The sequence below is a fragment of the Typha angustifolia genome, chromosome 13 (assembly GCF_048772165.1).
Source record: "Typha angustifolia cultivar Huaian chromosome 13, ASM4877216v1, whole genome shotgun sequence".
NCBI lineage: Eukaryota > Viridiplantae > Streptophyta > Magnoliopsida > Poales > Typhaceae > Typha > Typha angustifolia.
Window position 1 is genome coordinate 5,130,321 of NC_133251.1, and position 66,829 is coordinate 5,197,149.

Genomic DNA, 66,829 nt, shown 5'->3' on the forward strand with positions numbered 1-66,829 from the left:
TATAAGTGCAAGACCATAAAATATATTTAACCTCAATATATATATATATATATATATATATATATATATATATATATATGGGAAGTGGGAACAAACGTGGGACAATCGTCACGTGATAAGCACAGAAGTTTGCACTAAATTAAATATCACGTGGATAACACGAAAGGATTAATAAATATCTATCCGAGTAGGGGTTTTTTTATAAAAAAAAAATATATCTACATGGATATAAAAATAGAAGAGCATCACTTACTAGCATTATAAATAGCCCCCCCTACCATCTCTATATTACTCATCCATCCTTCTCCTTATTACTTCTTCTGCAAAGTTTAATTAGTTAGGCGGAGAAATATGATCGGCATCGGGAATATTGTCGGCAATGTCATCGGAGGAATTAAGGGCACCGTGCCGGTCAAGGCGACGGTGGTCTTGATGAAGAAAAATGTCCTCGATTTCAATGACTTCGGCGCCAACGTGATCGACAACATCGGCGAGCTCCTCGGCCAGGGCATCTCCCTCCAGCTCGTCAGCGCCACCGTTGGCGACCCCAGTAAGCAAGCCTACCTCCTCCGCCGATGCCCATGATTGGTTTGTGTATGAGAAGAGGCAAAGAGGTGATCGGCTTTTTTGTTTTGTGTGTTTTGATGCAGATAACGGGAACCGAGGAGTGATAGGACCACCGGCGTACTTGGAGAACTACGTGTCGATCTTGAAGGCGATCGCCGCCGGCGAGTCGAAGTACAGTCTGACGTTCCGTTGGGAGGAGAAGCAGGGGATTCCAGGGGCGATCATAGTGAAGAACCACCACTCCTCCGAGTTCTTCCTGAAGACCGTCACTATAGAGAATTTCCCCGGCAAGGGAAGAATCCACTTCGTCTGCAACTCTTGGGTTTATCCGGTGGAGAAGTACAAGTACGATCGCATCTTCTTCGCCAACAGTGTGAGTAGTATATTCATTTTAACATCTACATCTACATCTACATCACTTCTTCTTCTTCTTCGTCTTCGTCTTCGTCTTCTATTATCAGCATTCAAGACTTAGTCTTTGCGTCTAAAGCACGCGTTGATTATTCTTTCCTAGTGAAATGACCAGTCTCTTTTGACTCTCTGAGGAAAGTACAAAAGTCCAGTAATATATATATATATATATATATATATAGATAACATTTACTCTGGTAGTCTGGTTGGTGGAGGCCAACAAGTAAATTAGTAATGCATATGGTTATTTTGTATATGTACTTACTAAGAAGTTTCCTTTCAACTGATGACGTTTTAAATATTTAAAGATTAATCACGTATATAGGAGTTAGTATATATATATATATATAAGGAGAATGCCTTCTTCTTTACGCCCTTTAAATATCTTTTATATATAATTTATTACAAAAAATATTATTAATTATTAATTTAGTGTCTTTGTTGACAAAATTTATTATTAATAATTGCAGACGTATCTAAAATCAAACACGCCAGGCCCTCTGCTACCATACAGAGAAGATGAACTTTATCACCTCAAAGGAGACTATGTATCAGGGCAGCTGCAAGAATGGGACCGAGTCTACAACTACGCATACTACAATGACCTAGGTAATCCTGACCAGAAGGCGTCACTGGCTCGACCGGTTCTCGGGGGATCTGCCGAATACCCATACCCTCGGCGTGGAAAGACCGGCCGACCGGCCTCCAAGAAAGGTATTATATATCATCTTCCGATGACCATTCTTATCCGAGAAGTCTAACCTACTAGACATATTATAATATACTGAAAAACAATTCATATCCACTAATTTTTTATTGTTCAAACTCTATATATATATATTTATTGTTATATAATTGTGAGATCTGAAATCAAAAGATGCACAAAAAGCATGACTGCATCTTGATCATAATGTCATACTATAATACAAATTAATTTCGTTGTCTTGTGAATGGACTGTCTGTCCTATCTTGCAACTTGGAAAGAAACATGTCTACTTGGCCCATTTAGACTTTAATTTTTTTAAACTAGTTTACTATACCTTAAAAGTTTTAAATTCCAGAGTTGTGTCTTATCACATTAAGACAATAGGATCTAATAATTTTATAATTGTGAGATATGAAATCAAAAGATGCACAAAAACCATGACCACATCTTGATGAAAAGGTCATAATATAATACAAATTAATTTGGTTGACTGACTGTCCTATCTTGCAACTTAAAAAGAAACATGTCTACTGACTTAAATTTCAGAGTTGTATTTTATCATATAAGACAATAGATCTAATAATTTTACAACAAGCTTAATTTTATTTGTAAATTTTAAAATTTAAAAACATTATTCTTTTCATAGCTGTCCACATTAATTATGTTCCCTATACTATTATATATATATTTTTTATTATGTTCAGATTAAACCATATATTTTGCTTAAGAACTATTGAAAGTAGATTATAGATTTATGGAAAAAATAAAAGTAGATTTAATAGCACGTATTTTCAAAATATTTTAAACTACGTAAATATACCGTTATTGTTTTAAATACTATTATTTTATTTTTATAGATTATTGGAAAAAAATCGGATATGAATTCGTATTGGATATTCGGATATCAACGTATCATCCGACCAACTTAACTTTGAAGCTAATCTTGTCACAAGTTAGAAAAATCGGCAACTATCATCTAATACTGCGCCGTGTTTACTCCTTCGAGAACAGATCCCAACTCGGAGAGCCGACTTCCATTGCTGAGCTTGGACATCTACGTGCCTCGAGATGAGCGATTTGGACACCTGAAGATGGCGGACTTCCTCACCTACGCCATCAAAGCTCTGGCCCAGTCCGTTCTCCCCATCCTTGATGGAATTTTCGATGGCACCCCTAACGAATTCGACTCCTTCGAGGACGTCCTTAAGCTCTACGAGGGAGGCCTCCCTGTTCCAAATATCCCCCTCCTTAACGAGCTCAGAGAAAAAATCCCTTTTGAGATGATCAAGGAACTGCTACGCACTGAAGGCAACCAACGCTTGCTCAAGCTCCCCAAGCCTCAAGTCATCCAAAGTAATTAATTACTATCCATGTTTCAAGAACATAAGCATGCATTAGTAGTACACTGGTGATTTTAATTTTGTTTGAATTTGTAGAGGATGAATGGGCTTGGAGAACCGACGAAGAATTCGCGCGAGAAATGCTCGCCGGCGTGAATCCTTTGATCATCCGACGACTGGAGGAATTCCCTCCGAAGAGCAAACTTGATTCGAGCTTGTATGGCAACCAGAACAGCACAATAACAGCAGCTCAGATTGAGAAGAACTTAGGTGGTCGAACTGTTGATAAGGTATATTTCATAAACGAATTCAGTTAGCTGTAAGTGAATTGATTTGAAGTTGCTTTTATATTTACTTATATAACATCGAGTCACCCATGTTTGTGTAGGCTTTGGAGGATAAGAGACTTTTCATCTTGGATCACCATGACACCTTGCTTCCATACCTGAACCGCATAAACTCTACTACTTCCAACAAGATATATGCAACCAGAACCGTGCTGTTTTTGCAAGATGACTCCACTCTCAAGCCCTTGGCGATTGAGCTCAGCCTGCCCCACCCGGACGGAGAACAGCACGGTGCAGTGAGCAAAGTCTTCACTCCATCTCAGACAGGGGTGGATGGATCCCTTTGGCAGTTGGCCAAGGCCTACGCCACCGTCAACGACTCCGGCGTCCACCAGCTCATCAGCCACTGGTATATATATATATATATATATATATATATAACAGGTTCCACTCATAATCTATCTCACAATTATTTGTAGATATATGATTTTTTTTTAATTAAAATTATAGGTTGAATACCCATGCGACGATGGAGCCATTCGTGATCGCGACGAACCGGCAACTGAGCCAACTCCATCCGATCTACAAGCTTCTGAGCCCGCACTACCGTGACACGATGAACATCAACGCCTTGGCTCGTCAGACATTGATCAACGCCGGCGGCATCCTCGAGTTGACGGTCTTTCCTTCTAAGTACGCCATGGAGATGTCTTCCAAGGTCTATAAGAGCTGGAACTTCATGGAACAAGGCCTTCCCGCCGATCTCATCAAAAGGTATGGACTCCGTCGTCCTATAATTAACAACACATCAAAGTGACGAAACAGAGTTTTTTTTTGGCCAAAGAGATAAGAGAGGGAGAGTATCTAAATCTGGCCTATTGCTGCAGAGGAGTCATGGTGGGGAACCCAGAACGTCCGGACGACCTTCGTCTTCTGATCGAAGACTACCCCTACGCCGTCGACGGCCTCTCAATTTGGTTCGCGATCAAGACCTGGGTCACCGACTACTGTGCGATCTACTACCCCACCGACGCCGCCGTCCAGGCCGACGTGGAGCTGCAGGCGTGGTGGAAGGAAGTGCGCGAGGTCGGGCACGGCGACAAGAAGGACGAGCCATGGTGGCCCAAGATGCAGACCGTCTCGGAGCTCACCCACACATGCAACACCATCATCTGGGTGGCCTCCGCCCTCCACGCCGCCGTCAACTTCGGCCAGTACCCCTACGCCGGCTACCTCCCCAACCGCCCCACCATAAGCCGGCGTTTCATGCCAGAGCCCGGCACGGCCGAGTACGCTGAGCTGGAGAAGAATCCCGACAAGGTGTTCCTATCCAGCATCACGAGCCAACTACAGACCATTCTCGGCGTGTCGCTGATCGAGATCTTGTCGACGCACTCCTCGGACGAGGTCTACCTCGGGCAGAGGGATAGTCCGGAGTGGACTACGGACCAGAAGGCGTTGCAGGCGTTGGAGAAGTTCAAGGCAGCGTTAAGTAAGGTTGAGAATGATATTATCGAGAGGAACAAGGATGTTAGCCTCAAGAATAGGAATGGGCCGGTTAAGATGCCTTACACCTTGCTCTTTCCAACCAGTGGAGTTGGGCTCACCGGTAAAGGGATACCTAACAGTGTCTCCATTTGATTGGAATGGATGGGAAGAGGTAATTTCTAGTAAGATGGAGAGGAGTGGAATAAATGAAGGTTGATGTGCTTATTATGTCCTTAGTTTGATTGCGGATAAATAAAATCGCCTTGCATGGCATTGCGAGCATGTATCTCTTTTCTCTTCTTTGGCATATATATATATATATATATATATATATATATGTATGTCAATGTAGTAGTAAAGATGTAATAATGGAGGGAATGGAATAAAAAGGGATACATACACTTTCACCCTCTAAAACTGTGGTTCCTTTTCTTTTACTGAATGACTCCTTCCAAATTATTAAAAAATAGTTAAAATAGTCCTTCCATTACTTATCTGTTAAAATACTCCTTCTCCCTCCCAAACCCATTGGGCAGCCTTTGGGCCTACTCTTCATGTTACCTCTTGTCCATCTCTCTCCTTCTGGGTTACAAAACCTTACCTTTGCACTAGAATTCTTTGTTAATAGATTGACTGAAAGTTTTAGATCACCCATTTCACTTCTCAAGAATAAATTAGTCTTTTTTTTCTCTCTCTCTCTCTTATCTGATCCATGAATCAAACCAAAATTTCTACTCCATTAAACTAACTTCCAATCTCTTCACAAAATACACTATTTATAAGGGTAAGTTTTATGACTAAATTATTTGGGTAGTCAAATAATATATGTAGAAAAATTTATTACTTAATATATTAATTAAGTTTTACAATTTAATTGCAGTGTTTAATTTCTAACTGTAAACATGAGTAAAGGATAAACTCTGGGCGTTTACAATTGAATTATATTTAAAATTTTAATTTATAATAATAGAATTAGAATATATAAATTATGTTCCCTCTATAATAATAAAATTATATTAAAATTTTAAAAAAAAAGTATTTGTATTTAAATTACAAAATCCGTTCGGTAAAGTCGCAAGTTATTTTAGGAGGTCGGTGGAGGGGCGGAGCTTCGGCTCAGAAATGGCGACCATACGCAGGTTCGGCTGCGACGATCTCCTCCGCTTCGCCTCCGTAAATCTCGACCACCTCACTGAGACCGTACGATCTCTCTCTCTCTCTCTTAATCTCTCTTCCACTCTTCCCCCACTTCCCCTCTCTTTCTTTTGTCTGGCCATCATTATTACTATTATTTCACTTTGACCTCTTGATTCTCTTCAAATTTTGTGACATGGTAAGCATATTTCACCTCTCTGTATACGAATCAGTTCAACATGTCGTTCTACATGACGTACCTTGCTCGCTGGCCTGACTACTTCCATGTCGCGGAGAGCCCCGGCAACCGCATCATGGGTTACAGTAAGCACTTTTTCACCTGACCCCTTTACTTCCTGCAATTTTGGATGATTACTCGTGACTGTGTGGGAGATTGAGAGGCGGCTTGCATCCAATGTGTTGGAGAACAGGGAGGGTGGGTTGCCGTTATTTTTATTTCAATTCATTGCACCGCTGTGTCTTTCAAACAGACTCTATTGGAATTTATGTGACAAGGAGCCATACTGCCCTTTGCCTTCTTCATTTGGACTCTCTTCTTCCATCTGCCGAAATTTGTATTTGTGTGCTGCTTTTCTTGAAAGCTGTTGACGCTTGAGATTGCATCGTATTTTGATAAGCTGATAATGACAAAAGCTTGTTTAAGAAGTTCCCTTGGAAGATGTGTCGGAGAAGATCATTAAGGAGAATTTAAGGTTCTTAGGAAAGGTTGCATATTAAGGTGTCTAATAGCATTTCATTGGGTTGATGCATTGGAGTAAGTTGTGAAGAACCTCATAAATGAAGTCTTTTATAGTTTCTTTCCGTTCTATATTTTAGAGTGTCTTATGGTTCGACGTCCGTTACCCGATCTGGATCGAATGCAAGAAAGCAGTCTATGCAGTCGGGGGAAAATATTCACCAGATGTTCTATTGTAGACGGAAAATTATGAAACTAGGGGTGGTCGATCTGTAACTTCTTAATCTACATTTTTGGTATTTACGCCTCTCGCAGATTTTGATTGCAATTGGGACGAAAATACGTAAAAACGGAGATGATGGTAGAAATGATGGGTGATAGTGATGATGAGGTGAGGGATGATAATGGTGATAGTGTGGATAGATTGTGGTGTTTAGGGGATAATAATAAGGGGGGAAAAGGGGTCGAGATCTCAAGGAGGAGGGAGAACTCGATAGACGAGGGAGGTTAGAGGATCATCGATGTCGAGATGGCGCACGACTAGGACTTAAAAGAAAGGGAAGGAAGATTAGGATAGAGAAGAAGGAAAGAGGATAGAACTCAATATTCATTCATTATGATCCTTTATGTTGCTATTCATATCTTAAGAAGCTAACCTAATAAGCCAAAATGATAAATAATACCTCTAGAAACAATGAATTCTCGCCGACCGTGTTCGAACAAGCTTGAGCGCGTTCGAACGCGCATTTCGCGTTCGCTGTCGATGCGAACTTATGTAGGCGTTTGCACGCGGGTGTTCGAACGTGACCCTCTCACGTTAGAACGCGACGTAGAGAATTCTTATTTTTCTGAAGAAAACAATTAAAATAAAATAAGAATAGACTCCCATAGGATGTATTTATGCTCGAGACGACTCGGTGTGATCCGAATCACATCAGAGTGATTATTAGGATGGTAGGATCTAATATTCGGTAATGATTTTTTAGTTTAAACTTTACACCGCACAATATAACAGTTAAACACTTGAGGGAGGAGGACTATGGAAAGAAAAGGAGAAGACAAATTACCCTTCCAATAGTAAGAAGGAAGTTTTCATACCTTCATAAAGGACCTCCCTTTTTGGTGGAAGGAGGAGATAGATCATGTAAATTCACGCTTTGTAGGTTACCCTTATGAGTTCCTTTAATTTGTAGTAAAATATTGAATTTGGGAAAAGTGTTTGTTGAAAATTAGAAATATAAAATAGAAGTGATGATCATTTTAGGGTGGTTCCACAAGTTCTACTCTTCTATGGTTCACTTTGTACAAACTTCATTGAATTTAAGATAAAATATGACCAAGGTTCCCAATTTCAATTGATTGAGATCCCACCCGAAAACCAGTCTATCAATTGGTTTTGGTGAGATATCGATCGTTCCTAATCATTATTGGACCAAATTTGGTCGAATCAATCAATACTGCTTGATTTGGGTTAGTGAAATAGGTCGGATCCACTTGGATCCAAACCAAAACTGAACTTGGGATATCAATTGATGATGCCCCTATGTTCCTCCAGCTTCCACATATCTTCTCTCTCTATACTCCAGCAATCCACCCTGGTGAATTCCTCCAATGCAAACCCGTTGAAGTAGACGTCTGGCAAATGCCTCTCTGATAGATGCAGCTACATTGCACTCTAATAACCTCGACTAAGTAAGTCCTCACTTCGAGAGGGAGTGTGCGAGGGAGAAATAGAGAGAAAGACACTAAGAGAGAGAGAGAGAGAGATAGCATCACGTTTCAACCGAAACTGGGATATTTCGTCTAAACATTTCGCATTTTGGGTCTATCCAATTTGAAACTACCCCCATAACTTGGATCTGACAAAAAACAACCCTAATAATAATTTTTTGGTGTATCTTTTAAATTCTAAGCTGGATTTGACTTGAATCCAATTTATACCTAATACATATCAACCTCATTGTTTTAAATGCTATTAGATTTTGTGTGATGCATTGAAAAATAAGATAAAGAAGATTATTTATCAAAAGTATTTCAAAATTGATACAACAAAACTAGAATCAAAACCATAGAAACTGACTAAAATGTTTTGTTTTTTTAACCAAGCCGAATTAAAACCGAAACCGAAACTTTTAACTATGAGAGAAAGGGAGAGAGAGTGCGAGACAGGGGAAAAAGAGAATTCTTTTTCTGAAGTGAGTGACAAATGAAGTGAGAGACATGGTAGAGAGATATGAGGAAGGAGAGTGTAACAGAGAGTGAGGCGTGGCAGATAGATAGAGGTTGAGAAAATAATATTTTTTAGTTCTTAAACATCATGTTGGGTAATCTGTATTTTATATCTATTTTTTATTTTAAGGATTTTTCTTGTATTTTAAAATAATGTTTGAAACGTTTACAACTTTACATAATAAAAGGCTAGTTCGATATCGAAATGCTCGATAGGGATTGTTTTATTTTTGTATGGCAGATCCTGGTCAATCATGATACTCGCAATATTGAATATGAGGAACATTTTTGGAAGAATAGATTGGCGCAATTGACATTATGCTGGCAAAAGATGGTTATTTGGATTAGAGAGCAAGCATTAACATCAAATTGGTATTAACTCATTAGTGTATCTTTTATGTTAAAATGCATCTATTACATCTAGGTCCTCAAAAACCCCAAACCTTAATGCATGGGCATGCTAAGCTGTCCCAGTCAAGGCATGGCATTGGCATATGTTTTCAGGCTATGCCAATGCCATGCCTTGACTTGACAATACATGTTTGATCTATTCTTATCTGTTTGGCAGCTGGTGCAAATTCTCTTTTCTTTATGAGTTTGCATGTACTCTTGTCCTTCCTTTTGTTCTTTTACATAAGCTATCTTGGTTGGTATTGGTTAATATATTCTAATTCACTTTTTGTTTTTATGGTTGTAAAAATTTAGATGTATGAATGTTATGTAGTTTAGGTTGTGTGTTCTGTACAGAAAAAGTGCAAGCAAAATTGTCATATGTTACAACTTACAGGACACAAGTATTACATGGTTAATGCTTTTCTATTTTATTAACTATTTAACTCTCTCCAATAAATAAGAATTGACTTCTGATGGATGTAGTCATATTCTATCGATTGCTATATTTATCTTTTTTTAACTCTAGCACCTTTATACATTTGGTTTGCTCAACTCCAAAAAGGGCCAAAGTGTCGTAGATTTCACATGTGGAATTTGGAGGATTAGACTAGCATCGCAGCCAAGAGTTGTGCCAATAGAAAATGTGTCAAGGTTTACTTGGTATGTTGGTCATGACAATCGAGCTATTTCAGAACCCCATTTGCTTATTGGTGCTTGATCATCATATCGGGATCTAGTTCTTGCTTTATTGAATGCATCTACCATCTATCATTTTCTATGAGAAATTGTATATGTTATATTAATATCTAGTACAAAAAGACTTCAGTTTAATACCCTAACCTAATATAGTACTAAAAGTGAAACACCCAAACCTCCAAATACACGTGTAAACCACGTGGGTAAATCCTCCCACGTGGTGCATCACATGACCTGTCAGCACAAGGATTTCACAAGGCACACAACAGCACAATTTCACCATAAATAACTCAACTAATGGAGTCCGGATACAAGTTCCACAGGCCACAACAAGCCTTCCAAATATACATCCAAAATACTATGCTAAAGTCCAAAAAAATACAACGTCATCATCATACCCTCACAGGGGCTTAATACAACTAACATACGTACTGAAAAGAAAGAAAACGGCTACTCCTCGCTACCCGCACCTGCGTCCCCTAGCTCTGAAATAATACCGCCACGAGGGGTGAGCTTACAGCCCAGCGAGTAGGATCTATACAATCTAAAATGAAAAAAAATCCCTAGACACACGTATGTATCTAAACACTAGGTAATGATATCGCTCGTTCGCTTAAGTAAAAGTCCGAAGAAATATTAAGAACGAAAGCAGAGATGAACGCCAAGATTTTAACGTGGAAAAACCCAATCGGGAAAAAACCACGGATTCAAACTCGGATCAAAACCAATCACTATAATAGTAGCAGTTACAAGACTGACTCACAAAACACCCCGTCGATCCAAACGACTTTGTTTCTCTCAGTCTTGATCGCTAGAACCCACGATTCACTGTTTCTTGTGATTGAAGTCCAACCTCAGTAGCCCTCGAGATTGATCTTTCGTCTAGATCACCCTTAAGATGAAATATTAAATTCTTGTAGATGAGTGGAACATTGTTAGTTGAAGAATCGATGTAGCCTCAAGAAGTCTCCTTCAATCATATTTCTTCAACTTCCTTGAGATAGGGTTTCACAATCCTTATATATGATCTTCAAGATAGAGACAAATCCGAGTCTTATCCGTACTCATGAACTTCAAGATAGAGCCAACTCCGAGTCTTATCTGTACACATGATCTTCAAGATAGAGCCAACTCCGAGTCTTATCCGTACACATGATCTTCAAGATAGAGCCAAATCCGAGTCTTATCCGTACTCATGATCTTCAAGATAGAGCCAAATCTGAATCTTATCCGTACTCATGAAAGTCCAATATTTTTAAACTTTGTTGGTGCGTTCGAACGGGCTCGAGTGCGTTCGAACGCGACAGCTTGAATTCTTCAGGTTGCATTCGAACGCGTTTGTGAACGCGGCTCTCTGTCTGTGTGAACGCAGTGCCCGCATTCGAACGCGTTTGTGAACGCTGCTCTCTGTCTGTGTGAACGCAGATTTCGTGTTCGAACTAGTTTGTGAACGCACCGCGTTCGAACGCGTTTGTGAACGCGGTGTGAACTCAACAGCTTTTCTCCAATAACCTTGCAATTCTTCAGACCAGAGATATTCTAGACTTGTGTAAAGCTCATATACATGTAAAAAATACACTTAGAATATTTTGTACACAATTGCTAACAAATAAAAACCTAACATAAAATAATGACATTACATGTGTATATCCAATATATGCCTATATTTGCTAATGATAACGACATGCTTATTGAAATGACTTACCACAATTTACTAAGTCAATGCAATTGATAAAGATTACTAATCACTATCCTGGAACCTGCTAGTTCCTAAACATATTATGATAAGTTCACACAGGTATGAAGCTTGAGACAATCTCTTATTCGTACACATCTCAATCATAGGTTTTACATGTTATGCATAGCAATAAAATAGTAGTTTAGTCATCTCATGTCTACCAAAGCAATAATCATACTTATCATCGCTCACCGAGCTATTCACCACACAGGGTAAATACTCTTACGAAACAATTATCCATCATCACATACATCGAGGGGGGATATATACACATCTAGCGGTAATGTCACCTACATGTGTATGGCGACACTACAAGTGACCGGTTGTCTGTGGCCATCAGACTCAGGACCCCGGTCGTAAGCCCATATCTCACTCTCTCTAAATCATCACCGCCCTCGGCGGGAGAATCGGGAGCCCTCGGCTCATCAACAGACGCCCTAACTCTGCGTCGTCGGATACCGCTAGAGTTATATCCCCACCTCACAATCATGTTCTTCTATCATCATAATCTAGTCCTAACTATGCAGTATAACTACCTGAACGCCACACAGGCTTCCCGACCTCAGGTGCAAAAGGTAAACGGGGTTATAGGGTCCAAATGGTTCCCAAAGGGCTAGGCTAGAGGTATTGGGTTAGGCTCAAACTTAACCTAATAGGCAAGGGGCCAAGGTGGGCTGCAATTGGACTGCAGCCCACAAGTTTGGCCGAAGTGGGCTGGGTCCAACCACAGCCCACCAGAGGCTTGGTTGGTGGGTTGCGGTCTGCAGCCCACCTAACCCAAGCCTAGTGGGCTGGGGTCTGGACCGCAGCCCACCAAGGGGCTCGGTGGGATGCGTCTGACCGCAGCCCACCAAGGCTCGATGGGCTGCGTCTGACCGCAGCCCACCCAGGGTTCAGTGGGCTGCGGTATGACCGCAACCCACAAAGGAAAAGGGGGAGGGGGTCACGGGGGGTTAAACAACCCCCCCCACCCTCCCTCGGAATTCCTCTTCCGAGGGAGGAGACGAAGGGAGGACGGAGAGGCTGAAGGGCTGCGACGCTGGGGGCGCGACACGAGGCCGACGGTGCTAGCGGCAGCACGGGGACAGCGGCGGCACAGCACGAGGCTGAGAAGGGAAGAAAAAAGGGGAGAAAGGAAGGAGGGGAGGAGAGCTTACCGGAGGGGGGGGGGGTCGGCGAGCTCGGCGGTTGTCGGCAACCACGAGGGAGAGAGAGGAGAAACGAGGGGCTGCGGTGAGGGAAGGAAGAGATGAGGGAGATGGGGAAGGATGGCGTGCACGGCAAAGGAAAGGAAGAAGAAGAAGAAAAGGGAGGGCAGGGTGGCAGGGTGACAGGCTCGGCACGTGCGCCAGTCAGAGGTTTTTTTTTTAATTTTTTTATTTTTTTTAATATATATTTTGGGGTGTTACAACTATCCCCAACAACAAGGAATTTCGCCCTCGAAATTACGCACCTGAGTCGATAAATAAATGAGGGTAGGTAGACTGGATCTCTTCCTCAGGCTCCCATGTAGCTTCCTCTACTCCATGATGCCGCCAAAGGACCTTGACCAGCGGTATGACTCTTCTCCGGAGCGTCTTCACGCATCTATCAATGATCCGTACTGGTTGCTCCTCATAGGACAAGTCCCTTCTTAGCTGGATAGGTTCTTCCCTCAAAACATGTGACGGGTCATATATGTACTTCCTCAACACTGACACATAAAATACATTATGAATCTGTGATAGCTTTGATGGCAAATCCACCCGGTAAGCAACCGGTCCTATCCGTGCCAAGATCTCATAAGGACCTATTTAACGAGGGCTCAGTTTGCCCTTCTTCCCAAACCGAAATACCCCTTTCCACAGCGAGACCTTGAGGAAAACTTTGTCCCCGACTAGAACTCTAGGTCTTGACGTCGACGGTCAGCATAACTCTTCTGTCGACTCTGGGCAACCTGTAAGTGTTCCCGTACCTTCCGCACTTTGTCCGCGGTCTCCTGTATCAGCTCCGAGCTCTCTATCTTCCGTTCCCTCACTTCATCCCAACTGATAGGTGTTCGACATTTCCGTCCATATAACGCTTCATAGGGGGGCATCCCAATGCTGGAGTGATGACTATTATTATAGGCGAACTCAATTAGGGGAAGGTGTCGGTCCCAACTGAGTCCGAAGTCTGCAACTGAGGCACGTAGCATGTCCTCCAAGGTCTGAATCGTCCGCTCTGACTGACCGTTAGTCTGAGGATGATAGGCAGTGCTGAATTGCAATTTGGTACCCAGTGACTTAGCAAAATGATGCCATAGCCTAGAGGTGAACCTGGGGTCACGGTCAGAAGTAATGGAGACTGGTGCCCCATGGCGAGCAAAGATCTCATCCCGGAATAAAGTGGCTCGATGATCCATAGAATCAGTGGTACTGACTGGGAGGAAGTGAGCTGACTTCGTCAATCGATCCACAATCACCCATATAGAGTCCTTTTTCTTCAAGGTCTTCGGCAGACCCACCACAAAGTCCATGGTGATATGCTCCCATTTCCACTCAGGAATAGGTAATGGCCTAAGTGTCCCAGCCGGCCTCTGATGTTCAATTTTGACCTGCTGACAAATCAAGCATCGAGCTACAAACTCTACAATGCTCTTCTTCAATCCTGGCCACCAAAAGTATCTACGAACATCATGGTACATCTTCGTCTCCCCAGGGTGCACACTGTAAGATGTCTGGTGGGCTTCCTCTAAAATCTCCCGACGGAGTCCGCCCACGTCAGGTACACAGAATCTATCTCCAAACTTCAGGGTTCCCAATCCATCAAGGCAAAAACCCTTTTTACCTGAGTCTCGAACCTGCTGGAGGACTTGCAGTAAATAGGGGTCTTCTGCCTGTGCAACTCTGATCCTCTCCGCTAGAGTCGGCCTCACAGTTAACTGGGCCAGCAGTCCAATACCCACATCTTTGTCTATGATGTGCACGTCCATCTTCTACAGTCCTCGAAAGATGTCCTGCTGCTGAGTAATCAAACTAGCCAAGTTCCCCATCGACTTTCTGCTTAAGGCATCCGCCACTACATTTGCCTTCCCAGGGTGGTAGTTAATAGTGCAGTCATAATCATTCACTAGCTCAAGCCACCTGCGCTGTCTCATGTTCAGCTCCCTCTGGGTGAATAGGTACTTCAAACTCTTGTGGTCAGTGAAGATCTCGCACTTCTCCCCGTAAAGATAATGCCTCTAAATCTTCAGGGCGAACACTATCGCTGCTAGCTCCAAGTCGTGGGTAGGGTAGTTCCGCTCATGGTTCTTGAGCTGCCTGGATGCATAAGCAACAACTCCGCCCTCCTGTATGAGCACACAGCCCAAGCCTGAGTATGAAGCATCACAGTAGACCTGGTAGCCTCCTCCACTGCGAGGAACTACAAGGACGGGTGCAGATGTAAGTCTCTTCTTCAGCTCTTGGAAGCTCTCCTCACAATCCGCTGTCCATTCAAAACACTGATCCTTCCGGGTTAGCTTAGTGAGGGGACTGGCAATTTTCGAAAATCCTCCCACAAAACGCCGATAATACCCGGCCAAACCCAAGAAACTACGGACCTCCGAGACGGTACTCGGTTGCCTCCAATTGAGAATAGCAGTGATCTTGGATTGATCAACCCGGATGCCCTCTCCTGAGACCACATGCCCAAGGAACACCATCTCCTCCAGCCAAAAATCACACTTGGAGAACTTAGCAAATAACTTTTCTCTCCTTAGCATCTGTAGTACTAAACGAAGGTGCTCTTCATGCTCCCGTTCTGAGGCAGAGTAAATCAAGATGTCATCAATGAATACCACCACGAACCGATCCAAAAAAGGGCGGAATACTCGGTTCATCAAGTCCATAAAGATAGCTGGTGCATTGGTCAAGCCGAAAGGCATAACCAAAAACTCATACAGCCCGTACCGGGTACGGAAAGCGGTTTTTGGGACATCCGCTTCCCTAATCCTCAACTGATGATACCCAGATCTCAGATCGATCTTCGAGAAGACGCGCACTCCACGCAATTGATCAAACAAGTCCTCAATGCGAGGCAATGGGTACTTGTTCTTCACAATCAGCTGGTTCAGTTGCCGATAATCAATGCAAAGGCGGAGGGTACCATCCTTCTTCTTCACAAACAAGACTGGAGCGCCCCAAGGAGATGAGCTAGGCCGGATAAGTCCCCTACTTAGTAGGTCATCAATCTGCTCTCTCAGTTCTTCCATCTTCGGAGCCATACGGTAGGGTGCCTTGGAGACTGGTCCCGCCCCCGGGATCAGGTCAATGATGAACTCAACTCCTTTGTCTGGGGGAAGCCCCAGAATGTCCTCAGGAAAAACATCTGGGAACTCCTGCACCACTGGTAAGTCAGTCAGGGTTTGGGTCCCAGCTGACTCGATAGACATGATTGCCACCAACTGTGATCGGTCCACCTGTCGATCCTTACACAATCGACACTCAATGCCATCATTAAGCTGTAAGATGACCTCCTTGCTGTAGCAGTTGATACTGGCATGGTAGGCGGCTAACCAATCCATCCCAAGGATTAGGTCAAAGTCCTGCATCTCGAGGGGTAGGAGGTCCGCCTTAAAGTCCCACTCGCCAAAAGTCAAGGTGCAAGAGCGATAAACATGGCGGACTTCCAGGAAATCTCCAAGTGGGGTGGCTATGACTAAGGGCTCCACAAGAGGTCCCGGCGCCACATCCGCATTTTCCAGGAAGGATGTAGAAATAAAGGAATGGGTGGCTTCGGGGTCAAATAAAATCCTAGCGGTGTGTGCAAATAAAGTCATAGTACCTGCCATTACGTATATAAGCCTTAACTAAAAAATAGGAAACACATTTTCCACAATATGTAAATTTGCACATGGTTAGGAAGGAGGATCTAATATTATGTATGAATAGGACATACGTAAAACTTAAAACAAGCTTAATTTACTCGGTTACCTGTGGCCACGTCATTGGATGCTTCGGCATCCTGCAGGGTCATAGCAAAAACCCGGCCGGTACGTCCGCCTCGCCCTCTGCTAGGAGGTCCCGATCGCGCGCCCCCACGACCCCTACTCGCGGCAGTACTGGCTCCCGATGCTCCAGATATAGCAGGCATGGTAGGAGTGGCTGGCGCTCTGCCCAACAGGGGACACTGCGTGCGGATATGCCCGGACTCTCCACACTGGAAGCAGGTAACACGAGCCCCGAGGCAGTCACGAGATATGTGACCCCTCTTGCCGCAAGCAAAACAAACCCGACCCTCAGGGGTAGACGGTCGTGCAAAACCACCACTGCCCGCACTGCTCGAGACTGCTGCTGACCTCCCGCCACCAACTGAAGGTCGGGCCCTACTTGGCCCGCCTGAACCCTGAAGGCTGGGTCTACTCGGGGTAGCACTAGATCCCGCGTCACCCGCATAAGGGTGACACCTCGGTCGTAGGAAGGTCCCACCAGAATGGCCTCCACGTGGACGCCCATCAAAGTGGCCCGTACGACCCGCTGCCCGCTCCTGATGCTGTGAGCGCTCCTCAAGTAAGTCCCTCTCCGCTATCCCCGCATTCTCTACCAGTTCTGCATATGTCAGGTTCTTCACCATGTTCACCTGCTTGCGGATCTCGATTCGGAGGCCCATCTTGAACTGGTCAGCCCTAGCAGTATCATCCGGTATAACTCTAGGGCAGAAGCGGGACAAGGCATTGAATCTGTCCTCGTACTGAGCCATTGTCATATCCCCCTGCCTCAACTGGGTAAACTCCCTCGTCAGCTCGAAACGCAGGGATGCAGGAAAATTTTTCTGGTCGAAGGAGTCCGAAAATGCCCTCCAAGTGATGTACTCCCCAGCCAGGCGATCCGGCATCAGGCGCTCAGTGGCTCTCCACCACTCTTCCGCCTCCCCACGGAGAAGGAAGGTGGCAAAGGTCACCTGACGACTCTCCGGGCACTCAAACGCAGTCAGGATCTTCCGTACATCCACCATCCACCTATTAGCCTCCATGGGGTCTGTCGTGCCGCTGAACAAAGGGGGGTTAAGCTGCATGAACCGGTTCAGCGACCAGGCGGACCCGCCTCCAGTCTGCTCGGTTGGAGTAAAATGCCCTGACGGCTCCCTCGGTATGTGCATCCCAGATATGGCTGCCGTGCGCTCTCGCACTAACTCCTCGATGAGCCTCTCTTGCTGTCTGACAAGCTGTCCCAGGGCCTCAATATTAGCTGAAGCACCGGCTGCTGGTTTGTCGACGGGGGCTGGAGCCCGTCCACGACCAGTCGCACGAACAGACCGAGCACGTCTAGGCGGCATTCCTGCTAAGTTCAAAGCAGTTTAGCTCTTAATTCACAAGTATAGCACAAGTCGTGAGTGACTCTATTATTCATTACTCCTACTTATTCATTATTATTATTCATTTCCTATGTATTTGAATGATATCTAGGAAGACTTGCCGGATTTATGGTGAACCTGGCTCTGATACCAAGTTGAAACACCTAAACCTCCAAATACACGTGTAAACCGCGTGGGTAAATCCTCCCACGTGGTGCATCACATGACCTGTCAGTACAAAGATTTCACAAGGCACACAACAGCACAATTTCACCATAAATAACTCAACTAATGGAATCCGGATACAAGTTCTATACATCCAAAATACTATGCTAAAGTCTAAAAAAATACAACGCCATCATCATACCCTCACAGGGGCTTAATACAACTAATAACGTACTGAAAAGAAAGAAAACGGCTACTCCTCGCTACCCGCACCTGCGTCCCCTAGCTCTGAAATAATACCGCCACGAGGGGTGAGCTTACAGCCCAGCGAGTAGGATCCATACAATCTAAAATAATGACATCACATGTGTATATCCAATATATGCCTATATTTGCTAATGATAACGACATGCTTATTGAAATGACTTACCACAATTTACTAAGTCAATGCAATTGATAAAGATTACCAATCACTATCCTGGAACCTGCTAGTTCCTAAACATATTATGATAAGTTCACACAGGTATGAAGCTTGAGACAATCTCTTATTCGTACACATCTCAATCATAGGTTTTACATGTTATGCATAGCAATAAAATAGCAGTTTAGTCATCTCATGTCTACCAAAGCAATAATCATACTTATCATCGCTCACCGAGCTATTCACCACACAGGGTAAATACTTTTACGAAACAATTATCCATCATCACCTACATTGAGGGGGGATATATACACATCTAGCGGTAATGTCACCTACACGTGTATGGCGACACTACAAGTGATCGGTTGTCTGTGGCCATCAGACTCAGGACCCCGGTCGTAAACCCATATCTCACTCTCTCTAAATCATCACCGCCCTCGGCGGGAGAATCAGGAGCCCTCGGCTCATCAACAGACGCCTTAACCCTGCGTCGTCGAGTACCGCTAGAGTTATATCCCCGCCTCACAATCATGTTCTTCTATCATCATAATCTAGTCCTAACTATGCAGTATAACTACCTGAACGCCACACAGGCTTCCCGACCTCAGGTGTAGGCCGCTAATAGTATAGACATATATGATACACTCTACCCTTAACCTTGGGCTGAGTGAGTAGGGGTACTGCCTAGTCAGAATTCGACTACTAATGATAGGTGGAAGTGGTGCAGTGTTTATGCGTGTATAAAGCATGTTATAGTCATCATGATCATTACATTCCATATTCACAGCAATCATACATCTATGCAATGATATACCATACAGGACACATGTAAAGCATTATCGTACACATTAACATTCTCATGATACTATGATGAACAGGTTATAAATAACTACATATGCAAAAGATATAACAGGGAGTACCAACTGCATGCATTAATACCGACATTTCCTACAGTATCATGACAGGTATAATGACTGTAATTATGTTATTCTAGATTTGTATAACTCTACTCGCCTGGGGGTCTCCACGGTATGGTAAAACTCGTCAGCTAGTCCGGAATCCCAAAATCTTCCTCACGCGGTGTCAATCCTATTAATTCACGCAAATAAAGTCATACGTAAGATTAGCCAACTAATATAATCAATTATCTTATTAGCGTAATTATGGTTGGCAATTACATGAGTCAAGGGTCTCCTAGGGCGGGTCTTATGTCATCCTATAATTCACATGATACTAGATCAGGCTAATTAAATCAGGTGCAAAAGGTAAACGGGGTTATAGGGTCCCAATGGTTCCCAAAGGGCTAGGCTAGAGGTATTGGGTTAGGCCCAAACCTAACCTAATAGGCAAGGGGCCAAGGTGGGCTGCAATTGGACTGCAGCCCATAAGTTTGGCCGAAGTGGGCTGGGTCCAACCACAGCCCACCAGAGGCTTGGTTGGTGGGTTGCGGTCTGCAGCCCACCCAACCCAAGCCTAGTGGGCTGGGGTCCGGACCGCAGCCCATCAAGGGGCTCGGTGGGCTGCGTCAGCCCACAAAAGAAAAGGGGGAGGGGGTCACGGGGGGTTAAACAACCCCCCACCCACCCTCCCTCGGAATTCCTCTTCCGAGGGAGGAGACGAAGGGAGGACGGAGAGGCTGAAGGGCTGCGACGCTGGGGGCGTGACACGAGGCCGACGGTGCCGGCGGCGGCACAGCATGAGGCTGAGAAGGGAAGAAAAAAGGGGAGAAAGGAAGGAGGGGAGGAGAGCTTACCGGAGGGGGGGGGGTCGGCGAGCTCGGCGGCTGTCGGCAACCACGAGGGAGAGAGAGGAGAAAGGAGGGGCTGCGGTGAGGGAAGGAAGAGATGAGGGAGATGGGGAAGGATGGCGTGCACGGCAAAGGAAGGGAAGAAGAAGAAGAAAAGGGAGGGCAGGGTGGCAGGCTGACAGGCTGACGGCACGTGCGTCAGTCAGAGGGTTTTTTTTTTTTAATTTTTTTTTAATATATATTTTGGGGTGTTACAAAAAAACTTCAATCTACCACTGGCTTAGCATTGCACGTGCCGCTATACTTGTTGTGCCCAACCAAGGTTGGAACAACTTGTGTCTTTGATATGAGAATCCATGACATGATTAGATATGGAAATTAAATTTGCTTGTAGCATTTACCATCACTAGTTTGTGTGATGTGAAAAAAAGGGAACTTATGTGAATTATTAGGTATGCTAAGATACCTAATGAAAAAAAAACGTAATAAATATCCTATGATATGAGATATATCACACGCTAGATATATCACACGCTATTAATAATAATATGTGAAAAGTAGCGTGTGAAAAAAAAATCGCAAACACAAAAGTTTTTATATTGAAAAACCTAATCGGGTAAAAAACTATGGATTCAAACTTAGATCAAAATCAATCGATAAAACTCATAGCAGTTAACAAGATACTTACAGATCACTCGCCGATTTTCACAACTCAATATACCAATCCTTCTTACTTGACCTCACGATACATTGCTTTTCGTGATAAGTTTCTAAACCTCAATGGCTCTCGATGTTGATCCTTCTGTCTCAATGATTTTCGAGACATAGTTTTTTATATTTAATGTAGATACGTTAAGATGAAAACAATTCAACATGTTCCATCTAAAGCTAAGAAATGATCTTCAATGACCTCTAAAATATAATCTCCAAATAATTATCGATGACCTACTCTCTAAGATTAGATTAAACCATTTTATATACTTCTTAAAAATAAGATATAATATTCCTTGAACATTCTTCATCGATTCCCTTAGAGATAAGATAAATATTTTCATAAAAATAAGGTAAATATTTTTTAGAGATAAGACATAAAGATTTCCAAACAAATTTCACGATGTAGCAGATTTTATGAAGATTCGTGACCCCGTTTGTTTGAATGCAAGTTCACCTCATTCGAACGACCTGACTTGAGTCTTTGTATCTTCTAATGGCTAAAGTGCGTTTGAACGGTTAAAATGTTTCTCTGTAAATTCGAACAATTGCTTCGATGCATTCGAACTTTATAGTGGACAGTTGAATGCAAAGTAGTCATTCATATACCTTTTAATATTTTTTCATACTACTCCAATTGTCACGACACCATTTGAGCATTTTAATGACGATTTTAAAATCGTTTCAAACACCTTGATTTTAAAATTAATCTTCCACTTTAGTATTTTTCATTAAATATTTCATAACTTGTACATATGCTTATACACAAAATTTAAACATGATACATGAATAAAACTTATGTTTGAAACATAATTTGTTAATTATATAAGTAGAAATAAAATCTAACATGATGTATACGAAAACTTACCCTTGTAAGATGAATAATTTTGATAGATAACTGAAATAAGTATTGTTTATGATAAGCATGACATAAGGAGAAACAAAACTTATGATTAGCTTGGTACCATCATTTTAATAGTATGAATGATTTTAACCCTCCATTTTTTAAGTGTCAATCTGTCTCTTTTTATTGTGGTATATTCTTTAGTTCTCTATGTTTTGTTATCCATTTGCCAAGCAGTTTATTATGGTACAACTTGTTGCTTCTTCTTTCACTTGATTGCCATGTCGATATGTTTCACAATCCTACAAAGTTGAGAAATTCTTTGTTGTTGGTGTTCTACATTTTTAAAATTACACGTTGAACTTTCTTTGTGTCCCAGAAAATCTGCAGAATTTACTTCTACTATTTGATTGACCTGGACTTGCTAAACATGTTGAATGGGCAAATGTATTTGTTGCAGTTATGGGTAAAGTTGAAGGGCAAGGTGAATCTTGGCATGGCCATGTTACTGCAGTAACTGTTGCCCCAGAATATCGGAGACAGAAGTTAGCCAATAAACTCATGAACTTGCTGGAAGAAATTAGTGACAAGATGTAAGCTTACTGCTTGGCCACTTAACTATTGTTCATTAGAAGTTCCATTACTATTTTATGTCATCTAATATTGAAATTTTAAGTTATTTACCATTGTCTTACTACCTTGAAATAGGAAATTTAATTGCTTCCTGTATCCTACTATAACATAGAGTTGCAGAATCATTAGTTTTGATTGAGATATCTAGGAGATCATGAAGGAGTAAACTGATTTAGTTGTGTTTGTATCTGATGTCGTTAACATGTGGATAACTTTTGTTTTCTCATTGGATTTTCTTCCTAGTTTCACTTCTCTTAAAAAGTTTGGATTGAATATGCTTGGGGCACATCTAAAATATTATGCTCAATAGATTTGGAATAATGATGATTGCCATGTGTAATGTACTCATAATAAGAGAAACGACACTTCTATTTTATATTGCTCTACTATTGCTTGTTCTATTGATATATCACTGATGTGACATATCTGTATGTCATATCTTTTCCATGCTCCGTAGAGGAGGTATTATTATTATTATTTTAATTGTCAAAGGTTGTTTCTTTGTTGTTTTTCCTGGCTATTTATTTTATGAGGTTTACTTTTCCCACTATTCTTCAATTGTTTAGGTTTTTATATTCATAATTTAGTGCATGCCTACTGTCAGACTAAGAATCACTTGACTAGACATAGTTATCTAAGAACATTTTTTTCCCACTTCATGCGAAAGTTATTTTCTTTTCAAAAATTGGAACGCGCTCCTGTTTTCTATGGGTGCTACTAAAAACACTGTAAGAGTGTCCAATTTCTGAATATCTGCCTGAAATAACAGTTTTAGGAATGAGTGGCTGACATGCTGGCCTGGTATTACTTCTCCCAAGAGAATCCTGTATTATTGAATATTTCAACATCAGATAAAAAATCTTTCCTATTGCAATTGTTATCTAGTATCTCTCATTCTCTCTAGGATTCTGGGATTGCACCACCTGCCTCTGTGTTTTCTTATTTTCCTTGTAAGGCTTCAATTTGAAATGAATCATTTGTACAAATATCATTATATAATCTGTATTTAGTAAAAGTGTGTCTACAAACATCCTATTCAGAAGGCAAATTTGGTTCGACATACTTTTAGTTACCATTCAGATTTTCGTAGTTGTCTGTCTTCTCTGGGAGAGCTCTATAATTGTAAATTACATGATTTGTCTTATCTGGCCACCATCCATTAAGACGATGATATCCTAGGGAGCTTACAAAATATGTATTAAATATTTATTTAATAGCAGGATCATTGGAAGATAGCGTAATCATTCATGGATCTAGAGAATAATTGGGAATAAAAGTTGCCTTACTTGTATTGACATTCTAATTAGGTGATACTGCGAGGAAAGCTTGATAAGCTAAAGGCTAGTGGTCCTTCAGGTTTCTCCTGTTCAGTCACTTTCAAACTCCAACAATGGCAAATTTCTTTATCATGATTCCAACTTGTATTTGATTTGCATCGACCTATATTGGTTGTCTGTCAAGCATGGGTAATTTGGAATCTTGGGTCTTGTTTGCTTTGAGTTTAGGAGCTCCTCTTAAACTAATTCAGAGACTTCTAAACTAGTTCAGTAACCATCATCTTTTTATATTTTTCATATTCAATCAAGTTTACTCTTCAAAAAATTAAAATTAAAAAATAAGACTAAGTAATCGAGTTTGGGGCTTAGCTTTAAACCAAGCAAGGCCTTGCAGATTACCCACTGAAGGCCTAAGTTGGTAAAAGAGACTTTACTTGGTTATTTCTGATCTTCTTTGGCCTATCTCATCCTCTTTTTTCCATTCTTTCTTGAGGTGCTAATATACTAGTTTCTTCTCTAGGTCATAAATTTCGTTTAGACTGCATTTTCTTTATTTGAATGGTGCAATTTGTGTGCTTAGTTGTAATTTTATTAATAATCCAAAACTTTCAACATGTTTAAATATCAAAGAGTTTGTACTTGATCTTGTCTACCATGTACTTGTCCACGTTCTTTGACTTCTTTCTTTTGGCATTGCAAGTATTGAATATTTAGCCATCCATTTATTTATCAATCAAGCAGTTATATCATAGTTCCTCCCTGATATAAGCTATCTTCATGTTTTCAACTTATTCATTCAATTTTATTTGGTAACTTTAAGCACTTGGAAGTTGGTAAAGCTTTAACTGATAACCTTGAAGCATCAGACATCATTTAATGCCTGGAAGTTCAAGAAGCATATTAATTGCTCTTACCTTTTCCTTGGTGAGATGAAATAGCACGTTAGAGCATCGAAATTTGCAGAAAAGGGTCCTAGATTTTGGCTTGTAAATAGCCAATATATCTACTTATTTAGATTTGTTATTTTTCATGGTATGTAACATGCTGCTTTATCACCTAGATGCCTCATAAGATCTATCGAATCAATTCATCAGCAAGAATTGAATATTACAATGTGGCTTCTTGATCCAGCCATAAGATTTACTCTTTTTTTTGTTTCAAATAACTTATACAACGTCTTGTTGTTGCTTGCTTGCAATTTTGTCATGACTCATGGTATACACTACAGCATATTGTTGCTAACACTTGGCATAAGTTGATGTACTCACTGACTGCAGGCAAGCATCAAAAGTCTATTGTGTAAAAGCTTGCAACTTGGACCATGTATCTAACCATCCAGTTTACTTGCCTCCTTCCCCTCTTTAAGACACTTAGCTCGTTCGTTTCAGGAATAACTTTTTTCTTATTCCAGAATATAACTCTTTATTTTAGAGTAACAATTTAACACTGTAATAACCACATTCTAAAATATAAATACTATTTTTTAAAATTATATTTTATAACACACATTAACTCGATTACTAATTTATCTTTGATATTTATCTTATCAACCCATTTTATATCAAATCAAAGATACTCATGATAATTTTATAAAAAACAAAAACACATTTTTCTTATCTTTTTCTTCATTTTATATCACATCAAAAGTAATTATTACATTTTTATTTCAGAATACAAGTGAACACAAGAATAGTTATTCCTGAAATAAAAGTCTCATTTTAGAAATAACAAAGAGGACTATCTATTCTAGAATTGATATTATTTTTGAAGTAAACGAGATCTTAGGACTCTCGATGACCACAAAGTAGGCAAGGAGGCATACTTTTTTACATTGATCATTAGTTACACTTGTTACTTTGTTTCTAGTTAATTTAGGTTATTTTTTGGTTATTTTAAATTTAATAAATCAACCAAGTTAGCAGATCATTTATAGGGGTTACCAAAGATGTAGGGGATATTCATATTGAACCCATTAAGTCAAATCAACCTTTTTGAATGGCTCTCTGTTGCAACTTTTTGTTGTTGATCACTCTAGCTAGTTCATGTTTGAAATGCTACATCATATATCAAGGTCATCTATTACTAAGTGATCAATGCATCAAATCAGCACAAATGAGCTTCAGCATACATGGAAGGAGATGGAGTAGTCAGCCAATAATTCAGAGAAAGTTGGTTTTTTTTTTGGGGGTGTTATCTAAGGGTGATTAGCCTATTAGTGTTAGTTCACTTAGTAGTTTGTTCGCACAAGTACCAGATTAATATTTCATCATTTTATCCTATGGATATTAGAGTAACTCATACTTCAGCTGGAGTTGTGCATTAGCCATCTTACAATTGATAGTGTTTGATTAGCTAGTCAAATAAAGAAAGCTGCAAGAGGTCACTTGGTTTGATGTATTTAGGTGGCAAAAATTGACTTGAATTGATAATTCGACACGGTAACCTAGCTTTTAAATGGATTTATATTTAGTGTATTCGAATTATAAATGTATTGACTCGTTTGACCTGACTATTAAATAGGCCATGTTTGTGTTTAATATCTCAATTCATTTAATCTGTTTATGAATCGACTCACTAACCCATTTATGACATGATAACTTATTTAAGACAAAATAACATATTTATGATACGATAATTCTTTTATGATCTGACTAACCTGTTTATAACATGAAAAAACGAAATTATAAACTAAAAAAAATCTATTTATTATTCGAATAAATAATTTATAACTCGAATAATTCTATTTATAACTTGAATAACTTATATAACTTAAGTAACTTGTGCTACCCAATAACTCATTTATGATCTGTGTAACCTATTTAATAAACGAGTTGTTTTTATATTTAGATATTTCAATCCGTTAAATAAAAGAGTGTTATTCGTGTTTGTATTATTATGACCTGTTGTTGCACTTAGATCTATTCGAGGATGCTACATCTACTATTTCCAACTAGATGCTAGCACAAGCAACAACCTTAAATCCATCTCTCTTTCTTTCTCACTTGAGATTGAGAAACTGTTCTTTGACATCCATTCAATTTGTGTGGATATCAAAATACTGCATATGGATCTAGTCTGGCACTTGGAAAGACTACAATTGAAATTCTTAACCAAGAAAATGATTTTCAGATAATATTCTATATCAATAAATGTAGCATCTTCAATTACATCAAACCTAATGGCCTGCAAGAGCTCTACAATGTTCATATCTCACTTTTTAATTCTTCTTCTTTAAGGTTTACATAGATGAAAAAAAAGGTTATACTTTTGTGATGGATAGCATTTCTTCCAGCACAAACATGTTGAGACATTGTATCTATCAGCAGAACCAGATATATTATTTGTGCTGATGCCTTGTTAAGTTAATGAGATAAATTATTAAAAAATGGTGAACTCTATAATGGAGATGTCACATGCAGAAAATTTATCATATGGTGTATAATCATAGCTTCTGTGACAAATTGTAATTTATGTCATCCTTTGTAATTGTTTTAAGTTTTGCTATTTGATTACGCTGTAAACTCTTATACTTTGTTCTCGCATTTAAAAAGCATGATCTTATTAGTCAACTACTTGGCTAGAACTTAATATAACCCATGCACCTCGCTAAATGATCCAAGGGCCTGCTACTTCACTTCTTAGCATAACTATGATATCCTTTTGTATTTCTCAGTGATCATGGGTTCACTTTCTTTTTCTTTTTAATAGTTCTTTAAATTATTTTACATTCCCATTGAATGCATTATATCCACTTTTCCATCTTCTTGTCAGAGTTTACATGTTCTCAGTCTTTGCTCTAATGATTCTGATACTGAAGTTTGAGATTAATTGAGACTGAATCTGCAGTTATCATGGATCCTCTAGGATATTGCTGTCATTGGTGTGTGTGATGATTTCTTTCCCTTTTGCACTGAAAAAAAATAAAAAATGCTTGTCCTTTGCAGGGATAAGGCTTACTTTGTGGATCTCTTTGTCAGAGCATCCAACATGCCAGCCATAAAGATGTATGAAAAGGTATGCTTTCTGCCAACTTTACTTATTAACTTACAACTTTTCTCCTTATTGGTGTGCATATGTTTAATGATGAGATATTCAGACCAATATGCTGTGCCAGATCTAGGCATCATGATTGTGCCTTGGGTTTTTGGGTCGACTCTTGACATATTTTTGATACATACAAAGGATGGTTGTAAATTTACTGCCTAATGAATAGATATTTTCCGAGGTTTGGCATGTCATCTGCCGATGTTCCTACAATGCCTGGGAACACTTTATTCACACCTGAAAGTAACACTCTTTCAATCTGACAAGAGGGTTATATTATTATAACTCAATAAAAGTTGGTAAGGTGAAGGGCCACAACCACAACTTGTGTTTAGGATACATCTAAGAATACACTTCAGTAATGGTTGGCATCATGGTTACTTGATACTACTTCTGAGACCTGAATTGGCTTAAACCGTGGGACCAGTTAATGACTCAGAAGCTGGTGGCATTTGTAATCCAGTGGGACTATTGCCAATAGTATTTCAAACTAAAAGGTTGCTATAGTGGTATTGTTAGTTCAGTCATCTTTTTCTGCAGTTGTTATGACAGGTACTGGATAGAATATCCTTTTCTTTTTCTTTTTCTAATATGCTTTTGCTTTGTATCAATTAGACTTGTCTAAAAATTTCTGTTGTTGTTTTGTGAGCTGTTTAACTACAGCTTGGCTATGTGGTTTATCGAAGAGTGTTACGATATTACTCTGGGGAAGAAGATGGATTAGGTAAGTTACTCCACTATCATTATTATGCTTGTTCTCTTCTTATGGGCCCTTATTGTTGCAGATATGAGGAAGGCATTGTCACAGGATGTTGATAAGAAATCCATAGTACCACTCAAAAGACCGATTACACCCGATGAACTCGAGTACGATTGATCTAAATCTTCAAAGTCACATCCATTTCTATATTGTTCTTCATATTTGCCGATATTTATAGCTTTGAACTACGAATTTGTATCGAGTTTGGCCCTCTACTTCCTTGCCGGGTGAAGGAAGGCATTGAAAACAAAGTGCATTGGATATAAGCGTCCAATTGGTAATGCACTTGTGTACAATTTTTCTCGGATATAAAAACTATTTGTGAGATCTCTTGTTCTAAAAAATATAATGACAAAAATGAGCATCATTAATTGCCTACGAGTTTTAACTTCTTGAGAAATACTTGTCGTCGTTAATAATTATATCTGATATGATAAAATGTTGAAAAATAAATAGAAAATATGTATAGTTGGGAGAGCTTTGTTCTAAGTTGGAGGTGGAAAATGGACGAAGTGAGCCGGCCAAGTTGGGAGTACTCCAATAGCTCACCCGGCTTATCAGCCGCCATAGACCTCGATAGTCTGGACGGGCAGCAGCAACCCGGTCTCATCCCCCCTCCCTCCTCGGCAGCCCTAACTCAAACTTCCTTTGGTAAGTAAATTGGCAGAATTCCTGTGGAGTGAGAATTGTCTTGTATTGATTAAATAGAGGAAAAGTGCAACTGATTGATATTATGCTTTTGGATTAGATATAGTTTCTAATTGGTATCAGAGTAGATAAAATTTAAGGAATGTTTTAAGTTAACTTGTAAGTGATACAAAGGCTCGGGTTACATAATCTCGTGATATAGAAAGAGCCAAAGTTATAATCATATTGAGTACGAGATATTTTAAGCAGTTATACTTTCTTTGTTTATAGGTAACGAAATATTCTCTATTATGTTAGCAGGTGTTAGGATAAAATTAACTCAAGTTTCCTTTAAGCATTAAAAATATAATGTCAGGGTCTAACGATAAATATTCATATGACAGAGTGCAGACTCTGTAATAATATATATCTTATACCTTTAATAATTTCATATGCACATAAGTTATCATTTGCCTATATTTTATCCACTGCTAGCTTATTTGCTCATAGGTCCTCTCAAATATGTGACCTGGAGGACAAGCACGAGATGATCGATGTTCTTATGTACTGTTAATTTGAGATCTTAACAGCAATTAGCACAAATTTTTCAAGCCTAGTTTATGCAAATCAAGGCCATTATAAAAAATTAGGGCCAGGTTTTTTTCTCTTTTTTAATCATAATTATAGTGGATATGTACTTCTATATATAAAACGTATGTACATATTTTAATCCTATCAATAGCCATTAAGGATTAGGACCAAGTCCTTATTTATTTATGCACAAAATCACTTTTATATTTAAAAAAGTTTAATTACATAATTCAACTCGTGAACTACGAGTAAGTATCACATTGTATCCTTGAAAAAATAATATCCATACTCATAAAAGGGTGTAAAGTGTACACTTTGGTCATTATCAAATTAAAAGATTTTGTTATTCATTAGTGTTTATATGTGACACAAGTTTATACATTTGGGGGTGGACATGTAATCAAAATATAAAAATATAATTAGCTACTCTGGTAAATTTAGTAATACTAACTACCTAAATCCCAATATATATCCCTAATAAAACGCTGAACAATGCAATGTTTCACTCCATGATAGGAGGTGTGTGAGTAATTATTTACTATGGTAAAATTATAGGGGAATTAGATTTGTCTAAGATTATTATTATTTTTGACTTGGCTCTGTGTTCACTATGGAATATACATCATTCATCGCTAAGATTTTTGGGTCAATTAATTACCCGACGACGATGGAATATACATCATTGATCATCATTAATCTGCCAAATTTACATCCTTTCACTGTTGATTCTGGTACACAGTAAGATTAGATTTAGGTTAAACAACTCTTTCAAAGATCACCTTGGAGATGGTTGCTACTGTTGAGAGTAGCAGTTGGTTACATCCTTTCACTGCTGATTCTGGTACACAGTAAGATTAGATTTAGTAACAACTCTTTCAAAGATCACCTTGGAGATATGGTTGCTACCGTTGAGATTAGTTACATCCTTTCACTGCTGATTCTGGTACACAGTAAGATTAAATTTAGGTTAAACAACTCTTTCAAAGATCACCTTGGAGATATGGTTGTTGAGAGTGGCAGTAGGGCAATGAGCAAGGTAGTAAAAGCTCTTCACAACATTGAGAAATGTTTGCTTGGTCTTGCTGCTGAGGCTGGTGGAATGCATGAGGATGGTGTGGACCAGAGCTTGCATCTCTGACTCCACTTCCTTGTCCAACTTCTTGGTGATTGTTTGGTTCTCTATTGTTCCCTGGGCAATGGAGTACAACTCTATTATGATTTATGAGATCCCACAATCTAGTGAAATTAATAAAAAATAAAAATCCTGAGAAAATTGCAAAAGGATATCCCTTTATTTATATTAACTTAGAAGAATCGATCATGGCTTGACATAGACTCTCCTTGTCAGCCATTAGGACCACTAGGTCTGCTAAGTAGTCACAAGTGATGGCCGAGAAAGTGAAGGCCGAGTCAGACACCTCTAGATCCACATTGGAAGCATCACATAATGTTTTAAATCTTTTCTGGCATCTACTCCTCCACAAAAGCATCATATTAAGTTGAAAGAAAGCCTTTTGTTTTGGTGCATCCACTCACTAGTTGTAAAGCTCCAATGGGTTGAGATATGCAGAAAACTCAGTAGTCAAATTGTACGTGTTAGACAACCTTGTACGTCTTTTAGTGGTAAATCCACTTCGGGAGGATTGCCAATTTGTCCATATCTTCTCTATCGTCCTTCTACTTAATGAGTAATGGATAATTAAGATAACTATGGGGAATTGCATTATAATAAGTGGTTACCTGAGTAAGCTTCATCCTAAGCTGCAGCCGGTGAAAAATAGAAGATGCAAGCCTGGCAAGCCGCGAGTATTCGGAATCCTCCATCTTGAGCTCACCGGAACCATACCGCTGGCCGCAGACCTCCACGGTCCGGATCAGAAGCAACCCAGTCTCCTCCCTCCCAGACTCGATCCCGTGACAGAAGTGGGCCCCACTCTCCTCCTCCTTTCTCCACGTTAGCAACCACTCCTCCCACTGGCAGATGAAATAGAGAAATAAATATTAATTAGACATAAATCTTGATTAGTGAGATTTGAGTGTGAGATAAAGAGATCTTACGGATCGTCGTAGGTGGCGCCGCCGCATGTGAGCCCCTCCATGTGCAGCCATGTCGGCAGCCTCAGAATCTAGGCGGTCGACCAGTTGACGTAAGATCTCTACCAATCCTCTAGATCTCCTCTCTCCTGACCTACAATTGAACTCCATGTCATCATCTCCTCATCAAGCAAACACAACACATTTTCTCTTATACTAAAATGCACGGCCCACCTAGTTCGATCGTTATTACAGTTGACATGATCGTCATCGGCGTCATCAAGGAAACGGCGAAGGAAGGCACGCCTCATCTCCGTCGTGCAAGTCTTGCTTCTGAAGTATGCGGAGATAGCGTCGGCGAGCACTGCCGTCCTCACCCACCCTAGTCTCTCCGCCGCTCGATCTGGCTCAAAGATGCAGGCCGTGGCTAGGAAGCAGGCCCTCAGCACGCTCCTCCAACTCACACCATATGATATCAGACCACTCTCCTCATACCACCTGAGATCACACTATTAGTAGTATTCTATTAATATTTGTAATTAACAGGGATCGGCTCAACTTAATCTGATATGAGCCCAAGCCGCATACGAGCCTATTTTCAAGCTTCAGCTTTGGCTCAATCGAATGATTGTAAAATAAGAATATTATAAATATTAAATTATATATATATAATTTTAGCTTATTGAGTGGTGTCACTTGAGCCACTCGTCTATTTTGACAACCCTACTGCGACCTCCGAACAACTGTCTGTTTTCATATGTGCCCCATCATCTTCTTTTCTTTAGCAGACAATGACCTCCATAAATTATAGTAAATCTCTCAAATCCTTACATTGTTAAATAATTATTTTATTCTCAACTTTGCACTTTTTTTTCTTTAAAATAAGGGTAAAGTGATATCTAGAGGATCTAAAATTGATCATATACTCATAATTTATTTTTTTAACAAGAAAAATCTAGCATATGACTAAATGAAAGAACATTCAAGAGTTTCTGCATATAGAAACGAGCAACGATACATAAGATCTAGGTATAATTCTGTCTAGGTTATTAGAATGGGAAAAGGAATAAAAGAATAAAGAGGAACTCACTTGTGTAGGCTGAGCCACTCGAGCTGGTGGAGAGATTGCAATTGGTTGAAGTCAGCCTTGGCGAGCTCTAAGTAGAGCTCGTTATTCACGAGTGGCATCCTGTCATATCATATTTCATACACACGTGTGAGGTCCTTCCTATATTAATATCTACTCAAATGAAAACAGTATAGCTGACAGAAGAAATGGAGGATGCTAAAATTGCCTTCATATTTCTCCCCAAATTTATACCAAGTGATTTATCCTCCTCCTAAATTTTATCCCTGTATCCCCTATATAGAGTATAAGTGATATTGGTTCATAATTCAAGATATCTAGATATGTAAATTTATATAAGAAATCAAATGGGTATTGCCAACAATTTATTTTTTTTAGTTTTGCTTCCCAAAAGAATTCCGCTCATTTAACCTGTAGAGAGTCTTCCCTATCCAGACGTCGTCTCCTCCACCATAGTGCTCGATGTAAATCCTCGTCTCCACACGTGGGAGGCTCGCGTACCAAGGGAATTCCAATGCATATTCCACCTGTATTTTGTATTCCATGATGAATATTATATATATATATACATATAAAAATATATTAATAAGCTGACTAGCATATATTTACATACCTCACCGGGCAAGTCTTTGGTGATGATCCACTTGTCCCGAAGCTGCTTGCAAGCTTGCTTTTGTCTAAGGAAAGTATAGGAAAAGCTCTTGGCTCGCTCTAAGATCTCCTCCCCAGGGAATAGCACTTGCGAGGCTCTATTCAAGTTGTACATGCCTGTCACAGCTTGGTTGGATTGCCCGATGAAGCAGAAGAACATACCATCCTTCTCGAATCGCCTCAATACGTCTATGCGATAATTGTTAGAATAATTTTCCCACCATAATAAACATTAAAATATCATGAGTTGCCCACACTATTATATTATTCAAATTTAAAAAAATACACTTTTCAATTTATTCTATCTTCTCCATCCTAATATTACAAGCATTAAACCTTAATTAATATCTTAAAGGATACTTCTGATATTATAAGTATCTATATAAGCTCTTACTATTTTTTTTCTTTCTATCCAATATGGGACTAAACCTTCATATGTGATATTACAAGCAAATTATTCTATCTTCTCCAACCTAATATTACAAGCATTAAACCTTAATTAATATCTTGAAGGATACTTCAGACATTATAAGTATCTATATAAGCTCTTACTATTTTTTCTTTTCTATCCAATATGGGATTAAACATTCACATGTGATAGTCAATAATCTCTCAGCATTACTAATGACTCTTTCAGAAGAACCCACATATCTATTATAGCCATCAAATTGCTAAGAAGATAAGGAAATCATAGTCCAAGTGAAATAGCGTTTAACACAAATCTTTAGAACCTACCTCAACCTAAAAGCTTAGGCTATTAGGTGAAAACCCAAGAATCTATATAAATCCTTTTACTTTTTTTCTCTCTTTCTAATGTGGGACTATACTATCACATTTAAACTCAACATATTTAACTATTAAGATGTACCTACCTTTAACTATGTCATCACGGAAGAGAAATTTTCAGTCATCTTAAAAATTTGGATAGAAGTTTCATATTTACTTAAACAAGAAGATTTTAAATATCATAGATGTATTATGGTAATTTATAGTTCCTCTATTAGCTTCACATTAATATAAATAGAAATGATTGAAAATTATATCAATTCTCTTTTTTATTATTTATAAATATAGCTCTCTATTTACTAAACAATATCAAATCAATTGTACTAATTTATTGATAGATATAATTTAGCATGACTATCTTGTTCTTAATTATAGAATCAAATTAAGCCTCCAAAACAACTAGGAGACAAATTAAAATATTGATTTCCAACAAAATATGATCAAATCAAGACTCTAAAATACTAAAACAAACATTGAATCTCATAAAATCAATAAATCCAAAACTATTGTTATATAATCTCAAAAGTCGTATTAGAGTAAGGGGATATGTATAATTTTGTCAAAGAAAGAAAGGTCAATAAAAGAGTATTGGTCTTTACATGCCTTTATTTGTTCCTAAAGTTATTTGGGAAGATTTGTTCATGGACTTTGTGTTGGGTCTCCCCGTACACAAAGAAGGGTAGATTTGGTCTTTGTAGTTGTTGACAAATTCTCCACAATGACACATTTTATATCATGTTGGAAGACATCCGATGAATTTCACATTGCATGACTGTTTTTTCAAGATAATGTTCTTTTACATGAAATACCACAATTGATTGTGATTCAAACTTTTTACGTCATTTTTGGCTTACCTTATGGCATATGCTTGACACTTCATTAAATTTCAATAGCATAACACATTCACAAACGAATGGTGAGATGAAAGTGGTGATGGAACATTTAGTAATTTTATTCATTGTATTGATAGAGAAAACACAAAGCATTAGGATCATGCCTTGGTTCAAATAGAGTTCGCTCACAACAATGTTGTTAATAGCAAAACCCGACAAGTCGCCTTTCTCCATTGTCTATTAATTAAAAGGCATCAAAGCATGTTTGATCTAGCACTTCTACCAAGAGCTCTAGGAAATGGTAGATAAGGCAATGATACATAAGCACAGGAGACATAGGGAGTTCCGAGAAGTGGACATGCCGAAGATGTTTCTTCACAAGGAAAGGTTTTTAGTGGGGACACATGTAATTGATCTATCAGATGACATGAGAATTTCAATGAGATTTAATGTTGTTGATATTCATGAGTATCATGACCCTCAATAGTACCTAACTGTCAACTCATAGGCGAGTTGTGATCAAGTGGTGGGAATTGCTGCAAGGAGAGAATACGTCTGATATCCTACCAAATCAAACTTTAGGCAATTTAAAACCTTGGAAGTTTGTTAGTTTTGGTTTATTCTGAGTTTATCTAGAATATAGGTATCAGACCCTTGTGTTATTATTGATTCAATATTTCTAAAACAAAATTTCTCTTTGACAGTTACAAAAGGATTTTTGAGCTATTATTTTTAGAGTATTTTAATCTCTAGTCATCCCCTCTTGCTATCTGCCTTGTTAGTATTCTTGTTAGCTACATTTGCATTGGAGGGCTTGTACTAGTGCTTTGAATTTATGTAAAAGCTAAATAGCTAATTGTTATTGCTTGTTAAGCAATACCTATCTCACTTGATCTTAAAGAAATATTTGCCTATGAGCTCTTAATCACTAAAAATAAAAGCTACGATCAAATTGCAATTGTTAGTCAACTGTTAATTATGACATTAAAAGATTTAATTACCCATGAAAATATAGTCCGATTTAAAGATGTGAGGGATGGTTAGGTATATATATGTATAATGGGGATAACTTTAAGCAAAAAAAGAAAAGAATAAAATGCTCACCGGGAGAGACATCGTATCCATGTAAACGGAGGAGACGAAATCCCATGGCAGTGTCGTCCACGTCGTGAACTCTCGAATTCCTGGCCCAGCATATCCCTTCTTCTGTCCAGTATCTATAATTTAGAATATTAATTACTAATTAATTGACACTAATCAACTTAATTAGATATGATCTCCCCTCTGATATTGATTTAGCTAAAAGTGTTTAGACTTCAATACCTGTACACATAATTAAGGCAACTTTTGATCTCACTCTCAAAGTAGCGAGAGATACCAAGACGCTCCAATCGATCAACCACCCACAAGTGCTCGAATAAGTCAACGGGGTAGACATTAGGCACTGTGCATTGCAAATTATATATTATATTCATTAATTAGATAATAATTAGTTTACTCAAACGCTTAAGTTGATAACAAATATTCAACTCTCTTGTATTGATCTAAGGTATCAGTAACCCCTTTACCCTTCAAAAATAAATTAGTCTCTTTACACCTTTTCTCTCTTATATGGTTCATAAGTCGAGTTGATTATTTAGTTTTAGAACATAAAAATCACATATATATGTATAATTTCTTTTCTCTTATGTGATTTTTATGGAATATCAATAAACAGTCATTTATAAGTTTTGAAACTAAATTAATTGATCAGTTAAGAAATATATGTAAAATATTAATTTTATCCTTAATAGATCTAGCAATAGAATTTTGTTTGAGAAATTTATTAATATGTGTCGAATGATTGCTCTAAACTATTGGGTAACAGATCCATATACACGGCACATGGGTAATAGGATGTGCATCTTATATATAACGCAATAATATAAAATATATAATAAGAATTAAATATTATACTAGATAATTAATTGACTTAAAAGTTTAAGCTATTAGGTAACTAGCGGCATAAGTCAGGTGTGTATTTAGAAAAATAATACATTTAACACTAGTTTCATCATCAATGGATTTAATGGTTTTTACCTCCTCCATCGAATTTTTTTACAATATTCTGAAGGTACTTGAGGCACTTGTGATCACCGGTTTGCATGAAAGAATAGGCCGTGGCAGAAGGTGAGAAGAGGAAAGAGCCATCAGGGCATTGGAGCTTAAGAAGCCTGCCCCAATCCAAATCAGGCATCCCCTCCAAGCTATGGAGCAGTGATGTTGGTACTTCATGCATCACTTCTTTTGGAATCCTATCCCAAATGCATGACATACACAAAAATAGTAAGTAGTATTTGAGATAATCCCCATGGAAAATTGTGGCCATAATGTTGATACCTCTTTAGCTTTAGGTCTCTCTTGGCATATATGTCATCCAAGGCAGGGTCATTATAAGGCAACTCTAACCCAAGGTCTTTAGCCATCTCTATCAGTGAAGGGAAGGCAATTTCAAAACCGATAGGCATGAACTCTTCCTCCTCCTCAGCCAACCTCCATATATTCTTGCAGATGAACTTAATTCCTGATAAGAAATAACCATTGAACCTAATAAGAGAGCAAGAGTAGTTATTTGCCCATACCTAGTGAACGTACCTTTGTCGCATATTTCAGGATGCAAACCCCATGACTTGAGAGCGATCACACACCCGAGAGTGTTGATCATCCGATCATGGGCGGAGAAGATGGCGTCGCCCCACGAGCCGTCGAGGAGTTGGTTTCCGACGATCCATCGAATGCAAGAAGGGAATTGAGGGCCGCCATCTCCATTGGAGTCGCGTATTAATGCGACCCATGCAGTGTCGTACGCCGAACTGCTTATTTCCCCATCTCCTATCGAACCCAACATTGCTTTGACTTCATCTATCCTATGCCACAACTCCAATCCCCGGACCTTCAATCCATCCAAGATGCTTCTGTTAGTTTCAACAGGAATCGATTTGTTTCAAAGAAATTTAGACCCCAAAAAGAAGAAAAGATTACCTCGAGTAGACTAGTTTCTTCCGGCCTTTGGACTGGTGATTCTTTCTTACCAACTAATCCGGCGCCGCTATATTCTGCGCATGTATATGATGCGTTAAACTATATGATTGAGCACGTAATACCAAGTAATGAATGCTAATTCAAACATGTCAACTATGGTGGACCCCAACTTGGGTATGGGAACAGGAGGGTGGGGGTGGGGGTGGGGGTGGGTTCACTCAACTGGACTCGACTCGAGTCAATGATGCCAAGTAAAGAAAGGCAAAGAGCATAAATGCCAGCAATGGATAGATTGATACCCTGGGTTCTGGAGTTGGATAATGCATGCCACCTCCACTTGGGAACGCACACGCCTTTGGTCCTCCTGAATGCTCCACCATCACAATAACCTAGCAAAATTACAAACAACACATCGTGATGGATTCTTTATCCTAGTCATTTCAGAAGGAAGAAGAATAAGAAACGTTATTCAGACATTAGGAACAGGAACTGGGATAGAGAGAGAGAGAGAGAGAGAGAGAGAGAGAGAGAGAGAGAATTGCCTGAGAGACGACAAGGAGAAAGCTGCGAGGTGAGAAGGAACACCTGGGGGTGAAGCAAAGAGCCCATTTTGTTGCTACGTGCTGTGGGCTTGCAACGCGTAGCAGTGGAATTGCTCTTATAGAGGTAACCGCTTGAAGAGATTCCAAGGATGGGTTTCTGTACAAGATTCGCACCCTCACCCCTTAATTCGTACCTGCTTGTCTTTCTAGAAAGTTGATCGATGCTTTCCTTATATTTTTTTACTTTCTATTTCTCTCCTTCCTTTTGTTCTTTTCTTGGTTTTATCGGATTCGAGCTCATGGGGACGGCCTTTCTATATCCGGAAGGGAAGAGGAGTGAGAGTGACGGCTATATATTTATTTGGGATTTTGAAGACGGTGTGTGTTTGTGGGGGTGGGGGATGATGCCTGCCATCTTTGATTCACTAAAAGAGGCGGGGATGATGAGGTGCTGTTGATGGTGGGTTTTGGCATTCTGAGCTCATTCCTCTCTCTCTCTCTCTATCTCTCCAGGTGCCGAGGTATTGCAGCAGTTCTGCAACCGGGTTCCAGAGCATCTCAGTCGCTTGGACTGCATTGAATGGTTAGTGGTGTCAAATTAGTTGTCCGGAGAGAGATAAGAAAATTTCATAAAAAGAATATACTAAATACTAAATAAAAGAAAATAACTAAGTATATCATCTCTTCCCACTATGGAATAAAAGGACCAGTGTCAAATGAACATCACAAGAAAAAAGAAGAAAAAAGAAACTAAAAAGTAAAGAAGAAATAATAGCTACTTATATGAACAAATGATACCAGAATAAGTCCATACTCCAAATAGAACACACACAACAAAAAGATGAGATGTTTAGCATTAACTACCAAGATCGCCAGTAGGAAGAGAAGAAGCACAGCCATCGATCTCCCATTGCAAGGAGAATAAGAAGAAGTAGAAGAAGAAGATTCCTTTCTCCCAATCAAACGAGAGCAAATTGCACAAAAGAAATAGGAAAAGAAGAAGAAAGCTCGAAGAAATAACTTCATTTTGAGGTGGGAAAGGTCGCTCTTCGAAGAGGGAAAGCACATGGGGGGTGGGGGAGTGGAATTTGGGCTTTAAAAATGGGAAGTGGGGGAGAGCTGGTTGCAGTACTAGCGAGCAACCAGCAACCAAGGGAGAGGACGATCCCTGTGTTTTTTTATTTTGGAGACGGGAGAGTGGGTTTCGGGAAGTGCGATGGGGGGGAAGGGAAGCCCAAGACCCACCGGACGCGAATTACGAGGAGGCTATGACCCAGACATGACGTGGCATGTACATGCGGGAGAGTAACGGTCATATCTTCGAACGAAAGGTCTCGTCTTTTATAAATGTACCCCCCCCCCCCCCCCCCACAAAAAAAAAGGCCGTCCGTTGAGGTATTTGTTTGGTTGTTCGATAAGAGAGGTTTTATCCAGTGGATGGACAATATAAATAATTAAATAAAAATAGAGACTAATTATTAAATTAAAGATTATATTTTTGGACTATTTTGTAGAAATTTAAGATTGTAATTACTTTGTTTGGATCTATTTTCCAATTCTTTCTCCTAAAAAAATAAAAATAAATAAAAAAAAGAGAAGATGTTTGAATTAGCTTGGTCAAAAAATTGAGCATCCGTGACTAAAAATAATATGTTTACCAACCATAAATGATCCAGGAAATGCTACGTACTAAAAATGATTGTTTATCATTAACTAATACAAGGTTTGCCATCACTAATTAATTTATCATTTCCCCCATTTAACCCGTGGGTCAATTAGCAACTGACAGAGAAAACATCACGAGAAACTTAATTAGCTATCTTCAACAGTAATCGTACAAACATAAGGTGGCATTATTATATAATGTACCTTACATTGTACTTGGTACATTTAACTATGTCATTGTTGATCTCGTTCCAGAATAAAAATAAATAAATAAAATTGTTGATATTATTGGTCCAAGCTTCACACCCATCACCTACTTTTCTGCAATTAACTAGAATAGGTTTACTGATAATGACTTGATCACAGAATACATTGAAAGAATTTATGGATCATAATATTGGGGAAACATTGAGGTGGAGAGGAAAAAAAACTGAGTTGGAAGCTAATTTCTTCATATATGATGGATGGAGATAGACTTGTGAAAGTTGTATCTCAGGATACATTGCTTTTCACTGTCAAGTTCCTAAAGACAGTACTTTGAATTAACTTGGGAGTCAATTACCAGCCTCAAATATCAGTAATAAATAGTGAAATTAATAATCATGATAGCAAAAGTCAAGATAAGAAACCTTATAATCTTCTAAAAATTTATTTATTTTTTTATTTAATATTTTCATTAAAATTTGTTGATACTCATGAAGTTGTTCATTCATAGGTTTATCACCTACCACGGTGAACCTAAGAAATGTAGAGGTAGTAATTTTATTAACTCCTTAGCATTCTCAGATTCATGGTAGACATTATATAAATGGTCATCTAAGGTGCTAAGAATTCTACCCTTATATTCATAGTCTAATTCTTCAACATCTAGCCTCTTTTTCTTCTTGAGTTTATTCTTTAGTTTGAAAAGAGGTACATGAAGGGGTTGGCTTCTCTACAACAGACCAGAGTCCCACAGAGGTGAGCCAAATTTCATTGTCACCTCTTGAATTCATTTCCATCAAACTTATTTGGTTTAAGTCCAGTATGTTTAGTAATTTTAGAGTCCATAAGATATAAGTTTTGTATGCAAAATTTAAATTCTGTGATCATATCAACAAAGCATATAAAAATAATAATAAACATTTTGCAATAACTTCATATTGTATAGTTTAATGAATAAATCTAAATATTCTGCCGTATATAACTTAGCAATTATGTCAATAATTGATTATGGTGTCAATTTATGCATATATTTATGTGGTAAAGTAAACAGCAGTAAAAGCTAATGTTTTATTAAAAAAATCTTACTAAATAGCTGTTACAATATTATATTAGTAATAAAAGCAGCGGTTACAATTATTAAATAGAATTTGAATTAAAGATGGTTTTAAGATGGAAAAACTAATTTTTTTTAAAATAGATAAAATAATATAAAATAAATTTCTAATGAGACTAGAAGTATGGACAAATGGACAAAACCCCCCCCCCCCACAGTAGATAATTAACACAGAAACTAGTACCACTTTCTTTAGATTGTTATATATTTAATTTAATTAATTCTATATTTAAATTTGAAGTAAGTCTTTTTTTTTTAATAAAAACTGAAAAGATTAAAATATTGTAAAGAACAAATATTTTAAAGAAGCTAACTTGCGTAGCTGCTCAAAAAAATTGTGCCCTCTGTCCAGAATTTTTCGTCTATCTTTCCTCCAAAATATAACTCAGAACAATATTTCTATGCGCCAATTTATACGCCAATTTATACTGTTCTTCGATATTTCTCTTTGAAAATTGTACTCCTCCGAATTTATCAAAATATATATTTAAGAGAAAAAATTGAGAGAGAAGAGTAGCCAAAACTTTGTATTTGATTAAAAATTTTCTTTACAATTTGTTTTCATGACAAAGGGGGATATTTATAGGTATTTGAGGCCTTTAAATTCTCCAAAATATTTGTAACCCCCCAAAATTAAATCCGCCCACTAACCATCTAAAATAGTTGTTACAAAACTTTTAAAAATTTTATAACGTTTGAATTTTAAGTTTCTTTAATTATTAATTTAAAATTAATTTGAATTCCAAAATTAATAACAATCCTATTTTTGACATACATGAAAGTAGTAAGTAGTATTTGAGATAATCTATCTCTATCGGTAAAGGGAATGCAATTTCAAAACCAATAGGCATGAACTCTTCCTCCTCCTCAGCCAACCTCCATATATTCTTACAGATGGAACCTAAATAAGAGAGCAGAGTAGTTAAGTGAACATACCTTTGTTGCACATTCCAGGATGCAAACCCTACGACTTGAGAGCGATCACACACCCGAGAGTGTTGATCCTCCGATCATGGCCGCAGAAGATGGCGTCGCCCCACGAGCCGTCGAGGAGTTGGTTTTCCGACGATCGACCCGAGTGCAAGAAGAAGGGAATTAAGGGCCGCCATCTCCATCGGAATCGTGGCAAGTAGTGAGTGCTAATTTAGACATGCAAAGATGGTGGACCCCAACTTGGGTATGGGAATAGGGGGGTGGGGGGGTTTCACCCTTCACCCAGTTTGGTACTCCTAGTGAAGAAAGATGCCAAGTAATGGATGATAGATTGCTACCCTACCCTGAGTTCTGGACTTAAATAATGCATGCCACCTCCAGTTGGGGAAGGCACACGCCTTTGGTCTCCCTGAATGCTCCACCATTACAGTAACCTAGAAAAATGGAGATAGTATGGAATAAGAATGGTTTTCTTTTTCCTTAATACATATGCTGCAAATATATTCCATCGTAACTAGCGTTCATTGGAAAGCAGAGAGTAATTATTTCCTGAGTCCACTTTTTTCTAAGAAGAAATAATTAATTCAATGATGCGAATGCAAAAAGGTCCAAAAACAAGATCAACATTGGGAAAAGGTTCAGCAGACCGTGGTTTTGTTCTAACGTATTGGTGAAGTGCACGAAGTCTGTTGTTTGTATCCAAACGTGATGGTCGGTGGGCCGTTTCAGGAATGACAGTGCTTTTTGAATAGTTGAGAATCCTTTTAAAAGATCCGTTTGACTTTGGTTCCTGTTTAAATAGAAAATCTAGTTTAGAGGGCAAGCATTGCATTGTATTACATATCTATTGTAATCTACTAAAGGATGTCACAAAAAAAATGACCCAACTAGCTCACAACCCATCGTGTTGACCGGGCTTCTTTTCTCAAGATTGGGCCCTCTTATCAGTAATGTCATGGGTTGACATATGTCCGATCAGACCTAAATCAAATTTAGGTCGGACTTGGGTCTAAATATCCCTTGAATTTTGATTTCTTGCATACTACTTACTACATTGACATACATATATGCCAAAGAAGAGATGAGATATATATTAAGCACATCAACCTTCATTTTATTCCACTCCCCTCCATCTTATTACTTATTACCTCTTCTCATTCAATCCAATCCAATCCAATCCAATCCAATGATTATAGACACTGTTAGGTATCCCTTTACCAGTGAGCCCAACTCCAGTTACTCCACTAGCAAAGTGTAAGGCATCTTAACCGGCCCATTCCTATTCTTGAGACTCTACCATCCTTATGCCTCTCAACGTTTGTCTTGAACTTTTCCAACGCCTTCTGGTCCGCAGTCCACTCCGGGCTATCCCTCTGCCCGAGGTAGACCTCGTCGGAGGGGAGTGCGTCGATAAGATCTGGATCAGCGACACGCCGACGATGGGCTGCAGTTGGCTGGTGATGCGGGATGGGAACACCTCGTCCGGACTCTTCTCCAGCTCAGCGTACTCGGCCGTGCCGGGCTCCCGCATGAAGCGTCGGATTATGGTGGGGTGGTTGGGGAGGTAGCCGTGTCGGCGTGGAGGGCGGAGGCGACCCAGATGATTGCATGCCGTGGGTGAGCTCCGAAACGGTCTGCATCTTGGGCCACCATGGCTCGTCCTTCATGTCGCCGTGCCCGACCTTGCGCACTTCCTCCCAACCACGCCTGGAGCTCCACGTCGGCATCGACGGCGGCGTCGCCGTCGGTATATACACTGGTTTGCTTAGTTAACCGGACACCATGTTCATTAATTAGCTCGTAGTTGTCTAATATTTCCTATTGCCGATTCAAGATAAATGTAGACCCCTTATACGCATATATATATATATATATATATATAGTAACTATATTGTAACTTTAATCTATATAATTAAAATAAATTTTAAAAACTAATATTAGGAGGAGAATGTGGGCTAAGGATTTCGTTCTCTTATAATAGAAACGATAATTAATAGGGTAGAAGTCTAGAAGACCAATTTGAGGCTTCTCGTTGGACTTGGGCCAAAAGTTTTAAAGATTTTAAACAACTAGGGGGTCCCAAAAACATGAAAGATACGCTTGCTAGAGGCGGCCTGACGCATGAGGTTGAGAAGTTTCCATAGAACCTTTTAAAAGATGAATTATGGCCATACACATCTATAATAGTTTGTGCCTCTGTCTATCTGATCATCTACTTTCTATATACTTAACTCCCAACGAAGTGGAGCGGTAGGGTTATTGAGTTATAGATTTGTGATGCCCACGTGACATATGACGGTAGTCCTAATTCACCATCGTGGGATGGGTGGAAAAGAGTTTATATCATGAGTGTTTCTCTGAAGATTAAAGCCTTGTTTGCTTTGAGTTTAGAGATCTCTCCTAAACTAGTTCATAAACTCCTAAACTGGTTCAATAATTAAACATTTTTCCCTTTTTATATCTAATCAAGTTTACTCTTAAAAAAATTAAGACTAAGAAATAAAATTAATTAATCGAGTTGGAGGCCTAGTCTCAAATCAAACAAGGTCTAAAAGTTTTGTCGGGAAAGTCTTTTGGACTAGGTTACCTACTACAAACCTTATTAAATATTTGTATCTTGTCCCTGAGACCATGTGCCCGAAATGTGGTTTTGAACCGAAGACCATTGCCCACTTATTCTACAACTGTGTTTTTGCCACTTCTATGTAAACTTTTGTTGATGAAATACTTTGAGGCTAACTCCTTTTGTTTACACCTATGGGATAATGAGCTTTAAGTCTTAGAGGATGGTGGCATCTCTATGCTTAAGAAAAGTTTGCTCATAATGATTCTTAGGGTTGTTCACTGGCAAATCTTAAAATGCATGGATAATATTATTTTCAATGACATTCATGAAACAACAATTAAGTTTGGAATTGCTCTCTAGTCTCCTTTTGGAATATTATAAGCAAAAGCAGTATAAGGCTATAAAGCCTAGGCCACTATATCCTTCAATCCGATAGGAACCCCCTCCCCCAGGGTGGGCAAAAGTAAATGAACGAAGTTGCTGGTGTGTGTAAAGCACTAAAGTCTATGAAAGATTTGGATATAGTGCGTATGTAGATCGAGTCTAACTCTCAAACTTTTGCTAGCACCTGGCACCATCAACCCCACAGTGAGCCTTGGAGTTTATAATTGCTTATATATATGTTTAGTTATAAAAATATCAAGATTATAAATTTTCTTATATCGTGAAGCTAATCAAGACTCTAATTGGTTTGTGGCCTTGGGGCAATTTTAGGGTTTTAGCTATACTTGGATAGATGCCTCCCTCCCCCTCTTTTGCAGTTGCTCAGCTCAAATCTCATTGAGGCCTTTTGAAACTATGACGGTTAATTAAATGACATTTTTTTTTGTCTTTTTTTCTCTAAAAATTTGTTTTAGCTCTGTGGCATCAGAATAATTAAACTACAAGTAATAATTGTTGATTCTTTAATTATGCATTTTCTCTATTTTTTATTTTTCTATGTTATTAAATAAGACTACATCTCTGTTGATATGTCCTCTTCATCTTGATGAAGTTGAATCACAAGCCGAGGCATCTATCTTGGAAGCCATGTTGGAATCTCTAGTAATTGTGAATCCAATCAAGTCTCAAACTCATCAATGCAAATCAAGCACACCTCTTCACCATGACTCTCTCTCTCTTTTAATACATGACTTTGGCTAGCTCCTTTATAGATTTCAAAAAGAAAATATCTTTATTCTAAATACAACCTTGTTATTCTAAATACAACCTTGTTATTCTAGAATAGCAACTACACATCATAATAGCTCTATTCTAGAATACAAACATTATTCATCATAATTACATCTTATATTATAGACTAACCTAATTACTAATTTACTATTGATATATATCCTATCAATTTACTTTATATCAAATTAAAAGATATTTATCATAATTTTATAAAAAAAGAAAATATATATTTTTATCTTTTCCTTCACTTTATATCAAACCAAAAGTAATTATTACACTTATATTTTAGAATGCAAGTGAATATAGGAATAGTTATTTCATATAATAAATCCTTCATTATAGTAATAATAAATATGAATTGCTATTCCTATTTTAACCATATTCCATATATAAGCGGGGCCTAAAAACTCAATCAATATATACATTGCTAGTTTTTGAAAAGTAATGCTCTCTCTTTTAGTTTTATCATGATAAACTTTTTTTAAGAAAAATATAGAATCATTTGTATTAACTTTATCACCTAGATTACAAAAAGTATTATTAAGATCAGAAGTCAAAAGCTAAAGAAGAAAACTAGAGAAATCCTCTGCCCAAGTACAATTGGTACAATTATTTCTCCCTAAATAAGCAAGCCAATATGTAGTCTCATTGGCCTCATGAAAGGTACGCGAAACTTTAAAATTGATAAAAAGGCAAAGAAATGACCCAAATATCCTCAATAATAGTATCAAGAGGAAATTATATTTTACCCTCTAGTGGTTAAGTCTAAATTTGCTTCATTCTCATATGGTTTCACTTGTTTTATTTTACCCACTTTTGTATTGATAAAAGTGGGTCAATGGTTAAGGGGCATATGAGAAATCCAAGAACAAACCACATATTTTAAAAAAAAAACTCATCCGATGACCTTAAATATGTTAGAGCGATTTGCAATCATAGTCTTAAAACAATAACTCTATGCATAATTACAAGGCCTAGGCAACCTCTAATGGTGGAGATCGCCATACTTGGTTATGACCATCATCACTGAGAAGTTGCAATCCTTATTAAAGATAATAATAACATATTTGCACGAGTTACAAATGAATTAAGTGCAGATCTCGGATAGCAATGCCCCATCTCTTTTATATTTAGTGATTTTTTTTGAACTGATCAAATTAAGACCACACCTATTGGTAGACTTCTCCTATAAAAATTTACAAGAAAGTTTAGTCACTCTATTAATTACAATGAGAGGCATGCAATAGGAGAATATAAGATGCACTAACATAGAGTTGAGAATCGAGTTAACGAGGGTAATTTAGATTCAACTTTTATCAGAAACTCTTTATTTTCATAAATAAAATACTTGTATAGGCAAGATTTTAGCTAGTACATCTATTTGCACACAATAATACAGAATAATTTTAGTACAAATTAGGATGGTTGTAATAAAATTTGTCTGACAGAATGAACTAACAATGTTATTATTGTGTATTATGATGTTAAAAATTAGTGCTAAACTTATTTTATCATTTTATCATACTATTTCATCTAGCTAAATGGTGTGTCACTACCAAAGTCATTTTGATAGTCCTCATACTTATTAGGAGCATTTTGAGAATAGTATTTATCTTGTTATTTATGAGTCTTATTTAGTTATATGTGAACAAGCAAATGATTATATGTTAAAATGACTTAAGTTTATGAGACTCTCTATGTCATTTTTTTCATTTGGTGTCATCATAGAGAGTAAGAGAAAGGAACATGATCCATATTAGAATTTTGTTAGATAGAACGTGGGTGACCTTCTATATTATTTTCTACCTCTTTTGTAAGTTTATTTTGTAAGTTTGATAATTTTTATTTGTAACACTTAATATTTTGAGTTCATACCTTGGTTATTATCTATTCATGTGAAGATTATGATCTATATGCACTGTGATACTTTTGATGCTTTATAGTGAGATTTTTTTTTACTATTGCTTGTATTTATGATTGTACAAATTTGAGTGTGTAGAAAATGTTGAGTTTCTACACTTGACAAAATAAACTTTTCTTTTTAGAGGACACCGATTTTCTCTTCATGGTATTAGAGCTACAAGAGTTCTTATGGTGATGAGGAAATCTTATATCCTTGGTAAGCAAGAGGGAGATATTTTAAGTTATGCATATAAGATGCTTATTAAATTATCTCTATGATAGATTCAATGGTAAGCTTTAATTATCTTGGAATAGACATGCTCACAAGTTTTAAATTACCCAATATGAAAGTTGTGCATATATGTGTATTTTCAAGGCCAAGAGATATAAGAGACCGTTTGCGAGAGTGACACACAAATATTGGATGATGCACCGAGAAATGAAAATGGAAGAAAGAAATGACTTGCTAGAAGTGACAAAACTGTTTGTTTTGAAAACATCTATTAATATAGATATGTTTGATCATATTTAGAAGGCTAAGACACTGAAAGATGTTTGAGGTATCTTTGAAAAGTTATTGATAAAGAAAATCGAGGCCCAATTGTAATTTCTAAAGATTGAGTTGTCAAATACAATTCAAGTAAACATAAGCATTGGAGAGTACTTTTTGAAAGTAAAAAAACCTATGTACGGAGATATCTAATTTGGATTTGAATATACTAATTAGCAAAACAAAGATGAAATGGTACTTTATTTATGGGCTTCTAAAGAAATATCATTTTTTAATCTCATCATTATAAGGTTAGGCTAGACAACCAAGTACAGCGGAGTTTAAGAATTTACTTAACAACCAACAAAAATTAGTGAAACAAAATGATGATAAAGAATAAGCTTTGTTCACTAAAGACAAAGAAAGGTGATCCAAGTAGAGGTAAGATAAATACAAAATCATATGAAGGTGAAAGCTCAAAGTATAGAAATAAAACTCCAAGGTGAAAGAATGTCAAATGCTATCGATGTGGCAAAGACATATCGAAAGAGATTATGGGGTCAAGCTCTAGATGCAAATGTTGTTTCTAAGTAGGGCTGTCAAAATAAATAAGCAGCTCGGGCTCGGCTCGGCTGAAGTTCGAGTTTGGCTCGATTAGAGATGAGCTGAGCACGAGTCATCAAAATTGGCTTGAAATTAATATCGAGCCGAGTCTAAGCTGGAGCTAGCTCGCTCAGGCTTGACTTGATAGGCTCAGTATAAAAGGGTTTCTCACAAAAACTTAATTCCCAAATCCCATATTTGATACCTCTCAAATCCCTAGCCTGTATACTCCTCATCCTACAACACTCATCCTCGTCCTCCTCAATCTGTCGCGGTGCCGCCTCATCTTCCTTCGCCAAGCTCCTCCTCCTCTTCCTTTGACAATAGGTTCGATCTGACTCGATCCAGCTCAGCTTGAAAAAGGTTTGATAATAAGCTCATTCCAGGCTTGAGCTCGGCTCGGGTTTGGGTCAAGTTGAGTTGAGCCGAGCCTAAGTAGAATTCTAAATATGTTCAAGCATTAGAGTGTTAACTATATAATGATCTCTCATCATTTGACTAGTGACAATTCTAAATTTAATGAGTTAATGCACTATGAAGGGAATGATGCTATTATCACGATAGATTGCACGGTTCATTTAATGGTGAATGAAGGTGTTATAGAGATGGATGGAGTCACCTTGAAGAGCGTCGTCTTCCATTTACCCGATATAATTAAAAATCTTATTTTTATTTCTCAAGTAACAGATTCCAATCGTTATTTTTTCTTTAAGCCTAATGATGTGTGAATTATATGAAATATTTGGAATGATGATGTGAATGTTGCCCATTATGGAAAGAAGGTGAAATCTCTTTATGTTCTTTCATCTAGACTTCATATGTTGAGAAAATTAGCAACAATTGATAATACTACTTTGTGGCATACAAGATTGGCATATTTGGGATTTGAAAAAATAAAGTACATATTCTTAAAAAAATTAGTGCATGGAATAACTTATCTAAATATATTAAAGTTGGTGGTATATGTAAAAGGGGCCAATATATGAACCTCTATCATTTACCATTTAAAGACTCAAGTTAAAATGTAATAAACTGTTTTATCTTGTCCACATGGATATCTTAATATCAAATAGTATACCAAGTTATTTCGGATTTAGATGCATGCTTCTTTTCGTAAATGACTATTCAAATATTCTTGAGTGTATTTTCTTAAATAGATGTCGAAAATATTTTTCAAGTTCAGACTCTTCAAATCAATAGTGAAATGTGAGTATAGAAGAAGAATCAAGTATTTGAGAAGTGATGGTGGTAGCGAATGCTTTTTAAAAAAGTTTGATGATCTTTGTAGAGAGCATAAAATCGAGCGGCAATTGACTTGTGCTCATACTTTCAAGTATAGCGAAGTGCAAATTGCAGCATCTGTTGGAAGCACGTCGATTTTAGTTATATTTCAATAATTTGCTAAGAAATTGTGGGTGGAGGCAATGATGTGTGCATCTTATGTTATCAATCAAACTCTATTGAGCTCTTGCTATGTAAAATCTCATTTTGAGTATTGTATAAATTGAAGCTTTCTATTACAAATTTTTGGGTGCTTGATTCTGTTTGTTATATAAATGTACCTAATGTAAAGCAGACCAAATTTGATACTGAGACGGAGAAATATATTTTCTTTGAATATGATACTCAAAAGAAATGGTGAAAATATACGGATCCAAAGATGCATAAATATATTATTATTAAGGATGTTGTTTTTTATCTTCATATTAAAATCAATCAATTGTTGGGCCAAATGAAGCTCCATTAAGCTCTCATGTTGAGATGAGTGTATAGGAACCATCTTTTACATAATTGTCTTCCATGGACTTAGCTCATAGAAAAAATTAGTATATTCAAGAAGGATAAAACTTAGGATTTGATGCTAAAGTTAAGGAATGTGGAACTATTTTCATGCAAGTGGTGTTCAAAATTAAAAGAAAAGCTGATGGATGTATGGATAAATATAAGGGAAGATTGATTGTTTGCGAGTTTACATAATAATACTACGAGGAGACTTTTAGTACAGTGATTAAGATGACGTTGGTTCGGTTTCTCATTTCATTAATGTCTAAGATGTGATGAAAAATGTGACAACTTGATGTCAAAAATATTTCTTGTATAGCAATGCGGATAAAAAAATTTATGAATCAACCTATAGATTTTATTTTGAGGACTTCAACAAATTATATATACAAATTGAAGTAGGCAATTTATGGTCTCAAGCAAGTACATAGAGCTTGGTATAGTAAAATTGCTCAATACCTTATATTTTGTTGCTTTCATGTTTTAAATTCTAATCCAAGTATATTTGTGAAGAAGCATAATAGTATGTATGTCATTATTTTATTTTATGTTGACAACATAATTATTACCGGTGATAATAATGATAAAGATATTATTAAGTTTCATAATGAGTTTGCTATCTAATTTGAAATGAAGAACTTGGGGGTAGCAAAGTCATTTTCTTGGGTTGGAGGTAGAGAAAGAGGTTTATGCATTTTTATTTCTCAAAAGAATTATGCATCAAAACTTATTAAAAAAGTTCGGATTCCAAGGAAGTAAATCATATTCTACTCTCATAGATATGAATGTCAAATCAAGGAAAATGGATGGCAAGGTTCTTTTAAAAATCTTTCGAACACTTCTAAGTAACTTGTCGTATCTCACAATTACAAAGCCGGATATTACCTTTCGTGTCAGAGTAATGGATTGTTATATGTAAGAACATAGTAAACTTTATTTCGAAGCCAACAAGAAAATTCTTAAGTTCGACAATTCCTCTTTAAATGCTGGTTTACTTTACAAAAAGAATGTAAGTTGTGAATTTATAGATCTCATTAATGCTGATTGAACCGATGATCTTGATGATGAAAAGTCAACATTGAGTTATATTTTTAGCTTGTTTATGTCTCGTATATAATGATGTAGTAAAAAATAAGATACTTTGACGCTCTCTAGTATGGAGGCAAAGTATTAAAAAACGAGATTTGTAGCATAAAAATATGTATGGTTGCGAATTTTAGTTAGTGATGTTCAAAGAGAAATTGACTATCCGACAAATATTAGTTGCGATAATCAATGTGCAATTAAATTGGTGATAAGCATAATTTTTTATGCAAGAATGAAGCACATTAAAATGAAGCATCACTTTATTTAAAAAAAAGTGTTTGAAGAGAAAATCAAGCTTATAGATGTATAGTCATGAGATACCTTGGCTGATGTCTTTACTAAAGCTTTTCCAAAGGCTAAGTTTGAAGAACTTGAAAGAAAACTTTGGCTTGGTAGTGCACTAATATGAAGTGTTAAAAATTAGTACTAAACTTATTTACAATGTCACTATTATCGTCCTTTTGGTAGTGTTTTTATAGGCATTTTAAAAATAGTTTTTTATTTTGTTATTTATAGGTCTTATTTAATCACATGTAGATTAAAAGGAGTCAAGTATATGCGAGTCTCTAGATCTTTTTCATTTAGTGTCATCTTAGAGAGCAAGAGAAAGTAAGAATATCCATATTAAAATTTTGCTAGATAGAATGTGAGTGACCTTCTATTGTAATTCTTACATGAGTTTGTTTTGTAAGTTTGATATTTTTTTATTTGTGAAGACTTGATTATTATATATTGAGGTGAAGATTATGATCTATATACATTATGATTTTTTAGGTATTTTATTGTGTGGTTATCTTTTTCGTTCTTGCTTTCATTTATGGTTGGGTGATTTTGGCTTTGTATAAAATCTTGGGGTTTTACATTCGGAGAAAATGAGATTTATTGTTATCAATGATGTACAAACAGAATGAAATCAAATATATTAGACGCCCAATGTGTCCTAATTTTGTTACTATTTGCATTTATATTTAGAAAAAAAGAATACGGATATGACCAAACAGTAATATGACTTGGCTTATCTTTTCAAGCCCAATTCCAATATATATAATAGTGCCCAATCCCGCTTTATATAATAGTGGCTCGACCCAAGCTCTGTACTAATAATAAAAAATTAGGATAATTTTACTTAGACTCTCTAAATTACCGCTTATTTCTATATACTCTTTTATGAACTTTTTACCCCATAAATTATTTAAAACATCTCAACTTCCTAAATGTAGGTATAAAAGATATATTAATATTTCTCTTACTTTCTTCCCTATATAAGTCGGGTAATAATTTAATGATGAAAAAGATCATGGAGAAATGATGAAAGAGAAATTTAAGAGATTTTCCAATAGTTTGTGGTGTATAAGTATACTAAAATAAAATTAATGAGGCATATATTAAAATAGATGATAGTTTAGGAGATCTAAATCTCTAAGTAGATTTATCCCTAAATATTATAAGTATTTTTATATGATTACCACTAAAAAGTTTCAAAATATTATAATTACCCTACATTTTTTAAATATCATAATTACCATCAAAATTATTTGTGCTTATTTGAAAGTATCATCCGGTTTGTTAAATCTAACTAATTATGATTAAAATAATACTTAAATTTTAACAGAAAAAACTAATTTGCCCTTGCATAATTGTTTAACATGATCTAAAAGCTACCCAATATTTTATATACCTAATGTCATAATACAATGAAAAATAAGAAGAGCATTTTAATTATTTATGTATATTTATTAACTTTAATAATAATGTATTAAGGATAATAATAAACATTATAACAAACCCAAATACAACAATATATAAAAGACATAAAATTTAAAATATAAATATTATATTCATTATATTGGGACAGGTGTGGTCGGGTCATTAGAGTAATAATAAAACTCAAGAGCCAGCCTATCCCAGTTATAAATCGGATCTCATAATAATAATCTAAACCTAGCCCGGCTCGATCCGATAAAACTATTTAATGTGAAGTTAAAAGAAGAGTTGGGCGGGTCGGATCAAAGGGGTCGGGTATAGCAGTGATCCGCAGAAAACCCTGGCAATTTATTATTAATAATAATGCAGCCGGAGAAAGAAAGATATCTCTAAATAGAGTAATTTAGTAATTACAGAGATCCCTAATCTAGGTTTAACCAACAGCTAATGCCAGATTTGACGTAATCCTCTACCCCACCACCCCCAATCACCCCCACTCTCCCCATAATCCCCATCCCTACCCCTTCTCCAAACCCTCCTCCCCTTCTCCCCCCTCTCCAAACCCTAACATTCCCCCATCCGTCTCCAATCCCGCCGCCGACTTCGCCCATCGAGATGGATCAGCAGCAGCAGATCGCGGCCCTTCTCGGCGCCGACTCCGCCCCGTTCGAATCCCTCATCACCCATCTCATGTCCTCCTCCAACGAGCAGCGCTCCCACGCCGAGTCCCTCTTCCACCTCTGCCGCGACCAACAGCCCGACGCCCTCGCCCTCAAGCTCGCCCACCTCCTCCACTCCTCTCCTAGCCTCGAGCTCCGCGCCATGGCCGCTGTCCTCCTCCGCAAGCTCCTCACCCACTCCTCCTCCTCCTCTTCCTCTTCCTCCTCCGATGCCGAACTCTTCTGGCCTCGCCTTAACCCGTCCATCCAATCCACCCTCAAGTCCCTCCTCCTATCCGCCGTCGAGCGCGAGGCCACCAAGTCGATCGCCAAGAAGCTCTGCGACACCGTCTCCGAGCTCGCCGCCTCGCTCCTCCCCGATGAGGCCTGGCCTGAACTACTTCCCTTCATGTTCCGCGCCGTCACCGCCCCCGACTCCCCTGCCTTCCTCCAGGAATCTTCCCTCCTCATCTTTTCTCAGCTGGCGCAGTACATCGGGGATACCCTCCTCCCCCACCTCCCTACTCTCCATACTCTCCTCTTCTCCTGCTTGTCGACTTCCGCGTCTGCCGATGTCCGTATCGCCGCGCTCTCCGCTGCCATCAACCTAGTTCAGTGCCTGCCGTCCTCCTCCGACCGTGACCGGTTCCAGGACCTGCTGCCTCCGATGATGCGCACCCTGACCGAGGCGTTGAACTCTGGGCAGGAGGCCACCGCGCAGGAGGCGCTCGAGCTCCTCATCGAGCTCGCTGGCACCGAGCCTAGGTTCCTCCGACGCCAGCTGGCAGATGTCGTCAACGCCATGCTGCAGATCTCGGAGGCGGATGGCCTCGAGGAGGGCACGCGTCACCTCGCCGTTGAGTTCGTCATCACGCTCGCCGAGGCTCGCGAGCGTGCCCCCGGGATGATGAGGCGGCTGCCACAGTTTGTGGGAAGGCTCTTCGCTGTGCTCATGAAGATGCTGCTGGATATTGAGGATGAGGCGGCGTGGCACAAGGCCGAGACTGAGGATGAGGATGCGGGGGAGACAAGCAATTATGGTGTTGCGCAGGAGTGTCTAGATCGGCTATCGATTGCGCTCGGTGGGAACACAATTGTTCCTGTTGCTTCGGAGCTACTCCCTGCTTATCTGGCTGCGCCTGATTGGAAGAAACACCATGCTGCTTTGATCACTCTTGCTCAGATTGCAGAAGGCTGCTCTAAGGTGCCAACCTTTCTGATCTTGAAGAAACTAAAGATTGTTTAAACACATTTTTTTGCTCTATTTCAATTTTTGAAACAAATTATATGGATGCATCTGCCTTTCAATGCAGGTTATGGTTAATAACCTGGAGCAAGTGGTGAATATGGTCCTTGGCTCATTCCAAGATCCGCATCCTCGTGTGCGCTGGGCAGCAATCAATGCCATTGGGCAATTGTCAACAGATCTAGGTCCTGATCTGCAAGTCCAGTATCATCATCGCGTGCTGCCTGCATTGGCTTCAGCAATGGATGACTTCCAGAATCCTCGTGTACAGGCAAGTCATTCTATTCAGTATAAATTTACAGTATGATGTATCTCTTGCAATTCACTTTCAATAGAGAGGTGCAAATCTTCCACTGCTGTGACATATTCAAGCATGTTTATTTTACAGAATATCATCGGGATATTCAATAGAAAATTAATATAATATAACTCTCATTTGATAGAGGTGCACAGTGATTATCTTTAGCTTGATATCTACATCACCTGAGATATGCGAAATTAATGTTTCTATTATGTTGAAGATCCAACGTTAAGCATTTTTACCTTTTTTAGATACTTTATGATATGTTGCTTAATGCAACTTGAACTTACTATGTAATCTTTTACATAATTGTTTATACATGGAGTTCTCTTTTTTATTTATTTAGACTATACTCTAAACAATAGCTTGTGAGAACCTTCAAAGGTCTTAATAATGAATAACATAGGCAAAGAATTTGTGCATATAACATATCATATTTGACAAATAAAGTACCAAGAAACTTACCAAACTCCTCAAGGAAGGGAAGGACATGGAATCTCTCAGACTTATAGAAGTTCAGCCTGTTTGATATATTTGTGGAGCCTTCTAATATGATGGATTTATTAGAAAAATTGCAATTGCATATAAGCAGAAAGAAGCACACAGCATGACGAAGGTCCTTATTAAAATTGGATCAATAAGAGTTTTGTCTTTTGATGAATCAGATGGTTTGGAAGCAAAGGTTGTCTGAATAGAGTCGGTAGCTGGTTAATGTGGAACCATAAGAGCTAAAATTGATGAACTGGTATATGTATGATGGAGTTTTTAAAGGAAATGGTAGGTAAAAAATTTGAGGCTCACCTTCTCTAAAATAGAAAACTGATCCTCTTCTCTCTTTCTAGAAGATGTATTAGAAAAATTAAGGTAGTGTTTACCTCCAAAAGCTATTTTGGTGTTCGTAGTCATATAAATCATGCGCTTGCACTATTTGTTTTTGACAAATTGGTTTCCATGTGGACTTTCCTAAAGGTTGTCAAAATGATAAGATCATAAGAGTACCATGGAATTCAGTAGATAAGCAGACCAAAATGTCCCTTGCTCGTGGTGTTTTCAGTAGTAAACCTTTACACTTTTACCCTGTTTTTGAGTTATCTTTATACAACCTAACCATTAAGTGGATCCGTACTGTCAATCATCGTATTCTTAATTAGTGCTTCAATCGATTGCATGAGATGACTTGAAAAGTATTGTTTTTAGGCAGAAATAAAATCTCTTAGTACACCAAAAGGATTAAGGAAGACTTGGTGGAACTGAATAAGGCTGCATCTTAAAGAATTCTATTCCTTGACTATCAGTCTTTTCCCTGAATGATAGAAGTAACTGCCAGTCAAATTTCTTTGTACTATTAAGCCGACCTAATATGAAATATTTCTGATATGTTCTGATGTAATTTTCAGGCGCATGCAGCATCGGCAATTTTGAATTTTAGTGAGAACTGTACTCCAGATATTTTGACTCCTTACTTGGATGGAATAGTTAGCAAATTGCTTGTGCTACTGCAGGTACATCTCCATTTCTGTTATTGTAGTTAATTGTGCTTTGTCTTTGAAATTGTTGCTGTTTTGGTTCTGAAATGTTGCAACTTTTGTCATTTAGAATGGGAAGCAAATGGTGCAAGAGGGAGCTTTGACAGCTTTAGCATCAGTTGCAGATTCATCTCAGGTATGTGCAACTGCTCTACTGGTTGAGCTGTTCCTTTTCTTGCATTTAACTGATATATATTTTTTCAACCGAATTCATTCTCGTCCAGGAGCACTTTCAAAAGTACTATGATGCTGTTATGCCATACCTTAAGACTATTTTGATGAATGCGACTGATAAGTCAAATAGAATGCTTCGCGCCAAATCCATGGAGTGCATTAGCTTGGTTGGAATGGCTGTGGGCAAAGATAAATTTAGGGACGATGCTAAACAGGTATGTAGATAAGAATGTCTTAAGTTTTATTTAATTATGCTTCATTCTAACAGGTTCTCTGCATAGTCACGTTTGTTCTATATTTGTATTCTCAATGATCCACTAATTTTGTTATTGCTTGAAAATGAACTTTATAAATTTTGGATGTTCCATTAATTTCCTCTTCAGGCAAATGTTATTGCCATACATTATTTCCTATGTGATCCTCAATAAAGAACTTTTGCATTTTCATATGAGCTTGTAAAGCTTCTTATGGTAGATAAAATTTGTAACATAAGTTTGGGGATGGGAGATGGATGCTGTGTTAGTCAGAAGGATTTTGAAAGATCTGGGAACTTTATCAATTTGCTTTACATTTGCATGAACCTTCAAGAGAGTAGATTTTCTGACATGCCAATTGGTCTTCTATGTTTCTTCGTGGCCTCTCCTTTGTGCAAACTCACCTTTTCTGGCAAATTTGGCCCCTGTTCTTGTTTGGTTGGTGTTAAGGTTTATATGCAGTCATGCAGTATTCTCATCTTTTGGTGCTTGAAGAAAGATAAGTGTAATTGTTGGTGTTACTGTTAAAATGATGAGTCACTGACTCAATGTGAGTTGCACTAGTTCACTTTTGATATTTGATGATCAAGTTAGTAAAGATGTTATAAGAAGTAACTTCTGATTATATTACTTGATGCTGTAGATTTTTGTAGATTTTACTCTTAAATCAATGTCAAGGAGTTATATCAGTATTAGTTGCTTATCAAGGAGTTATTTTTGGTATTCTCACTTCCCATTTTCTTGGCTATTGCTGGTTGTGTTGTTGTAGGTGATGGAAGTGCTAATGACACTACAAGGATCACAGATGGAGACAGATGATCCTATAACAAGCTACATGCTACAAGTACACTCAAATTCCCTGTGCTTACTATATGAGTTAAAGTTCGATTAATATCTTTGCTGAGATGTTATTCTGTGTCACAGGCATGGGCTAGGCTCTGTAAATGCCTAGGCCAAGATTTTCTACCATACATGAGTGTTGTCATGCCCCCGTTGCTCCAGTCTGCCCAGCTAAAACCAGATGTAACCATCACTTCAGCTGATTCAGATGATGATATAGATGAATCAGATGATGATAGGTATATTTTCCAATAAATAAGTATCTTGCACTGTTCACTGCACGCAACATACTATTTGCTGTTATGAATTGCTCTCATTTGACGACATGATTGTTGTTTCTGATTTTATAACTGCATCTTCTTGTGCTGTCATTCCCTTCTTAACTGGTCATACACCAATATCGAGGACCATATTGTATTCAACAAAAACTAAATGTAAACTTAAATCTTTCATTCGACAACACCTTAATCAATACTTCAAACTTGGAATACTTTGATCTCCTCTGCACATGAGATCTTCTTTTTAAGTAGTCTAAAGTAGGCTTAAACAACCTGTGAATAGGTGATGCTTACCAGTAAAGAATCAGATCCAAACAGATAGAACTCAACAGAAGTTAGGTTCCTATGGAACAAAGCAATCTACTGTGAGTCAAGAGCATCTTCATTACTATAGAATATAGTAGATGTTGAAATTCCAAGTTGATCATGTCCTTCAAGTGAAGGTAGTGGTATACTAGTCCTTGATAGTAGTATACCTACCCATCCATATGCACTAGACGCTATGAGTCATGCCAATTCATGGTGCCTCTGTGTTTCTGATCTTTACCGTACTAAATGCATGTGATGATGGAGGTTGGTTTATGCTGTGCTTCTGACCATAGGCAGTGATCTTATAGTTGTTAAGTTGTCCAGTAGTTTTGTTCCTGATGCATCCACGGCAATCTTCTCCTTTAAGTCCTTCCAGGAGTCTTAGTGTCAGGGTTCGCTGGCGTACAAGAATGTCAAAGCAAATGCATCTGTCTGTCTGTCTCCTCTCCCTCTTTCTTTTCTCTGTGCCATTATTATGGTGACTTAACTAATATTATTTTTCCTGACTATGAATCTAGGCTTTGTACAAAGAATATAATTGGTAAATCATGTCTCCACCTTTAAAACTATTGTAACACATACATTCTTCTAACTATCTAGTCTATAGTTACACAGATGGTGGGAGCCTCAAATTATCTTTCATTGTCTTGCTGTGAGATGTAAACTTTTATCTTGAGCCTTGTTTTCAAAACTCTAGTTTTTGTATCCTTGTCCAATATATAATCAGACATTTGCTTCATGGATCTTATTTCTAGTTATATAGATGATAAATCATTAGAGTCAGTTTCTTGTCCTTTATTTAGAGAAAAGTGCAAGGCAGGACTATTTATTCCATTAGGTTCACCCCATGTATATATGATCTTCTTAGATGGTTATCTCAGGTCGTAATCCTATGTTCAAAATTTTCTCAGAACTAGCTGTTTTGTACTGCTCCTAGAGAACTGTTGTTCACATCTATTTTGCAAAAAGATGGTAGTAATAAGAAGAGAAAGGAGAAAGTAGTAATTGGAACTTCTATGGTTTATTATCATGTAATTTTGATAAATGAACTCCTCAGAGTTAAAACATTGATAGTACAAATTCATTATTGTGGCATTCATGAGTTAGTGCTAACTCCTGCTCAATGCTTCAAATATAACGCAGTATTGAGACAATCACTCTAGGGGATAAAAGAATAGGTATAAGGACTAGTGTTCTGGAGGAAAAAGCTACAGCATGCAATATGCTTTGTTGCTATGCTGATGAGCTCAAGGAGGGGTTCTTCCCATGGATTGATCAGGTGGGTTGTGGTTATCTTTCCATTTTATTCTATTGTTTTTCGCCCTTAAATGGCGACAACTAAATAAATTCGAAATTATTTGCAGGTTGCTCCCACTTTAGTTCCTCTCCTTAAATTTTATTTCCATGAAGAAGTCAGGAAGGCTGCTGTCTCAGGTATTTGTCCATTAAACTTTTTCTTAGCTTTTGACTTTGCTATTAGCTGTTAGCACTCGTTTTACTGTGGCATCGGTTTTCTCTCTCAGCAATGCCAGAACTACTACGGTCAGCCAAATTAGCAGTAGAGAAGGGGCAAGCTCAAGGTCGCGATGAATCATATGTGAAACAGTTGTCTGACTACATAATTCCAGCTCTTGTTGAAGCTTTGCATAAGGTAAGTGTAACATGCTAGCCAAATGCTTTTAACATCTTTTTTTTTTGTCGTATGAATTTTTATTTGGCCTAAAGTTCTGTTCATTGGATATGTTTATAGGAACCTGAAACAGAAATTTGTGCAAGCATGTTGGATTCATTGAATGAATGCATGCAGGTTTGTCTTTTATTTCTGGAGCATTTCTTCGTCAATAATATCTATATATATCCATACTAATTTTCTATATTATCTCATGCTAATCATTACTTGATAATATCTGATTTAAAAGACTGCATTTAAGTGAGAATGCAAATTGACATTCTGGAACCTATCTTAAGCTAAGAAATTTAATTTCTTGTACCATCAGACAAATGTATATGAGGGCTCAAATGTCAAACATGAAGTATGTATGCAAATATTGCTTGAACAATGTTAGCTCTGAACTGGCCATATTTTATTATTTAAGTTAAGATTGTTGGCTATAGGAGTCTCCTATGCCTAGCTATGAACTTACCGTCTGATCTCAGAAACTTGTTAAGATTTGTGGTGGATGGATCTCCAAGCAGAAAATTAAGGTGATTAACTTGGGCATCAGTTGTCAATGGCCTTAATGCTCTCTTAGATAAGATGTTTGAAATCTTCTTATAAATTGTTAGAATTGCATTTGATCAAATATTTGGATTTTTCAAGGCCTGAACTTGCATCTACTATATGGATCATGGACTCCTTTTTTACCTATATACACAGTTACCTGATTAACACAACTCAAATTTTCTTTCGGTCAAAATTAGTCAGGCTTCCTATATATGTCAACCAGTTCAAAATAGTCTTATCAATTATTTTCTTTCATTTTGCTTCATTTAGCTGTCAGGAATGCTTCTTGGTGAAGGCCAGGTCAGGTGCATAATTGATGAAATCAAGCATGTGATAACAGCAAGCACAAATAGGAAAAGAGAAAGAGCAGAAAGGACCAAAGCAGAGGATTTTGATGCTGAAGAAGGTGAATTACTTAAAGAAGAAAATGAACAAGAAGAAGAAGTCTTTGACCAAGTAAGTTAACTAATATACCCAACTTATTGTATTTTACGGATGTCTGGCAATTCATGAGACTTCATCTCCCTACTACCAAGATCTATAAATCATGTTTGTGTAACTTCGTTTTAAATCTATAAAATGTTTATCATTTGTAAATGCAGGTTGGTGATTGCTTGGGCACACTGATCAAAACCTTCAAAACTTCTTTCCTTCCATTTTTTGATGAGCTTTCTATATATATAACACCAATGTTGGTAAGTCTGCATGAAGTACAACATTTATTTTATAACTTTGAATTGCTTGTCTTACCTGCTTTATTTAAGTATTGGAGAAGTGGAGACTTCTTTATTTGTCCGGGGATATTTTGTTGTTGTTGGTACTTTATTACAGTGTACTCTTTTTCATTTTGTTTTGTTTTTCTTTTGACACATTCTCCATTATGTAACTAAAGCTGATTCAGAGGGTCTTTTGAGAGCAAGTGGAGATTAAATATATGATCCTTCTAGCAGTCATGTGGAATAGAGTTACAAAGATTCCTTATGCAGTTGGAAATTGTAAATTAACATCATTTTTTTTATGATGTCAGCTGTTCGTCACAGTCCACATAAGTAATATCTTATTTTGCCTACCCTCTAAGTACCATTTGACATGAATATTTTGACCATATCTTTTCAAAAGTTCCTATAGTTTTTCATTTTGCAAGTTTGTGTATACAAATACTTTCTGTATGGACTGCGATATTTCACAGTTTATTCATTTCTTTTATTTGAATAATGTTTTAGGGCAAGGACAAAACAGCTGAAGAGAGGAGGATTGCCATTTGTATTTTTGATGATGTTGCAGAGCAATGTCGAGAAGGAGCTCTTAAGTAAGAATTATCTTTAAATATGTTAAGGAATGCCATTTAATTTTGGTAACTCGTCTCTGATCCTTTATTTCTGTCCAATAATCAGGTATTATGATACGTATCTTCCCTTCTTACTAGAGGCATGCAATGATGAAAATGCAGATGTTAGACAGGTTAATATCACCCTACTACCACTAATTCCATGTCCAGTTACCATCTCCATATCAATTACTACTACTAGATTAAGGAGATAAGGTAAAAGAAAAGTTTTATAGATCCTTTAATCTTTAGTCGTTTTTATTTCAGGCTGCGGTCTATGGAGTCGGAGTTTGTGCTGAGTTTGGTGGTTCGGTATTCAGACCTCTTGTTGGAGGTATACCTAAGTTGTTATATTTTAGATTTAACTCTTGGCTTTTCAATTCTTTTTAACAATATTTTATGTCGGTTGTGCAGAGGCTCTTTCTAGACTAAATAATGTGATTAGACATCCCAATGCACTGCATTCAGATAATGTAATGGCATACGATAATGCTGTTTCTGCTCTTGGGAAAGTATGCCTATTCCATAGGGATAATCTTGATGCTGCTCAGGTAAAGCATTGCCCATGCTTAAAAAAGTAATTTGTATTAGTTGAATGAGATCCTATTGGACTTTTTCACTTATTATTTAAATTAAGAGCCTGTATAAATGTAAATCAATATTTAACATTCTCATTCTATTACTTGTGTTACATGGCAAAGTTGTTGTGTACTTTTCTCAGTTTACTGTTCCTAAATGTTCTCACTAAATGCAAAATTGATGCATTACGGTAGCTTATTTTTGGTAAGAACTAGCTTTTCTGAATAGTTCTTGATAGAGTCAGTACAATTTGTTTTCTAGATTTATTGTAGCATTACTAACCTTGCAACCAAAGTGATCTGAATCGTTTGGATGTTTTAGTAGCAATCTAGATTCTAGAAAACCTAGAAATATGTTGAACTAGTTTGTTTTTTCTGGTACTTTGTCTTTTTAGTGATTGTGAGGTTAGTGGAATAAATTCGGGTACTTTGTCTTTTTAGTGATTGTGAGGTTAGTGGAATAAATTCCTATGATTCTTCATGAAATTATTGCTAGTACATTATTTATTTGGTTACTTCTTGCATACTTGGATAATGGATTCCCTTTTCAACTGCTTTTGTGTCTTTCTTGCACGGCTTATTTTTCTTCCTTATGTCTTTTCTTTGGTGTCGTTATCTGGTAATCTAACAAAGTAATTCATTTATATGAAGATGTGCCGGTTTATTTTTCTCTTGCCACTGACGCTGTCCCTTTGACTATAATTTCAGTGTCAATGTCATTTACAATTCAGTCGTATCAGTGCCATAAGTAACTTTCATTTTGAACAGGTTCTTCCTGCTTGGTTGAGCTGCTTACCAATAAAAAATGATTTGATAGAGGCTAAAATTGTGCACGACCAGTTCTGTTCAATGGTTGAAAGGTAATTTTAATTTAGATGTGTAATTTGAGTTTGATCAATGTACATTATTTTTGTATTTGCAGTTCAGTTTTTTTACCTTTGTATGCAACATGATTTTTCCTAGCATGATTTTTTGACATGTGCAGGTCGGATAGGGAGCTTTTGGGTCCTAACAATCAATATCTCCCAAAAATTGTTTCTGTTTTTGCAGAGGTACTCTTTATTAATGGACATCTCTATATAGTTACTTTCTCCTTGCACAATCATGTCAACACATATCCAAAGTAATATTTACCTTGCAAAATTTGATAATCGTACTAGATTTTTCCTCCATAATATTCTCAAGTTTTGATCTATTTTCATTTTCAGTTTTTTAATCAACATATTATATATATAGGTATTGTAAGATATGGATGCTTCTGCCAGTCTTCCTTCATAATGCCCACCCGTATCTCTTAACATTGTCCTCTGCAATTGCGACCTATCTTTCAAGACATTGGTTAGGATAACTAATGTATCTCTACTTGATGAGTCACAATATAAGGAAACGTGAAGCAAGTCAACTTGTGTAGTACCTCTGTTTTCTTAACACAAGCCTCCTGCATGTCTTTCCATGAGCCACTTAATTATAAATCCATACTGGCTTGAAGTGGAGGAAGATTTTCCTATTACCATATAAAGGCCAAAGAGTCACTGTTAACCAATAAATCAGCTAGTTACTGAGTTGGTTCTGACAAGGAATATCTATAGTAAGATAAGGTATCATCTAAGCATTTAACTTTCTATTTACTATCAAGGATATTAATGCAGTTATAACAGTGTACCCAGATTGAGATAAGTCATTTTAAGCAATAAGCATGATAATTGCTTTTTGATCCACTGATACTATGAACAGGACTACCTGCCCTAATTTTTCTGAGCGGTTTGTTTTTGGTACTTAATCATGATTTCACTTCTTTGCATGTAGATTTTATGTGGGGGCAAGGATCTGGCTACGGAACAGACTGCTAATAGGATCGTCAATCTTTTGAGGCAGCTTCAGCAGACAATGCCTCCAGCTGTTCTCGCATCAACCTGGTCTTCATTGCAGCCCCAACAGCAGCTTATTCTGCAATCGGTCTTGTCTTCGTAGTTAACTCTGGGTGCCATTGCATTAGTGTGCGAGTGCTATCCTGGTCCATTTGTTTTTGTCATTATCCATTCTTTACATCTCAGATGGGGTTTTATGCTGTCAGCAAGTGGGATTGTTCACAAGAGAGTGCAAGCTTCTGTGGAGATGAAGCTGAGGCGTTGCTGTAGAATATATAGTTGCATTCTGTAATTGTTATGCCCGTGAGCTCCGTTGAAGGTCTTTCTATTTAAAATCAGGCATGGAGGAAAAAAAAAAATTTGTATCGTATCAGTTTTGATTCTTGGTGTCCCGAGTTTGAGAAAACATTGAACATTATATATAAGTTGCTTGTGATATTTATAATTTGTTCCCATGGTTACTGTTGGTCCAATGCGTGCTTTAATATCAAAGGCCGAAGGGGTCAGTGTAGATGTAGTAATTGAAAATTCCTCTCTCTCTCTCTCTCTCTCTCTCTCTCTCTCTCTCTCTCTCTCTCTCTCTATATATATATATATATATAGATACACAAGCTATCACTCAAATAGTTGAGCAATTATACCGGATAGATAATCTCAGGAACTCTTCTTTACATGGTTAATAAATTTAAAATGCGTCTTTTTTTAATGAAAAATCGGTAGACAAATCTCATTCAGTAAACATGATTACAATCAGATTGAATGAGATTTGTACCGCATAGCTAGACTAAATCTGAATGTATTTATTTTTTATATTACATATTTTTAATAATAATAAAATGTACCTGCCACCGAGGACAACTAGGAACACTTAGTGGCAATCTCGGTGGTGGGCCCTACTCAATCTCCACAGGAAACTACATCTTCCAATCAGTTGGCGCCGAAAGCTATCTTGAAACTTGGTCCGTTGGGCCCACATGAGCACATCATCATGATAATATCCCATGTTGATCAGGCTCCACTTCCCGTATCCATGGTGAGAGATTTGGTTGGATAACTACTCCAACTAATCTACCTGTTTCAGTATTCCTACTTTCGTCTTAGTTCCAAACCAATACGACCGAATAAGATTTATCTGAACCTAATGCCTCATATTTTATAATAGAGTTCAATATATTATATATATAAAAAAATTTCAACGGAATAGCAGCGTAAACGACTTCATTAGTTTTTCTTACATAAAATCTATAAATATAGTATACATTTGAGTCA

The 66,829-nt window shown here is 37.8% G+C and overlaps 4 protein-coding genes across 6 annotated transcripts; 3 read left to right on the forward strand and 1 right to left on the reverse strand.

Annotated features, from left to right (window-relative positions):
* The first annotated feature begins 288 nt into the window (after positions 1 to 288).
* Positions 289 to 5,081, forward strand: LOC140773169 (linoleate 9S-lipoxygenase 6). The gene is made up of 8 exons (XM_073115595.1): positions 289 to 550; positions 651 to 940; positions 1,449 to 1,692; positions 2,696 to 3,037; positions 3,121 to 3,314; positions 3,413 to 3,720; positions 3,822 to 4,085; positions 4,199 to 5,081. Exons 1-8 carry the CDS (start codon positions 352 to 354, stop codon positions 4,950 to 4,952), a joined length of 2,595 nt encoding a protein of 864 aa, XP_072971696.1. The 5' UTR covers positions 289 to 351; the 3' UTR covers positions 4,953 to 5,081.
* A 795-nt stretch (positions 5,082 to 5,876) lies between these two features.
* On the forward strand, positions 5,877 to 28,960 carry LOC140775033 (N-terminal acetyltransferase B complex catalytic subunit NAA20). The gene is made up of 6 exons (XM_073118254.1): positions 5,877 to 5,999; positions 6,167 to 6,257; positions 22,329 to 22,461; positions 27,723 to 27,792; positions 28,486 to 28,546; positions 28,608 to 28,960. Exons 1-6 carry the CDS (start codon positions 5,922 to 5,924, stop codon positions 28,697 to 28,699), a joined length of 525 nt encoding a protein of 174 aa, XP_072974355.1. The 5' UTR covers positions 5,877 to 5,921; the 3' UTR covers positions 28,700 to 28,960.
* Positions 28,961 to 30,413: 1,453 nt separating this feature from the next.
* On the reverse strand, positions 30,414 to 42,831 carry LOC140772831 (ent-copalyl diphosphate synthase 1-like). Of its 3 annotated transcripts, none has more exons than XM_073115036.1 (16): positions 42,674 to 42,831; positions 38,755 to 39,325; positions 38,512 to 38,601; positions 38,213 to 38,286; positions 37,826 to 38,123; positions 37,571 to 37,754; positions 37,271 to 37,485; positions 36,515 to 36,635; positions 36,296 to 36,408; positions 33,535 to 33,761; positions 33,333 to 33,448; positions 32,925 to 33,023; positions 32,069 to 32,332; positions 31,859 to 31,988; positions 31,541 to 31,774; positions 30,418 to 30,989 (listed from the first exon to the last, which is right to left on the reverse strand). In XM_073115036.1, exons 2-16 carry the CDS (start codon positions 38,819 to 38,821, stop codon positions 30,768 to 30,770), a joined length of 2,454 nt encoding a protein of 817 aa, XP_072971137.1. In that variant the 5' UTR covers positions 38,822 to 39,325; positions 42,674 to 42,831; the 3' UTR covers positions 30,418 to 30,767. The 3 variants fall into 3 exon arrangements, with proteins under 3 accessions (XP_072971138.1, XP_072971137.1, XP_072971136.1); XM_073115035.1 differs by lacking the exon at positions 42,674 to 42,831 and adding an exon at positions 39,619 to 39,814; XM_073115037.1 differs by lacking the exons at positions 32,069 to 32,332; positions 42,674 to 42,831 and adding an exon at positions 39,619 to 39,817 and having other exon boundaries at positions 30,414 to 30,989.
* Positions 42,832 to 54,499: 11,668 nt separating this feature from the next.
* LOC140773233 (uncharacterized) lies at positions 54,500 to 66,013 on the forward strand. Its single transcript, XM_073115710.1, has 20 exons — positions 54,500 to 55,839; positions 55,949 to 56,152; positions 57,580 to 57,684; positions 57,779 to 57,844; positions 57,933 to 58,097; positions 58,906 to 58,980; positions 59,061 to 59,215; positions 60,707 to 60,842; positions 60,928 to 60,997; positions 61,087 to 61,214; positions 61,314 to 61,370; positions 62,058 to 62,243; positions 62,390 to 62,482; positions 63,011 to 63,096; positions 63,182 to 63,248; positions 63,382 to 63,448; positions 63,529 to 63,665; positions 64,461 to 64,552; positions 64,678 to 64,744; positions 65,499 to 66,013. The coding sequence occupies exons 1-20, from the start codon at positions 54,592 to 54,594 to the stop codon at positions 65,661 to 65,663; spliced, it is 3,369 nt and encodes a 1,122-aa protein (XP_072971811.1). The 5' UTR covers positions 54,500 to 54,591; the 3' UTR covers positions 65,664 to 66,013.
* The last annotated feature ends 816 nt before the right edge of the window (positions 66,014 to 66,829 follow it).

Coding starts and splice junctions, on each gene's coding strand:
- LOC140773169 (XM_073115595.1), top strand. CDS start 352: ATGATCGGCATCGGGAATATTGTCGGCAATGTCATCGGAGGAATTAAG. Junction 941..1,448: donor GCATCTTCTTCGCCAACAGT/GTGAGTAGTATA, acceptor TAATAATTGCAG/ACGTATCTAAAATCAAACAC. Junction 3,315..3,412: donor GTGGTCGAACTGTTGATAAG/GTATATTTCATA, acceptor ATGTTTGTGTAG/GCTTTGGAGGATAAGAGACT.
- LOC140775033 (XM_073118254.1), top strand. CDS start 5,922: ATGGCGACCATACGCAGGTTCGGCTGCGACGATCTCCTCCGCTTCGCC. Junction 6,258..22,328: donor CAACCGCATCATGGGTTACA/GTAAGCACTTTT, acceptor TATTTGTTGCAG/TTATGGGTAAAGTTGAAGGG. Junction 22,462..27,722: donor GAAGAAATTAGTGACAAGAT/GTAAGCTTACTG, acceptor TGTCCTTTGCAG/GGATAAGGCTTACTTTGTGG.
- LOC140772831 (XM_073115036.1), bottom strand. CDS start 38,821: ATGGGCTCTTTGCTTCACCCCCAGGTGTTCCTTCTCACCTCGCAGCTT. Junction 38,602..38,754: donor TTCTCCTTGTCGTCTCTCAG/GCAATTCTCTCT, acceptor TAATTTTGCTAG/GTTATTGTGATGGTGGAGCA. Junction 33,024..33,332: donor ATAGGGAAGACTCTCTACAG/GTTAAATGAGCG, acceptor ATGATATGACAG/GATGCCACTCGTGAATAACG.
- LOC140773233 (XM_073115710.1), top strand. CDS start 54,592: ATGGATCAGCAGCAGCAGATCGCGGCCCTTCTCGGCGCCGACTCCGCC. Junction 56,153..57,579: donor TCCAGAATCCTCGTGTACAG/GCAAGTCATTCT, acceptor TGTAATTTTCAG/GCGCATGCAGCATCGGCAAT. Junction 64,745..65,498: donor TTGTTTCTGTTTTTGCAGAG/GTACTCTTTATT, acceptor CTTTGCATGTAG/ATTTTATGTGGGGGCAAGGA.